Source organism: Pelobates fuscus, chromosome 1 (genome assembly GCF_036172605.1).
Source record: "Pelobates fuscus isolate aPelFus1 chromosome 1, aPelFus1.pri, whole genome shotgun sequence".
Classification (NCBI taxonomy): domain Eukaryota; kingdom Metazoa; phylum Chordata; class Amphibia; order Anura; family Pelobatidae; genus Pelobates; species Pelobates fuscus.
This window is the reverse complement of record NC_086317.1, coordinates 391,182,018-391,254,106: the sequence shown is the minus strand read 5'-3', so window position 1 is coordinate 391,254,106 and position 72,089 is coordinate 391,182,018. Positions and strand designations below refer to the sequence as shown.

The window sequence follows — 72,089 nt, the reverse complement described above, 5'->3', positions numbered from 1 at the left end:
CTATAACCCCTATTACTCACTACACATACTGCAACCCCTATCATTTGCTACACATACTATAACCCCTATTACTCGCTACACATACTATAACCCCTATTACTCGCTACACATACTGCAACCCCTATTACTCCCTAAACATACTACAACCCCTATTATCCCCTACACAAACTAGAGTCCCTACAACCCTCTGCACCCACTACAACCCCTATTACCCCTTGCACCCACTACAACTGCTACACCTATTACAAGCCTTATTATCCCTTGCACCCACTACAGCAACTGCACTAACTACAACCCCTATACCGCCTGCACAGACTTTAGCCCCTGTTACCCTCTACAGACCCTATTACCCCCTGCACTCACTGCATCCCCTATTAACCCTTAAATATACTAAAGCTCGTATTACCCCCTGTAGCCTCCATTGTTCTCTGCACCTATTACAGCCCCTATCCCTCCCCTGAACACTTAATGGCTTCTATTACCCCCTGCGTCCACTATTGCCCCCATTACCTCTTTTCCGCACTATAACCACTACATGCCCCTGTTTTTTTACGTATACTGACCTTCCACACATGCAAACCTGTGTTCACCCACTAACTACATGCTAATTTGGTCTTGCATTTACACACACATACAGACTCTCAATAAGTATGCCCCTGTATACACACACTGATGTCCTGGACATACTAGAATGAATAAAAACAATAAAAAAAAAAAAAAGTGTATTTAAAGGAACACTATAGGGTCAGAATACAAACTTGCATATATAGTGTTAAAAGCACTGTTTGGGTCACCAGCACACCCCTTCCCCTCTAAAAAAAAGTAAACTTACCTTTATTCCAGTTCAGCCGGTGCTGGCTCAGCCCATGCTCTGCCCCTTGGTTGAGATCTCAGCCTTTCCATTGCTTTCTCATAGGAAAGCATTGGGAAGCTAATGCGCACGCATGTTAAAACGCTGCTTACGCCAATTAGCATGTACTCATAGAGATGTGTTGAATCAATGCATCTCTGTGGGGAAAGTTCAGCGCCTCCATGCAGAGCATGGAGACACTGAACATCAGTGCTGCTCATTGCCTATCACTGACCCAGGAAGCACATCTAGTGGCCTTCTGAGTGACTGCCACTGGAGGTGTCCCTAGTCAGCAATGTAAGCACTTTTCTCTGAAAAGGCAGGGTATACATTAAAATGCCTGCAGAGACTGACTATACACACCAGGACAACTAAATTAAGCTGTAGTTGTTTTGGTGACTATAGTAGTTGGTACAGCCATGCTACACAAACACACATAAATACTACCCTAAAAAAACATACTCTTAATCCACGGATCCTGATACAACACACAAAAATACACATATAAATACATATATTAGCTTACACCAGGGCTCACAGTGAATAGTGTGCATTCACTTTACATGCACATATAATCAAATACACGGTACATCTACACTATCATGTGTACCAGCATAGATATTAATCTGTAAGGGGCCCAGGTCCTAGTTTTGCCCGGGGGCCCGAGGCACTGTCAGTCCACCCCTGTATCCAGCATTTCTGGAAACTAGCTAAGAGAAAGGGTGGCTGTGTGTCTGTGATACATTTAACTTTATATCACCTTATTGACACTTTATCACTCCGGTCTCCATACTCTCTGCCTATACCCATCTATTTAGAGGGAATTTCCTTGCCCCTGCCAACATTATATAATAGGTAATAAATAGTATTACCATTATTACACAATTAGCCACTATAGGGGAATGAGTATCGTATCCCTTTGTTATTTATAAATGATACAATAAAGACTTTTGTCCATTACTCAATTTACTTTAACAAAGGGTACTAACCATGGTATTAGGAAGCATTACTCTGCTTTCCCTTTCTCCCTCTATTATACACCTATGCTCACTAGGATTTGTAGGTATCACTTTATTATAATTGTCTAACCTTTTCCTATGCCAGTTTTAGATCTCCTTCTTGGGAGATTATTTCTTTTTTTAGTTTATTAGCATACTTTCAAGGACCCTTGGTGTTGTACATGGCTGGGTGGAGGAAGAGACCTTCAATGACATCAGTGAGGACAAGGAACGGACATGGCTAGCTTGGTATCCAACCTTGTGCAAATGGGGAGTTTGCGGTTGTGCAAATGGACTGTTTGCGGTTGTTTGCGGTGCGTTAAACGGGGAGTTTGGTCTGTCCCTGTGAAGCGGGCGTAACCCTTACACTACCTGATCGATACAACATCATACAGTAGGCCCCCCCCCTCATTAATTTTATGGCCCCCACCCATCGCTCACGGGTGGGGGGCGGGGGGGGGGGAGGACAGTAGGTCCCCCCCTTATGCTTATTTACTGAATATTCCCCTGTATAACAATGTTTGGCATTTAGTGAATATTCCCTATTCTGCTCTGTGTCAGTGTGTATCAGGGTCCCTGAGGACAGGTGTCAATCCATATCTGCCAAGTGACCCTATGTAGGGGGAACAGTCCCTATTCTGCTCTGTGTCAGTGTGTATCAGGGTCCCTGAGGACAGGTGTCAATCCATATCTGCCAAGTGACCCTATGTAGGGGGAACAGTTCCTATTCTGCACTGTGTCAATGTGTATCAGGGTCTCTGAGGACAGGTGTCAATCCATATCTGCCAAGTGACCCTATGTATGGGGAACAGTCCCTATTCTGCTCTGTGTCAGTGTGTATCAGGGATCCTTAGGATAGGTGTCAATCCATATCTGCCAAGTGACCCTATGTAGGGGGAACAGTCCCAATTCTGCTCTGTGTCAGTGTGTATCAGGGTATCTGAGGACAGGTGGCAATCCATATGTCAAGGTGTCAATATGTCATATGTCAGGTATCAATCCATATCCATTGTGATTTAGGAATGTTAGGTGATTTATGCCCTTTATGGATTAAAACCCGACTCTGCATCAACTGTGTATGCCACAGTCCAGGTGTTAGTCCCCTTGAAACAACTTTTCCATCACTATTGTGGCCAGAAAGAGTCCCTGTGGGTTTTAAAATTCGCCTGCCCATTGAAGTCTATGGCGGTTCGCCCGGTTCGCCGGTTCGCGAACGTTTGTGGAAGTTCGCGTCCGCCGTTCGCGAACCGAAAATGTTGTGTTCGCGACATCACTAGTTACTGGCTATGGGAGGGATAATGTATAATAAACACAGGTTACTGGCTATGGGGGATAATGTATAATAAACACAGGTTAGTGGCTATGGGAGGGATAATGTATAATAAACACAGGTTACTGGCTATGGGGGATAATGTATAATAAACACAGGTTAGCGGCTATGGGGGGATAATGTATAATAAACACAGGTTACTGGCTATGGGGGGATAATGTATAATAAACACAGGTTACTGGCTATGGAAGGATAATGTATAATAAACACAGGTTACTGGCTATGGGAGGATAATGTATAATAAACACAGGTTACTGGCTATGGGAGGATAATGTATAATAAACACAGGTTACTGGCAATGGGGGATAATGTATTATAAACACTGGTTACTGGCTATGGAGGATAATGTAAAATAAACAAAACAAAAAAAATAATACAAAAAAAAAGAATGCAGCTTCAGAATTAATCTAAATTGCATGCTCTCTAGGAGGTGGGAGGGTCTGGGAGGGAGGGTCTGCTGCTGATTGGCTGAAAGGTGTCTGCTGACTGTGAGGTACAGGGTCAAAGTTTACTCAATTATGACGAATAGGGGCGAACTGAACATCGCATATGTTCGCCATCCGTGGCGAACGCGAACAAGCTATGTTCGCCAGGAACTATTCGCCACCGAACCGTTCGGGACATCACTATTCAGCAACTCTGGCATTAAAGTTGAAATTCACTTTGAATTCCCTTTCACTTCTCACTTTAGTAAATAACCTTGGATATACAGCAGAACTGTCACTTCTGTGGAACTTCTTCATTTCAGTAAAAGCTTACTAAAACATGTGCTGCATGAGTAGTGTAGTGGAAGTTAGTGAAATCCACATTTACTTCTACAGCACTCCTGTGTTTAAGGTAACATTGCCATTCCATGATGCTCTGGGCATGCTTATGCATATACAGAGAAAGTGTACACAAGCAGATGCACCTTTGTATATTCCTTCCATTAACCCTTTAATGACGGAGGCAACTGAACTAATCAACTAATCAAAACAAAAACTGGAATTTGCACTATCAGTCTGTTCAACCATAACTTGCCTCTTTCACATTAAGTGCACCCACACTTATTAAAAATAATTTTGTTCAGAAGAAACAGGGCTTTCATTTCACATCAATATTTATATATGAAACATAATTGAATATGAATAAAATCTAAAAATAAATAAATAAGAAATGTAGAAATATTGGTTTTTTTTTTTCAAGTTCTGCATGACATTTTAACTGTGAATGTCATAATGCTGTTAGCTTTTGCTGCAATAAAATACACATATTTCTATTCAGTTATACCCAATGAGTACAACAGTGCCCTCCATGTACAGGTTTGATGGGGTTTTGGAAAGTTACAGGGTTAAATATAGGGCTTCCCTGTTTATAGTTTTTAAATATTAACATTTGCCAGATTGGTTTGCTGGGCCTATGTTGCCTTCGAGACTATATGGCAGCCCAGGAAAGAATATAACAAATCATGGCACATCATTTTAAAAAACTAGACAACCCAGGGTATTTAAAATGGAGTCCATTCTTTTGTAGTAGTTAGTCACAAACGCTGACCAAAGTTAGCATTCACATTTGATTTTTCCATTTTTCACACAAAAACTGCACCTTTACTGATGATATAATTGTTGTGATACATTTTACGGATTTGAAAAACTAATATTTGTGTGAAGCAAAGTCTACTGAGTACATCAGTACCCTCCATGTACAGGTTTTATGGCATTTCGTAAAGTTACAGGATTAGATATAGCGCTTGCAAATTAAATTCTCAATCATTTCTGCCTGGGTTATATATTTGGCAGCCCCCCTGCAAGCACCTCTATGGGCAGCAATTGGGACCATATGATTGCTCTGTGAGGGCGATCACATGGCCCCCGGGGGGGCAGTCCAATGCTTTTCCATAGGAAAAAACTTCATGCTGCACCTGTAGCGGAGCACCCTGTACCCCGGCTGGGTACCTCCACCAAGGACCGCTTCCAAGCTGGAACTGGGGAAAACCTCAGCGCTTCTGCTCCAGTCACCGTGGTTTGACTGGGGTCCTCCTGGAGCCTCTCTGTCCTGGAACAGTATAGGGGACTAGCTCTATGCCCTCCCAGGGACAAGCTGGAACAAGTTGCTATGATTAACCATTTCCCCTGCATGGGTTCTCTATTGTATTTAACACAAGCCCCAAGTGTCTGTGCCTGGGAGATAATCGAGTTAAAGACAGGTAAGCTAATTATCTCACAGGAACAAAGAGTCCAACACAAAACATTAAAGTACCCCAAAACATGATAAAGACATACAGTAAACTCACATATTATACATCCCCATATAGCCCTGTTTTGAGAGCCTAAGTTCTCCAAATAGCGCTCATATCAATGCAGTGTAGGGGAAACACCATTGTGTCAAAGTTCTGACCGGCCGCACATGTGGCCCTTTTGCAAAGTGGTTTAAAACCCTGGACCAAGTTGTCCAGGAACCACACGGTCACCTAATGCCGAAAACAGTTCCATAACAATTACGGCTAAGTACTGCTGAGGACCATTCGTGGGTTTGGTTCATGTGAACGGCCGCCAAGGAGCTAGCGTTCGGTTCCATTCAAATGAGGGGAAAGTACAAAGCATGGAGACGCTGAACATAGGTGCTGCACACTGTGCAACACTGGACTAAGAAGCACCTTTAGTGGCAAGCTGAATTACTGCAACTAGAGGTATTACTAGGCACCAATGTAAGCCAGCGCTTGTCGGTTTCCGTTGACCCTAAATATGGGTCACTATGGCTTTATTCAGTTATGATTTGACTCTACTGACAAAAAGTCCATTTACCCCGGTCATTCATTACTTGTTGTGATCAAATAGCATTAGTAGAACAAATATGTAGTTTGCAAGACATTATTAAAAATTATTCTAGATCATAACTTGATAATATTCCAGGGCCCAAAGACCCAAAGCTCACTCCATGAATATTGTATAAATGAAACTATGACCCAAATAAATATAAAAATATATGTGTATTAAATGAATGTTATAGAAAGGAAAAAAATTAGAAAACAATCTTAAATTGAAAATAATAAGACATCATGTAAAGCAGGGCTGCCCAACAGGTAGATCCCCAGATGTTGTGGAACTACTACGCCCATGATGCTTTGCATGCCTTTAGAATGCATTTAGAATGACAAAGCATCATGGGGGTTGTAGTTTTACAACATCGGGGGCTCTACCTGTTGGGTAACCCTAGTGTAAAGGATAGCAGCAGTATGCGTCTGATGGAGAAATGACCAGGATGGAGGAATGATGGAGAACGATTGAATGACAAGTTCTGACTGTCTTCTTACAGTTTATATAGCCATTTCTGCAGATCCCTGCATGCTTTCCTATTTCCCAAAAAGGCTCTTTTACTTATTTCCTGATATATGTGATGTGGGATTATTTAAAAAAATCCTTATTGTACTTATATTCAATTATTGCACTAACTCCATTTTAACCTCATATTGTGAATCCTCCATTTTGTCCTCCTAACCTGACTTCTTCATTCCTCCATTTTGTCCTCATAACCTAACTTGTTCATTTTAAAACTACCTTACTTGACAGAATTTCCCAGCACATCTAATACAATAAGACAAAGACTGTATGTTCTAACAAAGACATGATTAACACAGGAATTGCTGACTTTTCCTTAACTTGCAACATAGTATAATTTGAAGGCCATGAGAACACAGTAGTAATGAAATGTTCTATTCATAAGAGACCTTGCACCTGGCCACGAGGCCTGAGATCACCGACCGTGTAAAATGACGCTCAAGACCCCCTTGTCCCCACCCGTGTCCAGAACAATCCCACCTCTTGGTGGGTGGGCACGGGACTAACCACTTAGTTTTTGAGCCAATTAATAATATTGATAGGTGGACACTAATCCCGACACTTAACAATTAATCCAATTAATGATGTTTATTTGCTGATATTCTAATAATCAATGATGACGTAAAATGCCTCTTAAAAGGGCCTGCGCGCCCGCTTTTTAATCACTTGCCAATAAATTTTCTCGAAGTTTTTTTAACCTGAACCTTGTGTGTCAGACTTAATTACTTCAGCGTATATACGCAATTCAATTTTATTAATTTGGACAGGAACAGATAGACATTTAAACATTTTGGTTTACTGCTAAAAAGTACCATAACAACTTTGGCGCCCAACGTGGGGCGTCGGGCTATGTCCGGCTGGTGAGCCGTCCTAAGGAAGACAAGGGTGGACGGAGGAATCCAGGGGGAAGGAAAGGAGATTGATCACCTCCAGGTACACGGTAGAGACTTCTGCAGAGCCACCGGTATGTTCCGGCCCCTTTGATTGACCCATCCACGTGTCTGTGACTGCTTCCCGGGAGGACATCAAAGACAGGTAATATCTTGCCCGGTGTCTCGTTACTCACTTGTTTACCTGCATTTTAGTCTATCTGTTGCCTGGGTGTGTTTGAATTGTTTGCCTGTTTCCCCATTTTGAGATAAAGGGGGGTGGACCTGCAGGGGATTTGCCTGGGGTTCTCTGTTTTGCTTGTTTTCCCCTTTTTGGGATAAAGGGGGGTGGACCTGAGGGGACTTGCCTGGGTCTTCAGTTTGTCTGTCTATCTGTTTGTATTTTACCCCTTTTGGGATAAAGGGGGGTGGACCTGTGGATGCGTTCCTGGGGGTCTTCTTTGCCTGTTTACCTCTTTTAGGAGCCTCGTGGCTGTGGCTGTAAGGAAAAAGAGGATTGTTGGAACTGTGGATTTTGTGTAGACTCATAATTTCCTGTGATCCTTCTTGTGTCACTTTGAGAGCCTAGCTAGCTTCTTTGTGCACGTGGTAACCCGCAGCTTCAAGTGTGGAGGCTGAGGGAATTCCAATTTTCTTTTGGTAACCACAACCCCGAGCGCTGGGGTTGGTGGAATTCCAGTTTTCTGTTTATTTGTGGTAGGGGACTTAGTCTTGTGGCAGGGGACTCTGTTTCCTGGGGGGATTCAAGTGGGCATTGCTTGTTTTCCGCATCACGTGGTAGTGAGACTTATAAGTGGGTTTTATAGGGGCACTACGGGAGTGAGGATAGAGGTGGCCACATTTTTGTGGACTGCTGTGTAGAGGGAGGCTGACGGAATTCGGTGTCAGTTGTTTTCCGTGGCCGCTGGTAGTGAGACTTATGAAAGTCGTTCTCCGAGCGGAGACACTACGGGGTTGAGGGAGGTGACTTTGGAGTAAGCACACGAGTAAAGGAAAGGGATTATTGTTGATTTCATTTGAACTGTGATGCATGCACTGTATTTCAATTGTATTGTTGTCTTGTTTGTCTAATTAGGAGTCTCATGAACTCCTGTGTCTGTCTCTAAGGATTTTCCTTGCCTTTCATCTTTTCTACACTTCCTATATTATTATACTATCCACTCCCATTTCTCTTAAAAGGGAAGTGATTGGTCACACACTTCTCACCTCGCTCCAATCCGTGTCTACCACCCCGGGTAGGCGGATTCAGTGACTAGTCTACGTTTTGGGAAGACGCACCTGAGAAAGTCCCACGGTTCTCAGGTGGCAGTCGAGCATTGTAGACGTTCCTGTTCAGTTTTCCTTCTCCATCCCTATATCTAGGACGCTGGTATAGGGGAAAAGGGATTATGGGGCAGGATTTAAGCAAGCCCAGTAAGGGCTGGTTAGCATGTGATTTAGTTGAGGACAGAGAGGGCGAGGAGATGGTTAAAGGTGTTGAAAAGATTGCAAAAGTATGTAAAATTGCTGTACCAACATGTGGAAGATTGCAACCAGAAAGTTGGCGTAGGTTACTGACAGAAAAGAAAGGCAAGCTTACAGATAATGGTTTATTAAAGACTGCTGAAGCATGGTACAGAGTAGCGAAGGCTTTTCAGCTAGAAGGTTGGGTTGAAGAAGAAATAAATCACAAAGGTGTAAAATTGTTTGTGTATCATAATAATTGTGTTGCTGGGGTTTACCCTCAGCCAGCGCCCCAAAATGGCGCCCAGGGAATGTCTATCCCCAAGGTTCAGTCAGCAATAGGTGATAGCCAGCTGACTATGTTCCCCACTCCCAATCCTCCCAAAACCCATCCCATCACCTCCCCTGTCTGCCCGGTCCTGAATTCTGATGGATCTTTCTTTTCCCCTTCCCCGTCTCTAACATTCCCATCATCCTCATCCATCCCTACGCTACCTGCTGTACCTACCCCTAACATTTCATCTGCCATTCCTTCCCTGCATTCTCTCTCCGTTAATAATCCCCTCCCCTCTTCATCCGCCCAGCTAACCACCTCCTCCACCCTTGCCCCGGCTCCTCCTTCTGCACCCACCTCTACCAATCCCTCTCCATCCCCTCCCGTCTCCACCCCAGTCCAATACCCCACCTCCTTAAATGTAAATACCCACCCTACTCTCCTCCCCTCCCCAGCCTGGCCCTACCCCTTCCCATATCCCATGGCCCTGCCCTATCCCGGCTACCCACAACCCCTTCCCCAAGCCACTCCCCAGGTTCCGGTCATGCCCAGTCCGGCACAGTCTGCCCCGGATGTGCCCACATCCAACATGGCCGCCAATTCTTCCCTTAATCCTAATGCAGTTCCTTTTCCGGCCACCAATATGGCGGCCCCCAGTACAACCCTGATGCCGGTAATCCCCGGTGACTACCTATCTGGTTATGACCCGCTAACCTCCCCTGCATCTGGGACCCCCTCGCATCCCCCGGTCCTGTCACCTCACCCGGGCCCTGCACGCAAGAGAGCCCAGATCATAGAATTAGATGAGGAAGAGGAGGATAGGGTATCCCAGGACTCATTGGAGGCTGTAGGAGCCGCTGCAGGAGCCTCAGCTCATCGTTCTATCAATGTTCCCTTTGGACACAAGGGTCGGGGAGAACGGGCCCCTCCTAAGTATGTTGCTTTTAACCCCACTCAAGCTAGTGCATTAATGAAATCGCTCCCTGACCCAGAAAAACAGCCTATGCCTTTTTACCGAGGGATAGTTCAAATTCAAAAGACTTATTCCGCCGCATGGCGTGATTTACTGAGCATTTGTGCCATTAAAGCAGGGGATGCATATTGGCCGAGCATGGCCCGTCACCTCAGTACAGATCTGCTTTCCAGTGATGTTGATTACCCCTCCGGGGTAACCTTTTGCAACCAATTAAGAGAATGGGCTAAGGACAAACTTGCAGATCAGGCTGCTGGCCTTACTGATGTTATTCAAGATAAAGGAGAATCAGTGGAAAGGTTTCATGCAAGACTGTATCAAATGTTTACAGATTTGGGGTTTGATCTTACTGACAAGATTCATTCACAAATGCTGTCAGGTGCGTTTGTCCAAGGTGTTAAAGACTCTATACGCAAGGGAATCATTGCTGCACGCCCTGAATATAAGGTTGTTCCCCTGGATACCCTGCTTTTAGTTGCTAGAGGTTTGGAATCTGCTCAGACCCCAAGAAGACCCACTTCAGCTCCTCTCATGGTATCCCGCTCCACCCCAGTCCCAAGAGGTACCAGACCGGAGGAGGGGGGACATTGCTTTAATTGTGGAGCAAAGGGGCACTTTAGAAGTGACTGTCCAGAACCAAAAAAGGAGCCAAGGGAGCCCAGAAAACCATCCAAGCCTGCCCCAGCTCCCAAAGCCACCAAACAGGTTCCAATAGTTGAGGAACCCGATGAATAGGAAATTGGCAAGCCTGTGTCCGTAACCCCTGTCATGGCAGTGTCTACAGGGGATAAGGGGGGGCCACTTGCCACAGTGACTTTGCCCATTGAAGGCCACCCTACCACATTTCTAGTTGACACAGGTGCAGCCCGTAGTGTTCTGCGAGAACAAGACCTGCCAGACCCATCCTTCCTGTCAAATATTGATGTCTCTTGTGTTGGAGTGGATGGCCAGCCGAGACATAGCCCTTTAACAACTCCACTACGAGTTGGCTCTAGCCTGCTTGCTCGCTTTGTAGTATCCTCCACATGCCCAATTAACCTGTTAGGTGCTGATGTTCTCTCACGCCTGCAAGCATCCATCACCTTCACCCCAGACGGCCAGGTAGAAATGTCTACACCTCTATCTGAATCAGACACCTCAGCCCTGTGCTCCTTGCCTCTGATGCTGCATTTAGAAAAGCCCCGTGAGGAAGCAGCAGAATTAAGGTCCAATTTCCCAGAGGTATTAAAAACACAGGTGCCCGCCAAGTTATGGTCCTCAGGCCCAGAGGACATAGGTCACCTAAATGTTCCCCCTGTGGTGGTAAAGCTTATTCCAGGAGCTAAGTTACCAAGAAAGCCACAATATCCATTAAAACCAGCACAGGCTGCTGCCATTTCTATCCACATCAAGGCACTCTTAGAGAAGGGTGCCCTGGTAAAATGTAAATCTGAATGCAACACCCCATTATTTCCTGTGAAAAAGAAAACTCCAAAAGGTGAGCCAGAGAAGTACAGGATGGTCCAGGATCTCCGTGCTGTCAATGAAGCTACCGTCCTGGACACCCCTCTTGTACCAAATCCACATACTCTGCTCTCTGGAGTCCCACCATCTGCAAAATTTTTCACAGTCATTGACCTGGCCAATGCCTTTTTCAGTGTCCCACTGGACCCATCCTGTCAATACCTGTTTGCTTTCACTCATGAGATGCAACAGTATACCTGGACTGTCATGCCCCAAGGGGCACAAAATTCTCCAAGTCAATTTGCAAAGGCCATGGGTACCATCCTTGACCCATGGCAAGCTGAGCACCCAGAAGTTGTTTTGCTCCAGTATGTGGATGATTTACTGCTCTGTGGAGATGATATACCCACTACTGAAAAGTGTTCAATTAGTCTTCTTTCCTATTTGGCAGAACAAGGATGCAAAGCTTCACTCATCAAGCTGCAATTCTGCCAATCTTCAGTGATTTTCCTTGGACATTGCCTATCCCAAGGCACCATACATCTTACTCGGGACCGGGTAAGAGCTGTACTGGACATTCCACCTCCAAGGACTTCAAAGTCTCTTCATGCCTTCCTAGGCCTCATTTCCTACTGCAGAGCATGGATCCCAGAAGCCTCTCTGCTTATGCAACCTCTCTATGATGCACTTAAATCTGACCCATTCTGTTTGACCAATGAAGCTCTGGACAATTTCAATGCTCTCAAACGTGCCATTGCTTCTGCTCCTGCCTTGGGCCTACCTGACTACACCAAACCTTTCAAATTATTTGTCTCTGAAAGACAAGGCCATGCAACAGGAGTTCTCACCCAAACTAATGACTTAAGAGGCCGCCAGAGGCCTATTGGATATTTCTCATGTCAACTGGACATTGTGGCCAGAGGGACCCCTTCCTGTCTCAGGGCCGTTTTTGCTGCAAGAGAGCTCATAGAAAGAACCTCAGACCTGGTCCTTGGCCACCCTCTGGTTGTTTTGGCCCCTCATGACATTTCTGCCATCATCAACCAAGTCCAGCTCAAGCACGTGTCTCCAGCCAGACACCTGCGCCTACAGTGTCATCTTCTTTTGCCTGACAACATTTCCATCCAGAGATGTCACGTGCTTAATCCATCCACTCTTCTTCCACTCCCTGAGGGGGGTATCTACTATGGATTCATCACGGATGAGACCTACATTTACCTGCTCTGTGGGTGTATCAAGAAGATCATGCACCCACATTTGACATTTCAAGAAAATGAGAATCCTCTCTGTGAAGGCCCAGATTACGCCTTCTGTACCATGTGGTACAAACCAAACATTACTCCCGAACCTTGCTATGAAGATGAGCTTTACCACTGGACTGATGTGAAGCTCTCTGCTCAAGATTTCTATTGTGATTCTGAAGGCAATAGCATGGTCTTGGTCCAACTACCTCAACAACTTAACTACCTCTACCGCCATTGGGATACCGCTATCCCACATATTCCTGTTACCAAGTTGAAGACAAGGTCATGGAAGGATCTTGGGCCCATGGCAAAGCTATGGGCCACCATGGATGAAGAACAGCTACAGGAAAATGGTATTGCCAAATACCCAACAACTGACCTTCTAGAAGCATGGCCACGCCATTTCCTGGAAAAGGAATTTCAAGATCTGGTCATAAAGAATGATTATGACCCAGAAACACCTCATGACTGTTTCGAACAGATGAAAATGGAAACAGTGCACTTACCAACTGTACATGAGAATCCATTACCAGATCCAGATTTTACCCTGTTTGTGGACGGTTCAAGATATGCTGATGAAGAAGGAAGATACCATACAGGATATGCCGTAACCACAACAGATGAAGTTATCAAATCATCATCTTTACCACCCGCAATGTCTGCGCAAGAAGCTGAATTACAGGCTCTGACTTCAGCATGCAAAATTTCCGAAGGAAAACGTGCCAACATCTATACAGATTCAAGATATGCTCTGGGTGTGGCACATGACTTCGGCCTAATTTGGAAGACAAGAGGATTTCTTACCACCGCCGGTACACCAGTCAAACACAGCACTGCAATCAAGGAGCTAATGGATGCCCTCCTACTCCCTAAAGAAGTGGCCGTTTTGAAAGTCAAGGCCCATGGGAAATTGGATTCAGATGAAGCAAAGGGCAACCATTTGGCTGATCAGGCTGCTAAGCTAGCGGCCAGGGATCTGCAGGAACTGGATGAAGAAGTGTCCGGACAAGAAGAAGAAGAACACAGAGAGAAAACAATAACTATCCCTTACTGAGATAGTGAGTGATATACTAAAGTGCCTGAATAAAAGCAGCTCAACACAAAAAGTGGAATACCTTAATCCACAATAAAGTGCAAAATATAAGAATAAAAAGGTATAAACAATATACCGGCAAGTGGAGCGCTATAATGAATATTAATATAAATAATGAGGGGGTATACTCACCCCTCCAACATAGTGATACAATGTGTCCAAATGTACATACAAAGTAAAACAACAAAAAGAGAGAATATAGTGCAGATGGTTTACAAAAATCAAAAATGAATAATAGTAGCAATTGGTTGAAACCACTCACGTGGGTTGGAGCCTATAAGCTATTGGCTCCGTAAGTGACTCCTTTTTGCTCTTGAGGCAGCAACACACCCCTTTATTCCAAACGATGTTCTCCCGAAGATATGGAACAAGCAGAGAGAGAGGACCTCATAGGTGGTATTGTACAGATAGTGTATACAAAATAGTGAGATAGTAATTGTTATGCTCACCTTAGACAGAGCCTTGAATTCTTGGCTCTGAGGTTTGTTGGCAATATGCTAATTTATTGGGATAGCATTCCCCACATAGTGTTCCTGGAGGCTAGAAAGGACTATATGGACTGATATAAAAAAATATCGATTTATTGTAGAGATAAAAAATAATAAAAACAATATTAAGACTTCTCAAAAGCATATAAGCTAAAAGGTAGAAAGTCCAAGTATAAAAGTCCAAAACTCCAGCTAAACGCGTTTCACTCTTGTATGGCTACTGAGTTTCACTCTTGTATGGCTACTGAGGAAGCTCATACAAGAGTGAAACGCGTTTAGCTGGAGTTTTGGACTTTTATACTTGGACTTTCTACCTTTTAGCTTATATGCTTTTGAGAAGTCTTAATATTGTTTTTATTATTTTTTATCTCTACAATAAATCGATATTTTTTTATATCAGTCCATATAGTCCTTTCTAGCCTCCAGGAACACTATGTGGGGAATGCTATCCCAATAAATTAGCATATTGCCAACAAACCTCAGAGCCAGGAATTCAAGGCTCTGTCTAAGGTGAGCATAACAATTACTATCTCACTATTTTGTATACACTATCTGTACAATACCACCTATGAGGTTCTCTCTCTCTGCTTGTTCCATATCTTCGGGAGAACATCGTTTGGAATAAAGGGGTGTGTTGCTGCCTCAAGAGCAAAAAGGAGTCACTTACGGAGCCAATAGCTTATAGGCTCCAACCCACGTGAGTGGTTTCAACCAATTGCTACTATTATTCATTTTTTATTTTTGTAAACCATCTGCACTATATTCTCTCTTTTTGTTGTTTTACTTTGTATGTACATTTGGACACATTGTATCACTATGTTGGAGGGGTGAGTATACCCCCTCATTATTTATATTAATATTCATTATAGCGCTCCACTTGCCGGTATATTGTTTATACCTTTTTATTCTTATAAGAAGAAGAAGAAGTTCCTATTTTTTCTCTACAAACTCTTCCTACTGATTTGCGAATTTTGCGAGAACAGCAAGCTGCAGTCACTCCTGAAGAAATCCAGAAATGGAAAAAGAAAGGAGCTGTCCAAAAGGACGGAGTATATTACAACAACTTCAAATTTTGTCTTCCCAGAAAATTGTATCCAGCAGTTGTCCAATGGGCACATGGGCCTGCACACCTGTCAAAAGAATTGATGGCCGCCCTCATACAGAAGTATTATGAAGCACCTGGAATTACAACATTGATCAATAGCTTCTGCAAGGCCTGTGTCATTTGTGCAAAATGCAATCCAGGAAAACCAATCAAGGTGCCTGCAAAACACCTGGCGAAGCCCATGTACCCCTTTCAGAGAATTCAAATTGACCACATCCAAATGCCCAAGAGTGGGCCCCATGAATATGCACTAGTTATAGTGGACATGTTCTCAGGCTGGCCAGAAGCCTACCCAGTGGCCAATATCACTGCAAAAACAACCGCAAAGCGCCTACTTACAGATATTGTATGTAGATTCGGACTTCCAGAAGTCATTGAGAGTGATCAAGGCCCAGCCTTTACAGCAACAGTGACTAAAGAAATTTGGACTGCTCTAGGGGTGACTCTAGCCTTCCACACCCCTTACCACCCACAAAGTAGTGGTAAAGTGGAGCGCATGAATGGCACTTTAAAAACCAGAATGCTAAAAATGTCACAAGAAACAAAGATGCCCTGGCCAGAAAGCCTGCCAATAGCTTTATTTAGTGTTAGGCACACACCTAGAGGGAAGCATTCACTGTCCCCATATGAGATTCTATTTGGGACAGCACCCAGACTAGGTTGTTATTATCCGCAGCAGTTGCAGCTCCAATCAGATGTTTTAGTAGACTATGTAACTGAACTTGCAAGTGCCTTAAACAAAATACATGCCCAAGTTTTCTCTTCAATTCCAGATCCCGATTTGGATACAGGTACCCATAACCTGCTCCCCGGAGATTGGGTTCTGGTCAAGAAGTTTGTACGGAAAAATACCCTGGAACCAAGATTTGACGGTCCATTCCAAGTTCTCCTGATTACCGCAACCTCCGTCAAACTGGCCGGCAGGCCACATTGGATCCACGCTTCCCACTGCAAGAAGTCTCCTGCCCCGGAGGAAGCAAATACCGTACAAACATGTACCTCTGGTACACCTTCTCCCTAATTAGCCTAATAAAGGCCCAGCAAGTAGCCATCACCAAAGATATTAGTGGGTATACCTTCTGGTACAATTCATCATGCACCCATGTGGCTACTTATACCTTTGACTATTGTGATATTGTAGAATGCCCATTTCCCACCTCACAAATCCAGAGTATCTATAGAGATATCCCTCATTCAAAAGACCCATATGTTTGTGTAGTTGACAAGCAATGGGGGCACAATTGTGACCATTGGGGGGCGGCGGGATGGAATGCCGGGCCTGCCTGGGGTTACAAACCAAAAAGTGCCTTATCTAAAGTAGATGATCATGGTAGATCCCTTCTCCAGAGAATGACTTTGAGAAAGCCTGGGGGGGGTACACCAATGAAATTAATCCTTAACATTGAGCATCCAAGCCCCACGGATGCAGACCAGTATGTGATGGGAATGTATTGGAAAAAGGGTTCCTACCGTAAATTAGGGCATTTCTACCTCAAAGATATGTGCAACTCTTCTGAGTGGCAAGGGGGCACCCATATGGTCCCTAACCCATTAAAACCTCATATCCAGACCTTTCAAGACATGATGGCCATTGCTAACCCCACCTTTGAAGATACCATGGCCGCTGAAACAGGTTTTAATGATGTTAACCTATGGTTAGAATGGATGAAATACAATGCTAATAAGCATAACAAAACCGCATGCTATGTGTGTGGCGGTGCCCGGCCTCACCTGGGTACTGTGCCTTTAATCCTGCCAGTAGATATAGAAGAATGTGTTTTAAGCCTTTTTGCCTATCACTATGATTTTAACAGGTCCATATGTATAGCATGGACAAAGGAGTATCCCCTCCTAACCAAGGATGTCAAACCCCCAGATGGTATTACCGTGTATAAAGGTAATTACACTTGTTATGCTAATTATGATGGAATTGGTAAATTCTTGGGTAACTTCTCTAAGGGGTATTGTGCTACCTACAGAAATGTCTCTATGAACTTGTTGCAGTTTCACACCAGGTCATTAGGGGATATTTACTGGTTGTGTGGGGATTTACAGCTAAGATCCAGAATGGACAAAGAGTGGTGGGGGGAGTGTACTCTGGCAAAAGCCATTATGCCTATACATATCATCTCTGACACACACCTCGTCACCCATGAGTCCAGGCACACTAAGGTTAAGCGTGACGCCCCAGTGAAAGGAAGTTTTGATCCTCATGTTTATATTGATGCCATTGGAGTGCCTAGGGGGGTGCCCAATGAGTTTAAAGCAAGAGATGAAGTTGCTGCAGGATTTGAATCACTTTTTGCCATAGTTACCACAAACAAGAATTTAAATTGGATAAATTACATTTATTATAATCAACAACGTTTTGTTAATTATACCAGAGATGCCCTCCAGGGGTTGGCCGAACAGTTGCAGGCCACATCCCAAATGGCTTTCCAGAATAGAATGGCCTTAGATATGATCTTAGCCGAAAAAGGAGGGGTTTGTAAAATTTTACCTGACACCATGACATGTTGTACCTATATCCCAGAGAATACTGGCCCTAATGGTAAAGTTACCTTAGCCATAGAAAAATTAAATGACCTGTCTGAAGAGTTAAAAAGGAATTCTGGGATAAAAGATCCCTGGGAAAGATGGTTTGGTTGGATGACAGGATGGCAAAAGGCTTTAATGCATATTGGTATGGCAATACTAATTTTTCTTTTTATCTTTGCTCTTCTCTTTTGTTGTATCCTCCCATGTCTGAGAAAATCCCTCATGAAGACCAAGCGGCACCCACTTTCACTCATCTCGAAGTTGATGACCAAGATTTCCAAGATATCAACTCACCCTGTATACCGCTGCAAACAATCCCTTTTGTTGATAAAGTGCAGGAATTCTAGGAAGGGACCAGCTTAGGGACAGCATCTGTCAGTGAATGGTAAAGGCCCCGTGTGGAGAAGTGGTGGGTTAGCTGCCATGGGACACCCATGGGTGTGAAGTGTTCGAGAGCCATGCTGACGGATGAGTTAGCCTATCAGGGTCAGATCTAGGGACAGTCTTGCACTTTGCATTAACACCTAGCTAGCGGTCACGGGGTTTCTGCGCCTTTGGGTTAACACGTCTTCCTGGTACTAATTTAATAAAGTTTTATCTCTTAGAATCTAACATTTCATAGGGGGGACTGATGTGGGATTATTTAAAAAAAATCCTTATTGTACTTATATTCAATTATTGCACTAACTCCATTTTAACCTCATATTGTGAATCCTCCATTTTGTCCTCCTAACCTGACTTCTTCATTCCTCCATTTTGTCCTCATAACCTAACTTGTTCATTTTAAAACTACCTTACTTGACAGAATTTCCCAGCACATCTAATACAATAAGACAAAGACTGTATGTTCTAACAAAGACATGATTAACACAGGAATTGCTGACTTTTCCTTAACTTGCAACATAGTATAATTTGAAGGCCATGAGAACACAGTAGTAATGAAATGTTCTATTCATAAGAGACCTTGCACCTGGCCACGAGGCCTGAGATCACCGACCGTGTAAAATGACGCTCAAGACCCCCTTGTCCCCACCCGTGTCCAGAACAATCCCACCTCTTGGTGGGTGGGCACGGGACTAACCACTTAGTTTTTGAGCCAATTAATAATATTGATAGGTGGACACTAATCCCGACACTTAACAATTAATCCAATTAATGATGTTTATTTGCTGATATTCTAATAATCAATGATGACGTAAAATGCCTCTTAAAAGGGCCTGCGCGCCCGCTTTTTAATCACTTGCCAATAAATTTTCTCGAAGTTTTTTTAACCTGAACCTTGTGTGTCAGACTTAATTACTTCAGCGTATATACGCAATTCAATTTTATTAATTTGGACAGGAACAGATAGACATTTAAACATTTTGGTTTACTGCTAAAAAGTACCATAACATATGATGTAATGTGCTGTACAGCTATAGTCAGCAGACACTTTATTAGCACTGTCTATGATTAGCTCCAAAGAGTTAAAAGTAGGATTTTAAAGACGTATTGTTGACTCTTTGATTGACAGGAAACATGTGTCTTTGTCCTATGTCTTCTTTACATTTTGATTGACATGCATATGTTGTTTGTGCTAATTTAAAATGTAACCCTTCCATTTCTGTTCACCTTGTAGAAATGTCATGTCTACATTATATGTAATGATATAACTAGATGCATATCAATATTAAATATATATACACCATTCCATACATATATGTGTGCTTTTGAGTCTGTGTTTATGTGTGTGTGAGTCAGTGTGTAAGTGTGTGTGTATATGTGTGTGTGTGTGAGTCAGTGTGTACCTGTGTGTAAGTGTGTGTGTATCTGTATGTGTATGAGTCAGTGTGTATCTGTGTGTAAGTGTGTGTGTATCTGTATGTGTATGAGTCAGTGTGTATCTGTGTTTGTCAGTGTGTGTGTGAATGTATGTGTCAGTGTGTGTATCTGTGTGTGCTTCAGTGAGTATATGCAGGGCAGAGTATGTGAATACATCCCAGCAATCAATCTTTAATTAATTGGTGTAATTGTGAGAAGAATGATAGTTCCCTCTTAAAAATATAGCACGTAATGTGGTATTATAAAAAGGTATGACATGTCTCTGTTCCAAATCATTTTGGAATTAACTTAAATGTAGAAAAAGACTCGCAATGCTGTTGAGGCAGTTTATCAATTATTATCAGTATTGAAGACTTTGCACCGTCATATGAAGATAGGTACTGTATACTAAATACTGTATGTTAAGATAATGAGAAAATATTCATATCAGCAGTATAGAATTCCTGACAAATAACTTTTGTTTCCAAGATAAGAATTGGGGTGCAACCCAAAAAATTAGCCAATGGAAATATTTTATCGGTTGTTACCCTGACTTCAATTCTCTTTAAAAATGCCAAGAAAGTGACAGTTCAGTAGGGACTTTCAAACTCACTTGCAGAGTGTCTAATCCTTTGATCCAACATGACTTTCTCAGACGCTGAAAAGGCTGCAATTGTCTCCATCTGGGGAAAGGTAGCTGGCAACACTGATGACCTTGGAGCAGAGGCTTTGGAAAGGTAAGACTGACATGAAGAAGAGAGTCACTAATGCCACTGGTTTCCATGGTGATTGCCCAATGTTTAGTAGTTTAGACCACTTTTAAGCATGTTCAATTTAAACATGACTTCCAAAGTGAGCAATTCTCTTTTTAAACCTCCAAAATCCCAATTTAATGAATAAACCTCAACGTAATTAACTTTTCTTATTAAATATAACCTTGTATTCCCTAAAGGTAACACTCCAACATTAAAAAACAATATATATATATATTTTTTACCGGTTTTAATATTTGGAGTGTTTCTTTACCACACTAAGAGCCAAGAAACCTCCCGAATAATTATTAGTAAGTAAATAATCTGCTGTATCAAAGTTATGGACTACATAAACATAGAAATATTTATTACTATACAAATAATTTGCTGTTTGCTTATGGAAACTAAATTGTTACCTTTATGAATCAAGTTCTGCCATATTTGGAGATAAGGTAGATGTGAATAGGGGATTGTTGAATTTACACAGAAATGGCAAAATGGTAGGGGGTGGGAAAATATGAGCTATAAATTGTCCTAGTTAGGCTATTTTGACTACATGTTGATGTTTCCTTGTCTTTTTATTATTGTTTGATTAGACATCCTTATTAACTCTTTAGCTTGTTTCATAGGAAAACACATTTACGTTGTTCTAACGTGTTTTCTTAAAAATGCATATTATTGAGTGATTCATATACATGTATCTATTTTGAACAGGCTGTTTCTGAGCTACCCTCAGACCAAGACCTACTTCAGCCATTTCAACCTGAGCCATGGTTCCAAGGATCTCCGCAGTCATGGTGGAAAAGTTTTGAACGCTATTGGAGGTGCTGCCGGACACTTGGATGATCTTAGCGGTGCTCTGTCTACCCTCAGTGACCTCCACGCATACAAACTGAGAGTTGACCCTGGCAACTTCAGGGTAAGAATATATCAATATTTTCAATGTGCAGTAAAATCGGATTACCAAAAAAAAAAAAAAGATAAAAAAAGGAAACAAATAGTATATGATTCAGGTTCTGCCTCTAGTTATCCACTTTACACGACAATGTGACTCTTTTTCAGACTTTAGTGATGTATTCTTTGAGAAATACCGGTTTAAAGATATTGCTCTTTAGAACTTTAGAACTGTGGTCATGGATTGCCACTAGTAAGTGAATTGCAGTTCTCCCACAATGCTGATGGACAAAATGCGGTTCAGGCACAGTACACAAACTTATCTTTACACATCACACAAAAGCAAAGGATGTTAAAATTAAGAGTGATGGCATATATGTTCTTCTATGACAAAACATATAGAAGTATAGTGATTAAATGAAAATGATAAATTATCTTACATGTACTAATATTCAATAATGTACCAAAAATGGCATTTTATATTCTTCATTAGTGATATTTAAGCATTCTGGTTTGTTAGTAGGGCAAAGAAAAGACATTTCTATAAAATAAACAAACAAACAAAAAAAAAACACTTAGGCATGAATGTCCCAAATATCCATTAATTTGTAATGAATCCAGACCTTCTGCAAATATAATATATTATTGAATTACATTTCCCTTGATATTTTGCAGCTTGATTGAGAGTGTCTAAATATAATTCTCATTTTGTTTCTCTTGTAGCTGCTGTCTCACTCCATCCAGGTCACTCTGGCTGCTCACTTTGGAGCTGAATTCACTCCCACTGCCCAATCAGCCTGGGACAAGTTCCTCGCTGCAGTTTCTACTGTTCTGGTTTCCAAGTACAGATAAACCGAGAATGCAGATGTGACAAGTGGTCTATCTGATTAAATTTTTAATAAAATGTAGCAATCTCAAAACTAAGAATTTTCTTGTGTTGGTTTTGTTTTGCATTTTATAATTTTGTTATTTGGTTATGTAAAGATTTGTGCACAGAAAAAAAAATGTATTTGTCCGAGTCGATTTCAAATTGGGTTCATTTGTTTCAAGAAAATAAATTTAGATTAAACAAAATGACACAAAATGTGCCTATTAGTGCACTGCAAAATATTTACATTGTTTGTAAATATTTTGCAGTGCATTGAATTTTATGCCATATGGTTCATAGATCGAGTGAGAACTAAGTAACCAACAGAGTGCAAAAAAGATTGAGCAAAAACAATACACATTTACATATTACATATTGATTAAATGTATAATATATAAATATATAAAAAAAATTACTGCTCCACCTTTTTTTTCCTTCTGTTGGTAACTTAATTTAATTTGAGAATAAAATCAACATTAAGAGACTGTCCCCCTAACCATAAATCATGTTTTGGTGGCATGTATGGAACTCCAAATTACAAAACAAATGAAACAACTTCATTTTTCGTTTAGTAAATAGGTCATATGGCGGTCGTCAAATCTCAAATTTGGACATCACAATTCGCTTGAAACTGAATTCACCTGTGTGTGTGTGTGTGTGTGTGTGTGTGTGTGTACATCATTAAAAAGGGTGCTGCTCAGACCAACTGATACAAAATACATAATTCAGCAAATTACACCTGTCTTACATAAAATAAATTTTTAATTGTTACAAAATATAGCCATATATAGACCTTGTTCCAAAGTACATCACAATAACTATCCTTATAAGATAAGTCTGCTCGATGAGAAAACAGGCCATCTCTAATAAGTCCTGTGTGGAGTAGAGGAATGCCAACCTGAACATACTTTATTATATATATTAAAATAATATAAAAATTAAATTTATGGTGCTTGGGTGAATAGATACAATAAACAACATACAATGCACACAACACACTATCTAAAGATTACATTCATTGCATTACTTTAACATAATTTGCTAATATTTAATTGGACAGATCATGTTTTCAATCCAATACTTGTCAGGGTTAGGAAGGGGTGCTGCTTTGAGACAGCAATATCCCTTTAAGTGCAGGAATCCAATATGCAGAGAGAAATGACAAACACAAGGAATAAGAATGTACAAATAAGTATATTATGAAATAAACAAAATGACACTAGATAGCCAAACAATTTACAGTAATACAATGCAAATACAAAATATACGTAGACCTAGGTCTAGCACAGGAGGTGCAGACAGAGTATCAAGGACAGTCTTGTAGGTTAAAGGAAAACTCCAGTGCCAGAAAAACGATCAGTTTTTCTGGCACTGGAGGGTCCCTCTCCCTCCCACCCCCCAATCCCCGGTTACTGAAGGGGTGTAAACCCCTTCAGTGACTTACCTGGGACAGCGGCGATGTCCCTCGCCGCTGTCTCCGCCTCCGCGACGCTCCTCCTAGTGATTACGTCGGCCGGTGGGTGAGACTAATCTCGCTCACCGGCCGAGGAGACCTAATGCGCAAGCGCGGAAATGCCACGCATGCGCATTACGTCTCCCCCTAGGAAAGCATTGAAAAATCATTTCAATGCTTTCCTATGGGGATTTGAGCGACGCTGGAGGTCCTCACACAGCGTGAGGACGTCCAGCGACGCTCTAGCACAGGAAACCTGTGCTACAAACTAGGAAGTGACCTCTAGTGGCTGTCTAGTAGACAGCCACTAGAGGTGGAGTTAACCCTGCAATGTAATTATTGCAGTTTATGAAAAACTGCAATAATTACACTTGCAGGGTTATGGGTAGTGGGAGTTGGCACCCAGACCACTCCAATGAGCAGAAGTGGTCTGGGTGCCTGGAGTGTCCCTTTAAATGGAGTAAACTGGGCAGGACTGGGCAGGCACCATGAAAGACTAACAGGACTCGGGTCCAGAGCCGCAGCATATACATTTAGTGCCAAAAGGATGTAAGGCCAAAATCACAGGATACCAGGCCATAGGATATAGATCAGAGTCACTGGAACAAAGTCACAGAGACACAGTACCAGATGATGCCGGGTCGGAGTCACAGGATGCAAAGCCATAGGATGCAAATCAGAGTCACAGGATACAGGACCAGAGGATGCAGGATCAAAGACACAGGATACAAGACAAGAGGACACAGGAACAAGGAAACAGGATGCAGAGACTAAGCTGCCACAGGAACTAAGAAACAGAATGCAGAGACTAAGCTGCCACAAGAACAGTGAAACAACGATCTGACCCTGAGGGAAGAGTGAGGCCAGATTATAAAGGTGTCTAACAAGGGCCAGCTGAAGTGTCCAATGTTCCAAGAAGTAAAGAAAACAAGGAGAGTGGTGAGCAGTAGTACTGCATAAAGGGATATCACCTAAGGAGTGAACCAGGAACCATGACAATACTGTGCAGTTGGTGACATCGTACTGTACATTAAAAACCATAATGCACAATGTAACTGTTAGATATTCCCTGACCTGCCCATAATTAGTGGGAGTTACACTACTGGGTAAAATCTGCTAGATTGCCTTCTTATAAAGCTCTTCAACCATGGAAGACAATGAAAGTCTGAAAGTGCTGGGCTAACATGCCTCCAACATTTGCAGCTTATCATTGCCTTAACCCCATGAGGACTGTGGACGTACTAGGTACGTCCGACAAGAAACGGTCCTTAAGGCAAATCTGAGCACTGGAAGCGATCATGATCACTTCCAGCCGCTCTAAGGATATTGCAGCGATGCCTCGATGTTGAGGCATCCTGCAACATCTCTCCTGACTGCCGGGCCGCCGAGTGGAGCCTGGCAGTGTAGCAGAGCATCGGAAGCCACGGGCAGTCTTCCTATGCTCTACCCAGGGCCGGTGCAAGGATTTCTACCGCCCTAGGCAAAGATCCATTTTGCTGCCCCCTCATGTCACTAACTCACTGACAGACACACACTGGCAGAAACACATACTCACTGACTGATACACACACACACACACATTTACTGACAAACACACACGCACACACACAGACACTTACTGATAGACATACACTCACTCACTGACAGACACACAAAACTCACTCACTGACACACACTCACTCACTGACAGACACACACACACAGACACTTACTGATAGACAAACACACACTCACTAACAGACATACACACAAACACACACTCACTGACAGACAGACATACACTCACTCGCTGACATGCATACACTCACTCACAGACACACACACACAGACACTCACTGACAGACAGACATACACTCACTCACTGACAGACACACACACTCACTGACATACATACACTTACTCATTGACAGACAGACACACACACACACACACACACACACTCACTCACACACTCACTGACAGACATACACACAGACACTTACTGACAAACAGACATACACTCACTTGCTGACAGACACACTCACTGACATACACTTACTCATTGACAGACAGACACACACACAAACACACACACACACTCACTGACATACGTACACTCACTGACAGACATACACACATACACACAAACACACAGACATAAACTCGCTCACTGACACACACACACACACTCACTGACATACATACTCACTCATTGACAAACACACACTGACACTTGCTGACAGACAGACATACACTCACTGACAGACACACAAACACACACTCTCTGACAGACATACACTCACTCACTGACACACACACACAGACACTCACTGACATACATACTCACTCACTGACAAACTCACACACAGGCAGACACTCACTGACACACTCCAACACTCACCTCCCTGCAGGGGTCCACTGTGGGGAAGCTCCTCAATTCTCCAGCGTGTTGTTTAGAGTGCCGGGGCCGGAATGACATCATATTCTGGCTCCCGGCATTACAGAGGGCATGCGAAGGAGGAGTGAAAGGCTGCCTCACTCGCCGCCTTCCTGCTCCGTCCCCCTCTCCTCCAGTTACCGACATTTTTTGGCAGAGCAGGCACCTGTCATCAAGGTAAGCAGGTGCCTGCTCTGCTTTACCTAATACAGGTTCGAGGGCGTCCTCTCAGCGCCCCCACCTTTGGGCGCCTTGTGGATCGGCCTGGCGCTGGGGATGGCTCAAGAGCAGCTCTCCTAGCGCTGTGGCCCTAGACAGGGGAAGCCCACCAGGAAATATTCTGGCTCTACCTGTGTGCTGAGTGCCTTGAGGGGTCAAGGCACCCAGTGAAGACCCCCTTGAGGACTGATAACGACTCACAACGTCATCAGAAACATCCCCTTGAGGACTGATGATGGTCCTGAATCATCATAAAGTAAAATGAGCCGTCCTTATTTCTTACCCAATCGCGGCCGTTCGCACGCCGGCGATTGGTGTTGCTCCTAGTCTGGGGGGACTGCCTGACAGCCCAGACAGTCCTCCCTCAGCAAATTATGCCCCCACGCAATAGGCGTCCATGCATCTGCCATGTATCTAAACTGACAGGCAGTCTCCCTGCTTCTGAAAAATAAAAAACATATATAGGGGAGGTGTGAGTGACAGGTTATAGGGGGTTAATGTGACAGGGTGAGTGTGACATGGCTGGAGGAGGATGTGTGACATGATGAAGGGGAGTTAATGTGACAGAGCTGGGGTGAGTGTGGCACATTGGAGGTCAGGATTGGAAGTGTTAATATGATAAGGTGATTGTGGCAGGGTGAAGGGGAGTGAGTGTGACTATGACAATGTGAGGTAAATTGAGTATGACAGTATTATGTGGGATTAATATGTTAGGGTGAGTGTGGTAGATCGAGGGCAGGTGAGTTTGGTATGGTTGGAAGGAGTGAGAGTGACAGGATTAGGAGGGGTAATTGAGTGTAGCTGGGTGAAGGGGGCTAACAGTGTGTGAAGGGTGACAGCATTTGTGTGTGTAAGGTGTAACAGTGTGTGTAAGGTGTAACAGTGTGTGTAGGGAGCTGACAGTGTGTGCAGGGGTGACTGTGTGTGTGGGGGTGTAATAATGTGTGTGTAGGGGGCTGACAGTGTGTGTGTAAGGGGGTGACAGTGTGTGTGGGGAGGTGAGAGTGTATGTGTCTTGATTGACAGTGAGTGTAAGGGGTAACAGTGTATGAGGGGCTGACAGTGTGTGTAGGCAGGGGACAGTGTGTGGGGGGGGGTGAAATTGTGTATGTGTCTGGGGGGGGGGGAGGGACTGGCAGTGTGTGTGAGAGGAGAGGGGGGTGCCAGTGAGTTAACATAATGTTAACAGTGAATGATGAAGACACATAGAGAGGGTATAAAGAAATGTGAAGAATGGCAAAGAGCATTGTGTGTAAACATGCAGATTGTTTAATATGCTGTTCATATTATTGTGTCAGAACATCTGTGGTTCTGTTTGGGTATGAATATTTACTAGTATTAATGTACAGTATTTAGGTAAGGTATAGATATTTAATGGTATTGATGTATAGAGTTTTAGTTAGGTATAGATATTTACTGGTTATAGATATCTGTTTGGTTATCGATTTTTCCTCGTGTTGATATACAGAGTTCTGGCCGCACCGCCTCTATGACGGCTTCCCCATAAACTGCATCGCACTGCTCTCAAGATGCACTGTTGTTCATACGAAGCGTAGGTAGAATTAACCCCTTAACACCGCAGCCAAATGTACAAGTTGTGAACGAAACAAAACGTAAACAAAACCTGGCATTTGCGCTATATGTCTGTCCAACCGTAATTCACCTCTTTCATATTAAATGCACCCCCCCTTATTATATATCATTTTATTCAGGGAAAACAGGGCTTTCATTTAATATCAAATATTTAGCTATGAAACATAATTTAATATGAAAAAAATGGGAGAAAATAAGATTTTTTTTTATTTTTTTCGTTCTACATGACATTTTAACTGTCAATGTCATAATACTGTTTGCTTTTACTGCAATAAAATACACATATTTGTATTCAGCAAAGTCTCACGTGTAAAACAGTACCCCCTATGTACAGGTTTTATGGTGTTTTGGGAAGTTACAGGGTCAAATATAGCGTGTTACATTTGAAATTGAAATTCGCCAGATTGGTTACGTTGCCTTTGAGACTGTATAGTAGCCCAAGAAATACATTTACACCCATAATGGCATGCCATTTGCAATAGTAGACGACCCAAGGTATTGCAAATAAGTGATGTCCAGTCTTTTTTAGTAGCCATTTGGTCACAAACACTGGCCAAAGTTAGCGTTCGTATTTGTTTGTGTGTGAAAAATGCAAAAAACGCCAATTTTGGCCAGTGTTTGTGACTAAGTGGCTACTAAAAAAGACTGGACATACCCCATTTGCAATACCTTTGGTTGTCTACTATTGCAAATGGTATGCCATCATAGGGGTAATTTTCATTCTTGGGCTACCATAGGGTCATAAAGGCAACGTAAGCAATCTGGCGAATTTTAATGTGAAAAAAATTAAACACAAGCCTTATATTTGACGCTGTAATTTTTGAAAACACCATAAAACCTGTACATGAGGGGTACTGTTGTACTCAGGAGACTTCGCTGAACACAAATATTTGTGTTTCAAAACAGTAAAAAGTATTGCAGCAATAATATTGTCCCTGTAAGTGCTGTTTGTGCGTGAAAAATGCAAAAAACGTCACTTTTACTGGCGATATCATGGTTGTAATACATTTTACTGTTTTGAAACACTAATATTTGTGTTCAGCGAAGTCTCCCGAGTAAAACAGTACCCCCCATGTACAGGTTTTATGGTGTCTTGGAAAGTTATAGGGTTAAATATAGTGCTAGCAAATTAAATTCCCTATACTTTCGGCATGGGTGGTCAGGCAGGTCCCGCTAATTGTAATTAATTAGGATACCTAATTATGTAAAATTATTACATAAATATATGTGTAGAATTAATATATGTATATATATACATATGTGTATATATACGTATATATATATATATATATTTTTCTTTTAATATTTTTATTTATATATAGGTATATATATAGTGATATATACGTATATATTTATGTATATAGATATATATATTATTTCGTTCTACGTGTATTTTGATATAAATATATATATATTAATATCACAATACAGTTAGAACGAAATAAAACACATCTATATATTTTTTAATATTTTATTTTTAATTATTTTTTTTATTTTATTTTTTTACGCATTTACATATTTTTTTTATATTATTTATAAATATATATAACAATAATTATATATATATTTAATCAATATCAGTCTACGTGTAATTTGATATTAATATATATATAATTATATATATATATATATATTAATATTAAAATACACCTAGACGGTGTATGTGTGTGTATGTATATGTGTATATATATACTTAGATCATATATATATAATATATATATATATGATCTAAGTATAAATTTTTTTTTTTTACACTTATTTAACATTTATTTTATTTGATTTCAGCCAGCAGGGGGACCAACTGTCATTACAGTTGGTCCCCCTGCTGGCATTGCTGCAGCCAGCTATACCGGCCATGTGATTGTGAGGTCCTCGCAAGGACCTCACTCTCACATGACCGGGAGGGACCGGAGGAGGAAGATGTGCCGCGGGGGGGCTCCCTGGGAGTCCCCCCAACCGCGATCGCCGGCGTGGGATCGCCGGCGACCGGGTAAGTTACTAAAAACCAGAGGGCGTACTATTACGCCCTGCGGCGTTTAGAGCCGCTTTTAAAAGGACGTAATAGTACGCCCTCCGGTCTTAAGGGGTTAAGATTGGCTGAAGTACAGAGACAACAGCATGAAGCTGACTGAGTGAGGTTAGTGTGATAGGAAATCTTAATGCTGTCTGCGCACAACAACAGTGCATCTTACAGGCAGCATTAAGATCTCCTGTCAGCTGTCAGTCACATTCACGTTGCTCAGTCTGCTTGATGCTGTGGCCAGACATTTCTTGGAAAAGCAACATCCACTTTCTGCTTTGCGATGTGTGGCGTTCGATCATATCCCATTGGCAGCAAGAGGGGGAAATCGAGGAAAGCTTCTCTTGCAGAGAGAGACTTACTGGATAGTGGAGTTGGACACTGTGGCCCCTAAAGGCCTAAATGAAAAATGTTCCTTTGTATCATTCTTATAATTTCGTAACAAAGACTGTATGACTATAACCCTCGAATATATTGGAGTTTGAGGAAATAAGTTTTCTCACGGGGACCTCGCTGGGAAAGATGATCCCTAGCGATGAACCCGTGGAGAAACTGTTTCTGTAATTTTAAGTCTAAAAAATGTTTTTATGATTTAGCTATAAATTCAGTTTATGCATTGATAATCGGTCAAAGATGGCAACCTAACACTCACCAAAGGCTGTATATACAAATATTAGGATATGTAGGGGTTGGTTTAAATTTCATATTTTGTATATCACATTTTGAAGCTCTAGATCACATTTTATGAGAGGGTGTGTATTTAATAATATGTAACCCCTCCTTAAATATTAACACGTCATAAGATTTTTTTCACTTTTATTTACTATGGGGAAATATACTAAGTAATTCTTAGTAGGGTAAAATATATATATTTTGTATTAGGTAATGTAGTATGTAATTATATTTAGAACTGAATTTGAAACACCATATGAAAGCAGAAGAGCTGCTCTTACGATGAGACTTTAGTGGCACAGTTTATAAATTGGGTGATGACTTCACGGTATGAGTATTAGTTTAATTTGTTTTCACTTGTTTATCTATTTATTTATTTATTTATTTGGTATTTAGGTGCTATAAATTAACAAGAAGCTCCTCTTTCCCTATAATATAATTTGTATTGTAGCTCTGTTCATTTTCATCTGCTCCTGCTGACACGGCTAGAGCCGGTTGCCATAGCAACTGTCCGTTGCGTTGTGTAGTGGGTGGAGCCATTTACGAAAGGAGATTTTCTCCTACCGGAGGCTGTATACATAGTAGCAACCATTGCCGATTGTATCGGAGGTTGCTAGGATACTATGACGCCTCCTGGGTTGATACATGGCCCCCCTCCATCATGTGATACGGAAGAGTGAATTGCTTTGACACATGCGCTGTTATGCCGGGCACACGCCGTGCAGGATGAGCGATGAGCTTCAGCTGATTTGGTGAGTGATTATTGGATGAGATGTCTTATTTAAGTTTGTTTTTTTGCAATGTCTTATGCCTTGTGTGTCCTGATGAAAGCTCCGATCGGGAGCTGAAACGTTGACTGGTTCTACTAACAAATAAATTGAATGAATTTACTCCAAGAGTGCCGGTAATATTTCTTTTGATTTTTATACATTTGGGACCTGGCACCTGGTTATATATATATTGAGTAGGAGTGCAAGAGGTTCTGCTTTTGTTTTATATATATATATATATATATATATATATATATATTACATATCAATGTGTAATTTAATTATAAGTGTATTTTTATATTATATATTAATATAAAAATACACTTAGTATGACATTATATAGATATTTATTTACCGTATATACTCGAGTATAAGACGAGTTTTTCAGCACATTTCTCGTCTTATACTCGAGTCAGTGTCTGTATTATGGCAATTTACATTGCCATAATACAGACAAGGGGCTGTGTAGGAGGGGGCTGGAAGGAAGCTCTTACTTACCTCTCCTGCAGCTCCTGTCAGCTCCCTTCTCCTCCGCGCCGGTCCGGTCAGCTCCCCTGTCAGGTCCCAGTGTAAGTCTCGCGAGAGCCGTGGGGTCACAGTGCGGCCGTGAGACTTACATTGTGAGCTGACAGAGGGAGCTGACCGGACCGGCGCGGAGGAGGAGGGAGCTGACAGGAGCTGCAGGAGAGGTAAGTGCTTCCTGCCAGCCCCCCACCACTGAACTGCCAATACCACTGGACCACCAGGGAGTGAGAGCCACCCTCCCTGCCATGAATCAAGCAGGGAGGGGGGACGAAAAAAAAAATAATAATAAAATAATATTTATAAAATAAAAAAAATAATAAAAAAAAATATTAAAATAATTACAAAAAAAATAATAAAAATGCCCACCCCCCACCAAGGCTCTGCAACACACACACACACACACACACACACACACTGCACTCATACACACACTGCACTCATGCACACACTGCACTCATACTCACACTGCACTCATACACACACTGCACTCATACACACACACTCCACTCATACACACACTGCACTCATACATACACTGCACTCATACACACACACTGCACTCATACACACACACTGCACTCATACACACACTGCATTCATACACACACACTGCATTCATTATATACACACACTGTAAATAAATATTCAATTAATATAATTTTTTTAGGATCTAATTTTATTTTAAATTTAAATTTACCAGTAGCTGCTGCATTTCCCACCCTAGTCTTATACTCGAGTCAATACGTTTTCCCAGTTTTTTGGGGTAGAATTAGGGGCCTCAGCTTATATTCGGGTCGGCTTATACTCGAGCATATACGGTATTTGTTTATAAAATATTTTAGCAGGAAAGATACATTGAGATTTCTCTCGTTTTCAATTTTGTCCTGGGTCCACAAATAATTGCATTGATACAATAAGGTACAATAAAATACAAAAACAATATTAATACACAAAATTTAACATAGAACAGTTAGGAAATATATAATCAACCATGACACGGGCATTCTGTTTTGAGGTATGTAGAGAGGGATCTCTTAAAGGACTTTAGGCTTGGGGAAGATTTGAAAGTGTGGGAGGTCGTTCCATAATTGCGGTATTGGAAGGCTTGGCTTGAAGTTGTGAGAGGGGCGTAATGGACATTTAAAAGGGACTCCCCCTTTCCTAACTTATCGTGATTGTTGTGACGATCAGCTGCATCACAGACTGCCATTTCCCACCAAGTAACGCTGGTATCCCGGGATCCTGGTAACAGTGGTGGTGTTTGCTCCTCGTCCTGCTCGCTCTCCTGCTTTCCTGGCTTCCGGCAGGTAGACGGCAGCACCCCCAAGTGACGTCACACCGGTTGGCTCATGGTCGAGTAAATATGGGTTGCTCGGCTTGCACCGGCACCATACGCCTCCTTATTAGGTCATTAGGGGGGAGAAAATCTCACAACGAGGTCGCTCGGTTGGGCTGTTAACGGGCACAGAGGCTCTATGGCAGTATAGAGCCTCTGTGTCCTCGACGTCAGTCACATTTCTCAATGCTTTCCTATGAACGCAAGCGTCTTCTCACTGAAAATCACAGTGAGAAGTGCCTCTAGCGGCTGTCAATGAGACAGCCACTAGAGGCTGGATTAACCCTAATGTAAACATAGCAGTTTATCTGAAACTGCTATGTTTACAGCTGCAGGGTTAACACTAAAGGGACCAGGCACCCAGACCACTTCATTGAGCTAAAGTGGTCTGGGTGTCTATAGTGGTCCTTTAAGAAAAATCAATGCAGAATTCATGTTTTTACAAAAAAGTGTTCTTTGAGAGCAGTGTTCATGAACTCTATCAGTACACACAACGAATCATTGATTAAACATTACATTGTAGTGAACTGCAAGATGTAAGTAAAAATAGCTTTAGCTAAAAAAAAATTTATAAAAATTCTCCAAAATAATAACTACGTAAAAAAAATGAGAATGCTGTTATTTGAACATACATTTTGAAGTTTTTCTTCCAGTTCACTCTTAAGGAAATAAACCCTAAAATACAGTGCATTACGTTTAACCCATTCAGCAATATTCAGTTCATACAAAGCCCTTCTTTTAATTCATTTTTATGAAAGTTAATTATTATTATATGCTTGATGCTTCTCTCAATATTTTAATGCATCCAGCAAATCATACTTTGTCTCTTAAAAGATATAGTCAGGCTTTGCTATTAGAATATATATATATATATATATATATATATATATATATATATATATATATATATATATATATACATACATATATAAATAATTATACATTTTGTATAGGTTTTAAATTAAAAGGGGAGCTGCCACTTCCAATGGATTACACGTTTTTATTTTATTCACTCTATATTACCAAATATGTATTTTATTCTATAGTTGCACACCACCAACTTAGCACCTTGCCAGTTTTTGTTATCAGCTTTGTCCTTAATTCCTGGCAATCAGCATAGAGAAAGCATACAGAAAAGATGAGAAATGAAACAATATTTTTATGCATCCTTCTTATTTGCAATGTGTGCCCTGGTTGTGTCCAGAATGAACTGGATGGTTCTAAATCTTTAATATAACATTACAAGTCAATAGAACATCTCATTAAAAGAAATGACTAACCCAGATAAGTGATTTTAAAGTTTCATTCAATTGTGAAATTCCAAGAAATAAGATAGTTCCCCTTTAAAATTATACTTTCAGATATGGTAATAGGACATATATCTATTCATGTTTTTTTTTTTTTTTAATAGTTCTTTTTTTTAATAGTTTTTTAGTTCTTTGAGAGCAATGTTCATTAATTCTTTTATTACATAAAAGGGTTCATTGATTAAACAGTAAATTGTAGTTAACTGCAAAATTTAGTTAAAAATTGCTTTATAAAATATATAAAAAAATTATAATTACAATAAATAATGAGAACACAGTTACCTGAACCTGGATTTTGCCGTTTGTTTTTTCCAGTTCAATTTTAAGGAAATAAATCCTAAATTAACCCAGCAAGCAATATTTCATTTATGCAAAGCCCTTCTTTTAATTCAATTTTATGAGAGTTAATTATTACATGTTTGGTGCTTTTCTGAGTATTTTAATGCATCCACGAAGTTATCATTTCTCTCTCAATAGATAAATCTTATAGGGAATATTATTATTTATATAGCGCCAACAAATTCTGCAGCGCTTTACAATGGGTGGACTAGCAAACATGGTGTGAAGTTGGATTATAATTGTATGTTTTATTTACCCTGTATATACTATATATTATATTATCCTATAATTGCATACTGCTTGCAATCAGCATAGATAAAGAATACAGAGAAGAGAAGACATGAAACAATGTTTTTATGTATCCTTCTTATTGCAATGTATGCCCTGTTTGTACCCAAATTGAACTGTACAGCTCTAAATCTTTAATATAAATTTAGAAGACAATAGAACATCTCAAAACAAACTCAGATTATAAGTGATTTCAATGTTATATCCAATTGTGTAACTCCCAGAAAAATTAAGGATCCCCTTTACATTTAAATTTAATTTGAGATGTGGTAATATAAAAAGGTATATACAAATACAAAAAGAGCAGTCCTGCGCTCACTCCCATCACCAATGGGCCGGCAGCAAGGACCACAATACACATCAGCCCCAGTATATAGTAATGTGTATTGTGGTCCTTGCTGCCAGCCCATTGGTGATGGGAGTGAGCGCAGGACTTCTCTTTTTGTATTTGTATTTACTTTGTATCACACAGCCTGGTTACAATGCTGCCGCCCATCCCATGTGTTCCCTATTAAGGGTTAATAAGTATATAGGGGTGTATATAAAAAATACCCCTCTCTGTCTCATTAGAGATATCTTTGCCAAAAGCTCAAGGAAGCAGGCTGAAGGGTCAGTGTTAGGACCCGCTTAGGGGGGTCTGCCTTGACGTTGGCAGGCAGGCATTCCCTCCAATGGCCATTGGAGTAACTAAATGACCTCCATTTGTCTAAATATACATAGGGATTAAGGAGAGAGTGCAGGTAACTTTTTCTTTTCTTTAATATAAAAAGGTATGACATATCTCTAAATAGTTTTGGAATCAATTTAATTTTAGACAAAGACATGCAGTGCTGATGAAGCAGTTTATCAATTTATCAGTGTAGAAGACGTTGCACCGTCATGGCGAGATAGACACCATACACGACATCCATACTGTACGTTGAGATAATTAGAAAATATTTCTATCAGCTGTAGAGAATCCATGACAAATAACTTTTGTTTTCAAGATAAGAACTTGGGCGAAACAAAACAAAAAATCAGCCAATGAGAATATTTCTCAATAGTTTTCTATGATGCTCATTCTCTTTAAAAATGCCAAGAAACTGACCATTCAGTAGGGACTTCTAAACTCACTTGCAGAGTGTCTAATCCTCCAATTCAACATGACTTTCTCAGACGCTGAAAAGGCTGCAATTGTCTCCATCTGGGGAAAGGTAGCTGGCAACACTGATGATATTGGCGCAGAGGCTCTGGAAAGGTAAGACTGACACGACAGTCTATTTTACAATTTCTGGGTGGGGGAATGGCAGCATTTTTTCATTGCTCTTAATAGTACTCAATATAATGATAAATATAATAATGAAATGCCAACACATTTGACATAATTTAAAAGTTATATTCTACTATGACACAAGGTTCTGACCTTGTTCTTGGTACAGATTGTTTTAATATTATATGTGGAAAGTTTATAGAAAATATAGTCTATTTTAATCACTAAATAGTAATTAAAGAGAAGTAGACCATGTAGGCCAAGAACAGAAACTTGTTTATTAATCCAGCTCAGCTATCTTGACCTAAATGGGGTTATGTAGAAAAAGTGTCTGTTCTGAAAAGTCATGCAAGCATGGGAAGGGATGGAGGCACCAATTTGCAATTTGAATGCTGTTTCCACTGTTTCCTGGCAACTTCCAAAGTGAGCTGTTCTATTTTTGATCCTCCATAATTCACACTTTAAGGAACAAACCTCAGAGTAATTCACTTTCCACATCTAATAAAATACAGCCTTGTATTCCGTAAATGAACACTCCAGCATTAAACAGGATGCTTCTCATAGTGAGGCATTAGACTAATGTTTCTTTATCAAAAATCTCACTTCCACATTAACTTAAATGTTGGGGGGGTGTTCCTAAATTAGTTTAGAAAAGTGCCAATTTCTCTATGTTCTGGGGGGACTTCTTGTAAAGCCGATGAGCCTTTGGAGTCTAGAGTGTTCCTTGAAGTATAAACTGTATAATTATCAATAACAAAATAAACAATCTGCTGCTTCAAAGTTATCAACTGCATACATATATAAATAAAACATATATATTTTACCATTTGTTTATGGAAACAAAATTGTTACTTTTATTAACCTAGCTCTGACATATTTAGGGATAGTCTATATGTAAATTAATTGAAGATTGTGTTGAATTTACACAGAAATGGGAGCAGTGGGTTGGAAAAATAGTAGTGTATGGGAAATATATGAATTGGAAAATTTTACTACTTACGCTATTATATTGCTTAAACCTGTTTTCTTAGAAATGTATATTAATGAGTAATCTATATATACATTTCTGTTTTGAACAGGCTGTTTCTGAGCTACCCTCAGACCAAGACCTACTTCAGCCATTTCAACCTGAGCCATGGTTCCCAGGATCTCCGCAGTCATGGTGGAAAAGTTTTGAACGCCATTGGAGGTGCTGCCGGCCACTTGGATGACCTTAGCGGTGCTCTGTCTACCCTCAGTGACCTCCACGCATACAAACTGAGAGTTGACCCTGGCAACTTCAGGGTAAGAATTTATCTCTATTTTCACTGTACAAAAAAATAGGGTCACCAAACAATGTTTTCACAGTTCAGGTTCTGCGTGTAGTTCTCCACTTTACACATCATTGTAATATTATATATATTTCCTGCTCAGATATTTTTGCAGTTCCTTGCTAAATATCCACCATTCCTGAATAAATGACTAAGTGCAAAGGTTTTGAATGCTCTATATTTTTACACACTTAAAACAATATTGTCTGTGCGATATTCTAATGTTAAAATATAGAAATATAGATATATAGGTATGGCCACTATTTTAATGTATCTGTTGGGACAAATAATGGGAGAACACAAATACAGTGGACATGAAACGTAAGGGTGACTACATACTGCTCTTCTATGGTAGCACAGATAGGATTTGCTTTATTAACTTACCTGTATTGATGGTAGTCAATAATGTAACAAAGCTGACACTCAGTATTCCTCATGAGTGTTGTTTAACACATTTTGTGTCTTGGTCTGTTAGTAGGGCAAAGAAAAGACAATTCTTAAAAAAAATTTAAAAAAAAATTAAAAAAAAGCAGTTAAATATGAATGTCCCAATATATCCATTAATGTGTAAAGAATTAGCAAATATAATTTACTGTTGAATGACACTTGAATTTGTTGGATATTTTGTAGTCTGACTATATATAGCTAAATATAATTCTATTTTGTTTCTCTTGTAGCTGCTGTCTCACTCCATCCAGGTCACTCTGGCTGCTCACTTTGGAGCTGAATTCACTCCCACTGCCCAATCAGCCTGGGACAAGTTCCTCGCTGCAGTTTCTGCTGTTCTGGTTTCCAAATACAGATAAACTGTGAATGCAAATGTGACAAGTGGTCTTTTTGATTACATTTTTAAATAAAATGTAACAATCTCAAAATTCATATTTTTCTTGTTTGTTTTGTTTTGGATGCTACAATATGGTGGCTAGTATATATGTATGTGTGCACACACTGAGTAACAGACACACACAGTAACACACTCACTGACACACTCTAACACTAACACACACACACTAACACTAACACACACACACACACACTCTAACACACTAGCACACACACACACACACACACACACACAAACACACACTTTTAAAGATGAATCTGGTTACTGAGAAAACAGTTCATCTCTAATGAGTACCATGTGGTGTAGTAAAGGTATGTCCCAACCTAAAGATACTTCTTATATTTATATATTTTACAGTTCTTAAACAACACTCTTATCCAGAGCACTTTACAGTTTATGAAAAAAAAACATTGCAACATTGCTAATTATACAAGCAGGGGATACATAATTAAACACAATGGGAAAAAGGGAGAACAGAGCACTACCCGTGAGCTTGCAATCATTGAGACAGTAGGTTGTAGGTAGAAATAATATTATTAAAAAACAGAAATGTATTCATGATTGTGCCAATAAAAGGAGTACTGCTTAACAGTCAGTAAGTCTGATGAAGATAGTATCTAAAAGCGATGCATTACAATAACCATGCTTGGAATGAGCAGAAAACAGAATTCAAAGAGTATACATTAAGTAAAGTGTAAAACATAGACAAAGAGGTAGATATGAAACAAGATGTTAGCAGGGACACTTGGTCAAGTGTACATGCAAAGAAGATAAGGTGGAATTGAAGGGGATTGGTTATTGTAGATGGGAATTGACCTAGTTAATTCATATGGCCAGATTTTAAATTTGGATAGAAGGTGGTGGCCATACTGCTGGGGATCAGGAAAAAATTGGAGAGTGATATGGTCAGATATGTTGACCTGAGAGACAAGTGACGGATTGGGTCAGGAGGTGATGGAGAATCTTTAAGTAAAGAGGTATGCCTTTGAATTCTGTGGAAAGAGAGATGGTAGACCAATGTTGGAATGTTATAGTGGTTTAAAATGGAAAATGAACATAAATCATAAGGGAATGCATGGACATGGAGGCTGGGTAAGAGAGGTGGAGTGGACAGAGAAGAGAGGACAGATTGGAGTGTAGTGGGAGATAAGTGAGGAGAGGTAGGGGGAGCAATGTTATGGAGGGATTTGAGGGAAAGACATTTAAAGAGAGACGACTGGCATATAAGAATCTTTTGAAGAATGGGTCGGGCATAAGCAAAATGGGGCATGTTAAGGAGTATGCAGGCAGCAGCAAACAATAGCAAAATGTATAGAAAGTTGAAGCATTCGCCTGAACATTCTTACATCAAATGGGTGCTGCATAGGATAATTGATACAATATACATGCACATAACAAACCGAACATGCTCGATAGAAAAGCATTAAACATTTTTAACACCATCGTTCCCCTTCAGCCCAGCGGGAGGGGGGCCATGAGGGTGGGGGGGGGGGGGGCACACCTATTAACACTATAGTGCCAGGAAAACGAGTTTGTTTTCATGGCACTATAGTGGTCCTTTAAACACACATGCACACACCAGGCAAGCCATAAGACTTGCTTGTACCACAGAAATCGCACTTTAACAGTGCTCTCACTCAGTGGCGAATCCAGAAGCTAATCTCGGGAGGGGCACTGGCAGATCATTTAAATAAACAATATAGGCACAATAACTACTACAGGGCTCTGTAGTGGTTTTGGTGCCAGGAGTGCCGTGGCGCCCTCCCAGTGTAAGTAGTCATCTTCTCCAGCCCCTCTGTGTAACTTTCACCCAATTCCTTTATTTTCGCTTTCCTCCCAAGCCTCTCTGTGAACTTTCTCATTCTCCATGTGTGAATCTTTCTCCCCACTCAGGCCCCACCTGTGTGCTACTCTCCCCTCCATGTCCCTGAGTGTTCCTCTCTCCTCCCCTCCATGTCCATTAGTGGCCCTCTCCCCTTTCCATTCCCTAATGGTTATCTCCCCTTCCTGTCCATTAGTGCTACTCTTCCCTTTCCTATAGTGTTCCTCTCCCCTCTCTCAATGTCCCTTAGTCAGGGCCGGACTGGGGATACGAAGCAGCCATGGAAAAAAATCTATGCCAGCCCCACAAGTCATTGTGCTATGTAGGGTGTATATATATATATATATATATGCAATTGAAATAGTTGGCTGCACTCTCGGATTTCCTTAGAACGTAACTTTTAATGAAATATTTAAGAGAAGATCAACGTTTCAGTCCCTCGTGTGGACTTCCTGATGAAAGTCCACAAGAGGGACTGAACCGTTGATCTTCTCTTAAATATTTCAGTAAAAGTTACGTTTTAAGGAAATCTGAGAGTGCAGCCAACTGTTTCAATTGCCGGGATACTGGAGCCCTGGTGATTCACCCGGTCACACAACTTTGAAGCCTGAGTGCAAGGTACAACAGCATATATATATATATATATATATATATATATATATATATATATATATATATATATATATATATTATTGATACGTTTCTTCTAATTCAAAATATTAGTTCTTTCAGGGTAATTAAATTATACAGTAAAGTATACTCACACACAGACACAGACAATCTTACTGATGCACACAAATAGGCTCATTGACAGACAATCTCAATGACACACACAGACAAGGTTACACACACAAATTGAGTACAGACAAACTCTGATACACACACAAGCTTACTACAAACAAGCTCACTGTCCCACACACACACACTCACTACAGACAAGCTCACTGATGCGCACACACTCTCCCTACAGAAGAGCTCACTAACACACAGATTCACTGCAGATAAGCTCACTGACACACACAAACTCACTAGCAGGCGCACACACACAGAGGCTCCCTCACTAGCAGACACGCACGCACGCACACACACACACACACACACACACACAGAAGCCCGCTTGCTCACTCACTAGCAGATGCACACACACAAAGGCAGACAGTCATTGACACCGAGGCAAACATCCACACATACAGAGACAGGAAGACAGCCACACACACAGGCAGACCGTCACACACACAGGCAGACAGTCACACACACGCAGACAGTCACACACAGACAGTCACATACACACAGTCACACACACAGGCAGTCACACACACAGGCAGACAGTCACACACACACACACACACACACACAGTCACACATACACACACACACACGCAGACAGTCACACGCAGACAGGCAGACAGTCACACACACACAGTCACACACTCAGAGGCAGACAATCACACACACACACAGTCACACATACAGAGGCAGACAGTCACACACACAGTCACACACACAGAGGCAGACAGTCACACACACACACACAGTCACACACACAGACAGTCACACACACAGACAGTCACACACAGGCAGTCACACACATACAGGCAGTCACACACACACACAGGCAGTCACACACAGACACACTGACCTGCTTCATACCTCCACATCCCTTGGAGCTCCTGGAGACTGGGTGTTGGGGAAGCAGGGACTCCTTCCTGCTTCCCATGCTGCATTAACCAGGCCCCTGTGGCACAGCAAGCTCCGCCCCCCGCACAGCAAGCTCCGCCCCCGCCGCAAACTAGACTCCGCCCCCGCCACAATATTTTTTTTAAATGATCCCGACCGGCCATGTGTGAGCTGTGCCGGCCGCCTGGCTCCCTCTGCTCCCATAGGTCTCTGTGCGGCCACATAGCTCACACATGGCCGGCCGGGATCAAAGGAGCCTGAGCAATGATAAGGGCTGTCAGCCCAGCCCCAGGTGCCGCGGCCCACCGGGAAATTTCCCGGTATCCCGGTGGGCCAGTCCGGCCCTGCCCTTAGTGTTCCTCTCCCCTTCCTTTCCCTGTCCCTTAGTTTTTAGTGTTCCTCTCCCCTCTCTCCCTTGTCCCTTAGTGTTCCTCTCCCCTCCCTCCCCTGTCCCTTAGTTTTCCTCTCCCCCTTACCTGTCTCTTAGTCCCCCCATTTCCCTTAATGTTCCTCCCACCCACCCACCTCTCAGTGTTCCTTTTCTATTCCCTCCCCTGTACCTTAGTGCCCCCCTTAATGTTCCTCTTCCTTCCCAGTGATAGTACATGAGATAAAAATAAATATGTACATAGCGTATTACAGTATAAAATTATAGCAGTGAACTATCTAAGTATGAAATCCCACTCACAAGTAGGGAGCAGAAGAGCCTGCTCCAACTTTAATCACTTTTCAGTATGATGGACCCAATCAGAAATTTTGGGGCCCGTAACACTGCACAACATCTGGGCCCACGGGGGCCCGCCTCCAAGCCCGCCCCCAAATTTCACCTCCAAACCCCGCCCACAGAAATACACACACACAAAGATACACACATACTGACAAACACACATATACATACTAACAGACACACATACTGAAACAGTCACACAGACACACATAGTGACACACAGACACATACTAACATACATACAGACACACACACGCATAAGGACATACATACACACACATACATATTTACATACTGACAGACATACATGTATACTGACAGACATATACATAGACATACTGACATACATACATACTAAAATGCATACACATACATACATACATACTGACATACACATACATACATACTGACATACCTACATACATACATACATACATACATACTGAAATACATACAAATACTTACAGATACATACATACTGACATATATACACATAGAAAAAGTATATATACACATAAATGCATACACACAGACAGACATACATGCATACACACACACACAGACACATACTGACATACATACATATACATACATACTGAAATACACATACATACATATATACACTGCTCAAAAAAATAAAGGGAACATTTAAACAACACAATGTAACTCCAGGTCAATCACACTTGTGACATCAAACTGTCCACTTAGGAAGCAACACTGAGTGACAATCAATTTCACATGCTGTTGTGCAAATGGGATAGACAACAGGTGGAAATTATAGGCAATTAGCAATACACCCCCAATAAAGGAGTGGTTCTGCAGGTGGTGACCACAGACCACTTCTCAGTTCCTATGCTTCCTGGCTGATGTTTTGGTCACTTTTGAATGCTGGCGGTGCTTTCACTCTAGTGGTAGCATGAGACGGAGCCTACAACCCACACAAGTGGCTCAGGTAGTGCAGCTCATCCAGGATGGCACATCAATGCGAGCTGTGGCAGAAAGGTTTGCTGTGACTGTTAGCGTAGTGTCCAGAGCATGGAGACGCTACCAGGAGACAGGCCAGTACATCAGGAGACATGGAGGAGGCCGTAGGAGGGCAACAACCCAGCAACCTCTGCCTTTGTGCAAGGAGGAACAGGAGGAGCACTGCCAGAGCCCTGCAAAATGACCTCCAGCAGGCCACAAATGTGCATGTGTCTGCTCAAATGGTCAGAAACAGACTCCATGAGGGTGGTATGAGGGCCCGACATCCACAGATGGGGGTTGTGCTTACAGCTCAATACCGTGCAGCATGTTTGGCATTTGCCAGAGAACACCAAGATTGGCAAATTCGCCACTGGTGCCCTGTGCTCTTCACAGATGAAAGCAGATTCACACTGAGCACATGTGACAGACGTGACAGAGTCTGGACACAACGTGGAGAACGTTCTGCTGCCTGTAACATCCTCCAGTATGACTGGTTTGGCAGTGGGTCAGTAATGGTGTGGGGTGGTATTTCTTTGGGGGGCCGCACAGCCCTCCATGTGCTCGCCAGAGGTAGCCTGACTGCCATTAGGTACCGAGACTAGATCCTCAGACCCCTTGTGAGACCATATGCTGGTGCGATTGGCCCTGGGTTCCTTCTAATGCAAGACAATGCTAGACCTCATGTGGCTGGAGTGTGTCAGCAGTTCCTGCAAGACAAAGGCATTGATGCTATGGACTGGCCCACCAGTTCCCCAGTCCTGAATCCAATTGAGCACATCTGGGACATCATGTCTCGCTCCATCCACCAACGTCACGTTGCACCACAGACTGTCCAGGAGTTGGCAGATGCTTTAGTCCAGGTCTGGGAGGAGATCCCTCAGGAGACCATCCGCCACCTCATCAGGAGCATGCACAGGCATTGTAGGGAGGTCATACAGGCACGTGGAGGCCACACACACTACTGAGCCTCATTTTGACTTGTTTTAAGGACATTACATCAAAGTTGGATCAGCCTGTAGTGTGTTTTTCCACATAAATTTTGAGTGTGACTCCAAATCCAGACCTCCATGGGTTGAAAGATTTGATTTCCATTTTTTACATTTTGTGTGATTTTGTTGTCAGCACATTCAACTATGTAAAGAAATAAGTATTTCAGAAGAATATTTAATTCATTCAGATCTAGGATGTGTTATTTATGTGTTCCCTTTATTTTTTTGAACAGTGTACATACAGATACATACATACTGAAATACATACATACATACATATTGACATACACACAGTCATACGGACAGACATACTGACATACATACACATGCTTACTGACATACATGCACATTCAGATATACATACATACATACATACTGACATACCACATTACCTGACATACCTAATTGTTCTTACTTTTTCTTTGCAGGAAGGTGGCTGGGATTGATGGGATTCAATGTGGCTCTCCTGTCCTCGCTCCCTGTCTCTCTTCCCTCCTGCGCGGAGGGAGCTGGGAGGAAATGACCGGCCGTCACTTCCTCCCAGCACTGCTTTGCGGCTGCAATTTTTTCAAGGGGCCCGGTTGCGCTATTGCATGGTCACAGCGCTGACCGAGCCCCTGAAGATATAGGGCCCATCAGGTGGCCCTAAATCCTTGGGCCACCCAGTGGGCCTTATTAGCGTACAGGCCCCGGTGCAGCTGCACCGGCGGCAGTTCCGCCGCTACACGTCATGGTTGCCACACCCAGTGGCGGCCCTGGGTAAAGATAACACTTTATTTCAAATATACAATTTAAAAGTGCTACAGCCACCTAAATCGTAGATTAAACACAATAGGGTCAAGAATACATTATTATTTTATTATTTATATAGCGCCATCAGATTCCATTGTTTGTGTTTATGACCCTATAGTGTTTCTGTACATTTGAAATTCACTTTGAATTCTCACTTTTGTCTGTTGGGTAAAATAGCTTTATCTAAAAAAAATTGATTTATAAAGATCCCCAATTTAAACATAATGAGAAGATTAATATTAAACCCTGCATTTTGTAGCATGTTTTCCGGGTCACTGTTTAGTCAATAAACCCCACATTACACCCATTCAGCCCTAATTCATTCATGCAAAACCCTTCCTTTAATTCGATTTCATGAGAGCTAATTATAATTCAATTTGGTTGGTTTTCTCAGTATTTCAATGCATTCAGGGATATGAAACAATGTTTTTATGCATCCTTCTTATTTGCAATGTGTGCCCTTGTTGCGCCCCGATTGAACTGGACTGGGATGTCATGTGGTAAATCAATAAAGGGAAACTCCAGTGCCAGGAAAACAATCCGTTTTCCTGGCACTGGAGTGTCCCTCTCCCTCCCACCCCCCAGTCCCCAGTTACTGAAGGGGTGAAAACCCCTTCAGTCACTTTCCTGAGGCAGCGGAGATGTCCCTCGCCGCTGTCTCCTCCTCCGCGCCGCTCCTCCCTGTGCTTCCGTCGGCCGGTGGGCGAAACTGATTCTGCCCACTGGCCGAGGAGACCTAATGCGCATGCGCGACAATGCCGCGCATGCGCATTACGTCTCCCCATAGGAAAGCATTGAAAACGAATTTCAATGCTTTCCTATGGGGATTTAAGCGACGCTGGAGGTCCTCACACAGCGTGAGGACGTCCAGCGACACTCTAGCAAAGGTTTCCTGTGCTATAGAGCAGGAAGTTCCCTCTAGTGGCTGTCTAATAGACAGCCACTAGAGGTGGAGTTAACCCTGCAAGGTAATTATTGCAGTTTATAAAAAACTGCAATAATTAAACTTGCAGGGTTAGGAGTAGTGGGAGTTGGCACCCAGACCACTCCAATGAGCAGAGGTGGTCTGGGTGCCTGGAGTGTCCCTTTAATATAAAATTGAAATATAGATTATCTCTAGATTAAAACAAATTACAGGTGATTTTAATGTTGTATTAATGGGTGTAAGGTATAAATTAGCCAAACAAACATAGTTTATCAGTTTGTTTTGCCAAATATCAAGGCTCTTTAAACATGGCAAGAAACCACACATTCAGTGGGGCCTTCCAAACTTGTCTGTACCTAGTTTATATATTCCTCCAATTCAAAACGACCTTGTCAGCTGTTGAAAAGGAACCAATTCTCTCCCTGTGGGGAAAGATTGCTGACCAGGCTGATAAGATTGGAGCAAAAGCCTTACACAGGTAAGTGGTAACCTGTCTGAGTCTGTCTTATAATAATTTGTTGGGAAATATCATCTGCATTTATTAATTGTTCTTAAAGGACCACTATAGTGCCAGGCAAACAAACTTGTTTTCAGGTATTATATAGTCTTTAGGTCCCCCCCACCCTCAGGGCCCCCCTTCAGCCACTTGCCTTAATCCAGCACCATTTGACTTCAAGGGGGTGTTCCTAAAATAAATTATAAAAATGTTGTGGTGGGGGGATAATCTGGAGTCTCTAAGTAAATACTGTAAATTAATTACAATCAAGTCTGCTCCATCAGTTATGATTTATTCAGTATATTGTTGCACAAAGTGTTTATGGAAATGAACTTGTTCTGATTTGGCTAACAAGTAGGGGGTGATAAAATACATGAGGTTAGGGGGAAAAAATCATAATGGTGTCTATTTTGTCCTACAATTTGATGTTCCCTGGTCTGTTTTAGGGACTTAACACCTTTTTTGCCAAGTGGTTTGCACAGGGCCGCCATCAAGGGGTGTAGTGGATGGCATTGGGCTGTCCTCAAATGTTATGTTAAAAATGCAATTCGTGTGTTCTCATGTATAACTAAAATTGTATGCAGCATTCAAATGATTGTTCGGTAGTTTCCAGCCGTATTCCATACGAATGAAAACTACCGAACCATTAGACCACCCCAGAGAAGTGTGTACCTTATTAGGCTTTCACACTTCTCTAACCGCAAGTTAATTGGTGCAATCGGTACTTTGTATCTGTATCTAGGTGGTCATCTGTAACACTTGGCGGTGGCCATCTTGCGCACAAAAACCTCAGCGGTGTTTGGTCGTCGAGTGTGTGGAACTCAAATCGGACACTCAATTACTCGAACACCGCTGAGACCTCCAGAGCTCTGCAACTCCCGAACGGAGGGGCTAACCAGCCCCTTGTTCGGTGAATTAAAAGTACCGAACAAGGGCATTCAGACGAATACCGAGTTAATAGTGGATGGCAAGGATTTGTGTGTATTTTACCTCCCTCCCGGTCAAAATGTCTCTTCCACCTAACTCCCGAACCCCTGGTCCGATCTGGGTAAATTTTTGAATATGTTGGTCACCCAGTTCAGGGCTACCAGGGGGTGCCACTTAGATAATTGTACCTGACTGTTTTGGGGTATATCCAGAAGCTGGGTAAAACTGTATCATGTATAAGTGGATTATGTGTCACCCTGAGGGGAGGAGATGTATGGCAGGTAACTATTGTACCAATTACTGTAAATCCCTCCCTTGCATGGGAGAACACTTTATAAGGAGTCTGTGTGATTAAAAGTTCAGTTCTGATGCTGTGTCGTTCAGTCATTGGGATTGATGTTGGGATATTGTTGGATTGTCTTGCATGCTGGAATTATTGCCTTAAGGATTTCTAATACTTCTTACTGGGATCTCAAGTGGAGATAACCTGTGGAATAGCAGCTCTCTGCTACAAGGGGTGACAACCATGACAGCCCCACCTGTAGCAACGAAGCTGCCACCGGGGCCCACACGCTAATGGGGCCTTAAGTGTGCATGCCACCTGACGGGCCAGGTCAGCGCTGTGGCCATGTAATGGCATGAACGGGCTTCTTTTAAAAAAAAAAAAAAAAAAAATTGCAGCCGTACTGCTGGGAGGAAGTGACGGCCGGTCACTTCCTCCTAGCTCACTCCGCACGGGAGGAGAAACGGCACCGACGTCTTGAAGAGGGAGAGTGTCACGTATTCCACACATATAAATGTGATTTAATGGCATTTTAATGTCCTGACAGGAAACGTTGTGCTGAGCACAATCAATCCACAGGAGGGTTTGTGCTGAGCAGCAACCATGCAAATAGGAACCTGGTAACTGCCTTTGGGTTCAAAGGCCGGTTACAACCAATTAGATCCATAGGCGGGGTATTTAGGCCCAGTTCTCCTCTTGATCGGTGCTCTGTCGTGGTTTCACTTGTGGTTGTCTAAGAGCACGTAATTGATACAGATGTATTTTCTGGTTATTTGACTTCGGCATTGATTTTGACTTCCCTGTTTTCTGGCATCCCTGATCCCTGGGTTTTCCTTATCGTTGTCTCTTTCTGTGTCCCTTGACCTCGGCTATTCTTTGGTACGTTAGTCCGGCCATGCTAAGGTCCGGTATACGTTACCTATCAGTCCTCTGTTACACAATTCTACGTGCTGTATCATACTGTAATCCTGACTTTACGACATGGCCATAGATCCTGTAGAATTGTGTAAGCACATAGCTGCTTGCAAAAGTAAACTGGAGGATAATGATCACCGCATGGATCAATTTGCTCAGGCTTTCAGTACGCTTCTTACCCAAACAGCGCACCTGCTGCCTCACCCCCACCTATTGTACACAAGGCACCTACTATCTCCCTATCTACTCCCTGCATTTTGATGGTAATTTTCAAGAATGCCAGGGATTTCTTAACCAAATGGACTATCATTTTGAGGCCTCACCGGGATTTTTTCACACAGAGCTAAAATTGTTCCTAATGAATCCGTTAAAAGCTTTAGCTTGGGCCAATCCATTATGTAAGAGTAATAGGCGTGTGGCACACAATTACCAGGAGTTCCTTACGGAATTCAAACTTGCTTTTGAACCTTTAGGCAGAGAGGAAGACTCCTACTGCCCTGATGCACATCAGACAAGGGAACCGGTCTCTCGAAATATGCCATATAATTTCATACCCTAGCTTCCCGAGGTAGACTGGACTAATAGTGGGTTAGTCTCTGCATTCAAAAAGGGACTATCTGAAATTATGCTAAATGAGATTGCCGCCAAAGACTTACCCAAAAAACTTAATGAATTTACCACTTTTGTCATGCAGATGGATAACCAGAGAGGCTACTAGAAACAAGACCAGACGCATGATTATGCATTTATCACCCTGTTTCTCCAGATCTATTGTCCCTGAAATTCCTGTACAGTCTGAACCCATACAGTTGGGGCTCACTAGACTGTCAAAAGCAGGAAGACAATATAAGAAAAAAGAAGGCCTATGTCTATACCGCGGTAGGGAGGGACATATATGAAACAATTGTCCCATACGTCTGGAAAACTACCGCACCTTAAGGGGACAGGTCTTAGTTGTAATGGAAACGTCCTCTGGAAAGAATAAAAACAGGTTTCTCCTTGATATTTCTATCACCTTTGACATAAATAACTTCATGCAAAGTCCTGATGGATTCAGGTGCTGCTGGAAACTTTATCGACGTTCAATTTGTCAAGGGTAATACTATACCCATCAAGGAGAGACTATAACCCCTAGCTATTGATGGGAGACCACTCTCACAACTATTGATAACGCATGAAACCTTACGCATTAATATTTACATTTGGTGCCTTACATAAGGAAGAGATTACATTTCAGGTGATTGCATCTCCTTCTTGTCCTATCATATTAGGATTCCCATGGCTTAGCAAGCATAACCCTCATATTGACTGGGCTAATGGGGAAATATTAGAATGGGTAAGGCTTGTAATGAAAGATGCATATTGCATGTCACCAAAAGAGTGGGCACTATTGAATTGTCCACTAGTACACCTCAAAATCCCAACAACCCTATACAATACCAAGACATTAAAGAAGTATTCAGCAAGACTCAGTCTAATACTCTACCTCCTCACAGACCATATGACTGTTCCATTGACTTACTACCAGGTGCTATGCCACCTAAGGGAGCAGTCTATGCTCGATCTCCTCAGGAGAGTAGTGTAATGGAGGAATATATTAAAGATTCACGCCTGCTGGTGCAAGATTCATTTTTTGTATTTAAAAAGGATGGTACCCATGTATCGATTACAGGGCATTGAACAAAATCACTGTTAAGAACGCCTACCACATTCCTCTTATTGATGAATTATTTGACAGACTCCAGGGCGCTAAAGTGTTTACTAAGCTTGACCTTAGAAGCGCTTACAATTTAGTGAGAATCAAGGAAAACTATGAGTGGAAGACTGCATTTAATGCCAGAAGTGGACACTATGAATATCGAGTGATGCCGATCAGGTTGTGCAACGCTCCAGCGGTTTTCCAAGATTTCACTAATGTACTCAGGGATTACATTTACTCGTTTGTCTTGGTCTATCTGGATGATATCCTTATTTATTCTCCTGACCTCCAGTCTTACCATGATAACGTTAAACAAGTTCTGCAAACCTTGATAAAAAAAAAAAAAACTTTATTGGAAAAACGTATCTTTGACCAGTCTGAAGTACAGTTTTTAGGATATTTCTGCCTCGGGGGTTTCAGTTGGATCCTAAAAACCTAGAGTCTGTTCTACAGTAGCCTTTACAATATCGTCTAAGGAGGCTATTGAAGCCTTTGAAACTCTCAAACAGCGGTTTGCTTCCGCCGACACATTGATACATCCTGACACCAGTAAGCCTTTCATACTGGAGGTTGATGCTTCAGAGACAGGGGAAGGGGCAGTTCTCTCCCAGAGGGAGAGCCAGGATACTCCATTGCATCCTTGTGGTTACTTTTCTAGAAAGTTGTCTCCTGCTGAGTGCAATTACGATATTGGCAAAAGAGAATTGTTGGCCATTATTCTAGCTCTCAAAGAGTGGCAACATCTTTTAGAAGGTTTTAGAAGGTTCCAAGGACCTCCTTTTGATCATTACTGATCACAAAAACCTGGCTTGTCTTGAAGACGATTGTCTTCTAGACAAGCTAGGTGGTCTCTATCTCGCTTTAATTTTCTTATCACTTATAGACCTGGTTCTAAAAATGTCAAGGCCGACGCCTTGTCCAGGCAGTCTGATACTGAGGCTATACTAGAGCAAGAAATGTCCCATATTATTCCCCTGGAATGTATCATTGCATCTACTGTCCTTTCATTGTCCTCTCCAGTGCTTGGTCCCACTTGTCCATGGACTTCATTATTGAACTTCCTAGTTCGTACTCTCTGGCCCTCCCTCCTTGAAAATCCCGAATACTTTTTTCATGTGTCCTTACTCAAACCTTTTGTTTGCAATAAATATACTGTCTCAAGTGTCCCTCCTCCCTTAGTTCTTTCTGGACAGGAAGAGTATGAGGGCTCCTCCATAATTGATTCCAGGTTTTCTCGGGGCACTTTACAGTACTTGGTGGTTTGGAAAGGTTATGGACCAGCCGATCGTTCTTGGGTTCCGGCATCTGATATACATGCTGGCAGCAAGATTCGCTATTTTCATGCCAAGTTTCCTCTCAAGCCTGGTCCTGCCCGCCCAGTGGGCGTTCTTCGGGGGGGGGGGGAGTAGTAATGTCACGTATTCTGCACATAAAAATGTGGTTAATGGCTGTGGCGAAACCAACCTCACCACTGGGCATTGGAGAAGCCTGTTTGCCTGCCTGCCTGCTGATTATGGCCCCTGGGAGATTTGGCCATTTAAATACAGTATTTGGGCATATTGTATTTTATTATGCTGCTGCAGGCCCTTTAAGAACCATCTGGAGACATACTGTGGAGTTACTGGGTGGCCACCATTTCATGTATCAGAGGCACATGGTGAGAACAATGGATGGTTGCCATTTTAACTCAGACACTGTCTGGTTATTTGACTTTGGCATTGATTTTGACTTCCCTGTTTTCTGGCATCCCTGACCTCGGCTATTCCTGACTATTCTTTGGTATGTTAGTCAGACCATTCTAAGGTCCGGTATATGTTGCCTATCAGTCGTGTGTTACACAATTCTACGTGCTGGATCATACTGTAATCCTGACAGAGCCACGCCGACTCCCATCAGCCCCAGCCACCCTCCTGTAAGAAAAAGGAGGGTGGCTGAAAAATGAGTGGTGTGTGTGTATTCCTGTAGGGCGGTCCCTGTGAGTGTGTTTCGAGGCAGGCTCCCGGGGGCTTAGACACTGAACGGAATTGGTGATGGCGGACCTGAGTTTGCACCAGAAACACACACCCTAAACTCTTGTCCTAGAAAATAGTTTTAGGGTGGTGGGGGTCAACAAACCCACATTATTTAATGGGAACAAACCTTATGGTTGGATGAAAGGTTACATTTCTCAAAGTTGACAGATAAGTGTTAAAATTTTTTTTTTTTTTTTTTTATATAAAACTACATTCAGTCCTCCTGGCATTTAAAGGTCCCTCGCATGGGTCCACCCTTTTCTCATTGGTTAAGCCTTAATAGTTTACATCATGGTCCCCTGTAAGGACCTTAAATGAACTCCATAGGGTCAGGACCTTTTTATAGTGTTAAACACCATTTAGGTAACTTGCCCCTTAACAGGTATCCCAAGAGCTGTGCTGACCCTTCCCCTGATCTGCCTCCTTTGCTGACATTTACATTTATTTCAGCCAAGCCAGTGCTTTTCCATAGGAAAAGGAGATTCATTCCAGTTTTGCAGAGAGCATGCGCAGCTGATGCGTTCCACCATTGTTGGGACAGAGAGAGGGAGAGATTATTATTTATTTTTTATTATTGCATCTCTTTTCTCTGAGGACTTATATTTATGAAAGATTTGGTTGATATATATTTTTTTATTTTTTATACATAAACTATGGAGGAACGCATGTGGACTGCACATCAGCTACATTGAACCATGTGTCTGCATGCAGAGGGTAGAGACAGTGAATGTCAGTACTGCGCAGTGTAGAGATGTCGCGAACATAACATTTTCCGTTCGCGAACTGCGAACGCGAATTTCCGCAAATGTTCGCGACCGGGCGAACCGCCACAGACTTCAAAAGGCAGGCGAATTTTAAAACCCACAGGGACTCTTACTGGCCACAATAGTGATGGAAAAGTTGTTTCAAGGGGACTAACACCTGGACTGTGGCATGCCGGAGGGGGATCCATGGCAAAATTCCCATGGAAAATTATAGTTGATGCAGAGTCTGGTTTTAATCCATAAAGGGCATAAATCACCTAACATTCCTAAATTGTTTGGAATTACGTGCTTTAAAACATCAGGTATGATGTTTTATCGATCAGGTAGTGTAAGGGTTACGCCCGCTTCACAGTGACAGACCAAACTCCCCGACAGACCAAACAACCGCAAACAGTCCATTTGCACAACCGCAAACTCCCCATTTGCACAAGATTGGATACCAAGCTTGCCATGTCCCGTTCCTTGCCCTCACTGATGACAACATCATCATCACACCATACGTCCATGTGTGTAATGCTGCCTGACTGAGACATATCCCTGTTATCTACATCCTCTGGCAATAATGGTTGCACATCACTCATTTCTTCCAACTGATGTGTAAATAACTCCTCTGACAGATAAAGTTAAGCGGCTGTGGTACTAGTGTTGGTGGTGGCGGCAGGCGGGCGAGTGGTAACTTGAGAGGTGCCCGAAGCTAAGCTGGAGGAGGATGGTGCGTCAAGGTTCCGAGCGGAAGCTGTAGAAGATTGGGTGTCCTGTGTTAGCCAGTCAACTATGTCCTCAGAACTTTTCAAGTTCAGGGTACGTGGCCTCTGAACACTGGGCATTATTCTAGGGCCAAAGGGAATCACAACACCATGACCACGACGGCCCCTGCGGGGTGGCCTGCCTCTGCCTGTCATTTTTTTTTTTCGATTAGTGGTACTATGCGTGCAAGCTACTGTGACAACAGATATGAGTGGCACTGTGCATTGGCAGAGTAGACACTGTAGGCCTGACACACACGCTTGCAGACAACTAACTGCTATTCAATCAGTCAAAAAATTTTTTTTTTTTTAATGTACACTCCTGTTACACCAGATATGAGTTGCACTGGTGTGACACTGTGCCCTGGCAGGCCCTGAAACGCACACGTGTGAAGGAAACTGACTGCTATTTATTTATTTATTTATTTTAAATGCAAGCTATTGTGACACCAGTGAGTGAGTGGTGGCACTGGGCAAGTGGGCACAGTATACACTGTGAGCCTGACACACACGCTGGCAGGCAACTGCAATTAGATTACACAGGGAAAAAAAAAAGCAGACTGATGTTCTAGCCCTAAAAATAGCTTTTTGGGGTGCTGTCCTTACAGCAGAGATCAGATGAGTAAACCAAAAACAAAAAAAAAGAACTGTCCAGTGACCACACAGTATGATAAAAATTAACTTTTAATCAAAGCAAAATATAAAAAGAGCAGGAAAGATACCTGGCTCTAGACAAACACCATAAGAAAAAAGATTAACGAGGGAGAGCAGAGTAGACCATAATAAGTCACAATGTTCTTAAAGGTGTCTCTACCTGCCTGTAATAAATCACTTTCCCAGGGTACAAACAAGCCCAATGTTGCTAAACTGTGAAATACAGTGTGTCTGTAACCATAGGAGAGTGTATATATCCGTATAATGTATCCAAATTAATGGTACATAGACAGACTATTAGCCGAGTCAGTGTGGGATCTGACGATAACTAGTATCAAAATACTGAGTAGAAAATAGCTAATAAGAATGTAACAAGACCTCAGCTGCATGCCTGAGGTAAAAAAGGAGTAGACAACAAAAAATGAAATAAAATAAATGGATGACTCAAAGTGTCTCTACCTGCCTGTAATAAATCACCTTCCCAGGGTACAAGCAAACCCAATGTTGCTAAACCGTGAATTACAGTGTATCTGTAACCATAGGAGAGTGTATATATCAATATTATGTGTCCAAATTAATGGTACATAGACAGACTATTAGCAATGTAAGTGATTAGGTCTGACGACAGCTGGTGTTCAGATACTGAGTATCAAATAGCTAAATAGAATGTAGCAAAAACCTCAGTTGTATGCCTGAGGTACACAAGGAGTAGAGACAGCAGAAAATAAAATAAATTAAATAGGTAGCTCCGAAACACGTGTGTGTGATAGAAAGTATATATCACTAAAGTCTAATTGCTGTACTGTTGATAGAATTAACTGAAAAAATAGACCGCTAAATAGTGAGTATATACAAATCTCATAGCCCTATAAGGGTAGTAGGCTGAGCTGACAGAAACAAGGAATAGTTAGCTGGCTGCAAATCCCTGCTACAGCCTAGAAATAGGTACAATATCAGCAAGTGTGCACAGCTAGGACGTGCCCAAAGAAATAGTGTAAAAGGTCCTCACGATTCTAAACTTGCTAGATAATCACGTCTATCTGTCTAAGAACGCTGATTAGTAGCTAGAGTCCCTGAATCCCGGACCTGTAAGAAGCATTTAACTGAAGAACCTGAATCAATTCTAAGGTTCTATCTAGTGCTCAGAAAGTCTACGTCTAGCTAAATCAAGGTGGCAAAGCTTGCAACGAGGAGCTACACGAGTGGAAAGCCCCGACGCGCATTTCGCCTGTAAGCGGCTTTTCAAGGGGTAAGTGATGCCCTCGTGTGTACGGTTTAAATAAGGCGCCATACACACTGATTGGTTGGTGGGAGGAGCCAACGGACGTGCCGGTTAACCCCATCACTATCCTTCAGACCATAAGGGAACCCTTCTGACTGAAAGAATAAATGTTAGGTGGGAAAAATCAATACTTATTGCCAAGTGGTAAACTATAGGTGATGCCCTAGTAATAATACCAGCAAAAATATTAATGTTGTATCCTCAGGAATGATCCACATAAAGCTGGATCAAAGGCTATTTTACAGCATGGTCGATATACATATTGTAGAGAATATACACAATACTGTATTTAATCTAAGAGGTGTTAAAAAGTAGTAGTCAGGATCAAAATGTTATAATAGCTCACTTAACATATATTGACCAGTGCAAATAAAATTATATTGCACAGTAAGGTCAGTTAAAGATGCCCAATAGGTTGCTAGAATACAATTAGCTGTTACTCCAGCATAACCAATTGTTGGAGAGACTGATATGGAAAGTGCATATCAGGTTAATTTCTCCAAGTGGGTACTGTCAGGGTACCTGTAGTCTCTACCTCAGAGGAGGTGAGAGACTTAGACGTTTATCCTCCCAGAGGGGTTGTTTCTTCCGTTCCTCGCGGTTCTCTCGGCCATTTACAAGCCGACCGCGAGGGATCCACTTCCTTATATGACGCAACGCTCAGTAGTCGACGTCATGACGCCAACCCGGGTCGACCTGTCAGTCAAGTCCCGAGCACTAATCAGGACTCGTCGGGGGCGTGATTACCCTCTAGAATCAAGGTATAAAGTAAGGCTTTCGGCATCTGCTCATTGCCCTGTCGTGGTTCTAGCCTGTCTAGTCACTCAGTGCTCTTGTATTCTAGTGGTCTCTTTGGTTCTGACCCGGCTTGTTTGTTCTACCCTGTTTATCTCTGTTACCCTTTGACTCGGCTTGTCTCTCGCTTACCTGTCCTCTCGTTCCCTCGACCTCGGCTTGTTCCTAGACCATTCTCTACTTACTCCTTACGTTAAGTCCAGCCATTCTAAGGTCCGGTATACGTACCTACCACCTGTTTGTACTCTGCGTGTTGGATCCCTGTCCCGATCCTGACAGGTACAAATGTAATGTAGATCTAGATGATCATTAACACGGGCATATTAACTGATATTGGTCCTTACCAAATTATTACTAAGGAAAGCAGGTTCCCAGGGTAAATAATGGGTCAAGAGGATAAAAAGTATGGTGAAGCATGTAGGCTGAAGTACATACATGGTCTTTAAGTGTTAGAAAATGAGTGTAAATAATGTTAATAAATAGTGCCATCAATGGAATATCCTTGCTTTATTTATGAATGAAGAGAGTATAGTTGTATTCTTCGTTCAAGCCACAGGGTGTCAGTGTCTTAAATTTATAGATCCATTGTGACTCTTTTTGTAGTAGGAGTCTGTTGGTGTTCCCTTTTCTTGGGTTGGGAGAAAGCTTTTCAATTGCTTGAAATTTCAAGCAATCTGTCAATCCACTATGAAAATTCTGAATGTGTCTGGCTATTGGGGTAGGAGTGATGGTGTTTTTAATAGAGCCTATATGCTGCAGGATTCTGCGTCTAAATTGTTGAAAGGTCTTCCCTATATATTGCAGCCCACAATTGCAAGCTATCAGATAGATGATGTTCGTGCTGCTGCAATTGATGAGGGCGTTGGTATAGACCTTTATCTTAGAGCAGTTCGACTGAGTAATTTTAGAGGGTAGAATGTATTTACATGCTTTACAGTGTCCACAGCGGTATGTCCCTTTGGTTTGGGATAGCCAATTAGAGGTGGCTGGAGGAGATGCCAGATAGCTGTGAACAAGCATGTCCTGTAGATTAGTTGCTCGCCGAGCTGTCAGTTCAGGATGGTCTGGTAATACTTTCTGAAGTATTGGGTTGTGGCGAAGTATAGGCCAGATTTTTGACAGTATGTCAGACATAGTGTGCCACCCACTGTCAAAGGTGGCAATGCATCTGGGAGTGAAATTAGAGGACTTGGTACGTGTGAAGCTAAGACTTTTAAGTCTGTCAGTTTGGCTCGCTCTTTGGAATGCCTTTTTCAGAACCCTATTTGGGTTATCCTAGTGACTTGAAACGAGTTCTCAGTAGTTGGCATTCTTGATAGAAGGAACTGTCTTCAGAACAGTTCCTCCTGGCGTGAAGGTATTGGCTATATGGGATAGAGGCCCTCAGACTATATGGGTGGTGGCTATTCCAATGAAGGAGACTATTAGTAGCAGTAGATTTCCTATATAGCTCAGTTCGTATAGTGCCGTCCTCAAGTAATATGATTCGTAGATCCAGAAAGATTAATTTGTGTACATCAATGACAGAGGTTAATTTTAAATTAATGTCATTAATATTTAAAATGTTGACAAATTCGTCAAAGGCTGAAATTGGACCCGTCCAGAAGAGCAGCATGTCATCAATGTATCTATACCATTTTAGAATATATCCGTGGTACATGTGATACTGAGATGAATTGATGACATGCTGCTCCCACCACCCCAAAAATAAATTGGCATATGTAGGGGCACAAGCAGTGCCCATAGCGGTCCCAGTCAGTTGTAAATAATATCTGCCATTAAAAATGAAGTAGTTGTGAGTAAAAATAAATTTTAACAACTTGAGTATAAAATTCTTCTTAGGTGCGTCAAAAGTGGACTGGTTCAAAAAGAAATCACATGCAAAGATTCCTTTGTCATGTGGGATGCTTGAATATAAGGAGACAACATCCAGACTCGCTAAGAGGGTGTATGGGGGGACCTGTAGGTCCTCAAGAGTCAGGAGGGTTGACTTAGTGTCCTGTAGATATGATGGTAGTGTGATAACCATAGGACGTAAGATTTTGTCAATAAATCTACTGGATCTTTCAGTTAAACAGTTGTTCCCTGAGACTATAGGTCTTCCTGGTGGATTTGTCGGATTTTTATGTATTTTCGGAAGACAGTAAAATGTAGCTAATCGGATTTTTGTGTGGTAATAGGTATTTGTATTCTTGAGAGGTGATAATCTGTGATGATACCGCTTCTATCAGAATATTGTCTAACTCTTTGACAAAATCGGTCGTGGGAACACTGGGTAAAGTTCGGTAACATTCCTTATCGTCCAGATGTGCCATGCACATATTAATGTACTTGTCACGATTAAGGAGCACAATGTTACCACCTTTATCCGCAGGTTTGATGATGGTATTAAAAGATTGTCTTAACTCTTTTAGACTCTTTTTTAGAGAATTCTGAGGTGGTGTGGGGAGGTCGGATTTTTCAAGTTCACTGGTTGACATTTGTACGAACAAATCAACATGTGGTAAATCCTTAAAATTGGGAGTAAACCAACTCTCCGGTTTCAAGTCTGTCAATGGCTTATTAGGGTTTTGTTCCTCCAAGAGGTCTGTTAGATTTTGCACCAAGCGAAAATCCTCTAATGTCAAACCTAGGTCATTGGCAGTTTGTGTGTCTTTTTTGGTATGAATTATATTCAACGCTATTTCTCTACCAAATAAGTTGATGTCTTTTAGTCCAGTCAAAGGCATTGCATTGTGGTGTTGGTACAAATGAAAGACCTTTACTGAGAAGAGAAATGTGTCTGGGTAACAGGTTAAAATCTGACAGATTAATGATCCTATTTGGGTTTAGTTCTTTATCCGATTCTGTTGTTTGTATCCCCACCTGTCCCTGTCCCGAAGTCTCCCCCTTTGGTGGCGAAAGGGGCCCTAATCCAAAAAAGGAACTGATTGGGATGTAGTGGGCGGGGTATTGGTGTCCACAGAGATGGGGATGTCCAAAAAGGATACTGTCTTATCTGGCTCTTTAAGAATGCTTATTTGAGCTGTAGATTTTGCTGAAAATGCTTTGTTTCTATCTGTACTAGAATTTCTAGAGTTACCTCTTTGTTGTTTATAGGAGGTACTGTCCGTATTGGACCAAGAGGTTTCACCTGAGGAGTTATTAGAGTTAGTGCTGTAGCCTCTACAGTTTTTAAATTTTCGCCTGAAAATTTGTCCTTCTTTGAAATCGTGGAAGTCTCGTTGGAATTTAGTGTGTTTCTTGACTTTAAGGTTATGTTTGTATTTGTCAATATTTTGTTGTAATTTGACTTCCATCTGAGGGTACAGATTCTTGGTTTTAAACTCCTTGATTTGACTAATTTCATTGAGTCCTTCAGGACTGTAGTGGACACTGAATACACTAGCCTAGCTATCAATTTCCCTATCAAATCAGCAGCAGCTACACTGTCCCTCCTCTCACTAAGAATGCAGCTTCCGGGGGCCGGGGCCTAGCTGTCATGGAGGAAAGACTCACTTCGTGTGAGCTCCCTCAATATCTCACTTTAAGCAGCTATCAGCAAGCGAATTTCACCCCAGAAGGGGATGACCCAGCAATGTTGCTCCTACCTGACCGCCCCAACATGCTTAATAGCGGTCAGCAACTCGACAGAGTCTTACTTACCTCCGCGTGGCAAGTGTGGCCTGGTGCTCACCGGGCAGGAGAGGCGGCTGATCTCCCGATCCTGGGATGCCCAGGAGCAGCTACTTCCCGGCAGGAGCTTCGTTACCCCCCCCCCCCCTCGGACTGGTGGGGGTTATCCCGGTCCACCCCTGAGAGGCTGTCTGGAGCTAATGGACACACAGAGCACAGCCGCCCAGGCTGACATACTCATCTGCGACTCTCCCAATATGGCGGCAGCCGCGTGTCCTCCTGGTACCAGCAAAGCATGGCAGGATATTGAGTCTAAGCTGGACAGACTCTTTAATCAATTTTGGAAGCAAATAACAAGCAGGAAGCCCCAACAAGCTCCACCACAGCTAAGCGAAGCAGTCCCCATTAAAATCCACCAACGCTAAAGGCGTCGAAGACTGGACCGGAGGCAAAAATAGAAATGCAGAGCCTGCCCCACGTCAAGCACTCTACTCCACCTTAAGCCACCACAATCCTGCACCACCGGGACAGATCCGACAAAATAAGCTTCCTCCACCGCAAGCCGCGAACCCGGCACTCAGCCAGAGACTTGCCTTTGTTGTTCCAGGTATCAGGGACTCCCAGGGCACCTGGCGCCCAGAAGGGATCGGATGAGCACAAGCAGTAAACAGCAGCCTGCCAAGCATGTCCCACTATAGCCGATCCTCCACACCATGCCTTTGATCACATAAACTGCTCTCTGCACATTAACTAATTGTAAAGTAGCAAGCGTTTATACATGTCATTATTTCACCTCCTAAAGAGTTTATTGTCGTAGTTCCTTACATGCCTTTACCTTAACCGTTCATGTATTATGTTATTCACTAGTCTCATCTCATGGGGCGACTCACACTTGATTTATAACTAGTGGTGGAGCTGCTGATATAAATACACAGTTGATAACGTGCAAGCTACACCCTAAACATGACAGCCATCTTTCACAACAATGTACTGCTATATACTCATACCTTCAGTGCAACTAGCCATGATATACGCACGTTCAGCCTAGCATGCTCAAATATAACACTTCTGTGTAAAAAAAAAAAAAAAAGAGAATGCAGCTTCCGAATGAATCTAAGCTGTCTGGGAGGGAGGGTCTGCTGCTGATTGGCTGGAATGTGTCTGCTGACTGTGAGGCACAGGGTCAAAGTTTACTCAATGATGACGAATAGGGGGCAGACCGAACATCGCATATGTTCGCCGTCCGTGGCCAACGCGAACAAGCTATGTTCACCGGGAACTATTCGCCAGCGAACTATTCAGGACATCTCTAGCGCAGTGTAAAGTGCTGCCCCAGGAAGCTCCTCTAGCAGCCATCTGTGGAGTTATCCCTGGGCTGTAATGTAAACACTGCATTTCCTCTGAAAAGACAGTGTCTACAGCAAAAAGACTGAAGGGAATGATTCTAGTCACCAGAACAAATGCAACAAGCTGTAGTTGTTCTGATGACTATCCCTTTAACATGTAACCTACAACTTTTTCCCTTCATAGTCTATAATCCTCACACTATTCCATATGCATTCGTGTCCACGCATAAGATGCTGACTGATACAGGCACACAATCATGGTGTGCATTGGTACCAGTGTTTGTCAGGGAGTATCCTGAGCTTGTGCAGCTCTGTCAGGGAGCTGCTTGCAATTTGATGTATGGGTGGGGGCAGGGCCTGGATTTTCCTATAGGCTAACTAGGCTTCAGCCTAGGGCCTCAAGATCAAGAGGGGCCTACATTCAAATTGTTAGCAAAATTAAAATTACACTATTCTAAAAACAGTAAACACTGAATCGAAAATAAGGAGAAGTTCTACGCATATGATATGACCAGTGGCATACTAAGGGGGGGGGGGGAAAGCGCGGGTGCCACTTACTAGGGGGTGCCCAGGACAGACTGCAATGCCCCTCCCGCCGCGATCGCCGAGACCGGCGGTCTGCAGCTCCGCAATGTGCAGAGCTGCAGACCATGGATCTCGCGTGCACTACCCAATCAGAGCGTTGCCGCGGGTTACCACGGCAACCCTCTGATTGGGTCTCGCGAGATCCATGGTCTGCAGCTCTGCGGAGCTACAGACCAGAAATGAGGGCCACCGGACCACCAGGGACCCCACTGGACCACGAGGCTGCCCCCCCCTGGACCACCAGGGATTTAAGGTAACTTTTTTTTAATCACCCCCCTCTCCTCATCACCCCCCTCCCTCTCACAATCACCCCCCCTCTCCTCTCCTCATCTCAACTTTTTTTTTATTTATTATCCGTGCCACATTTTTTATAAAGGTTAGTACCAATCACAACATGTTTCATTTAACATATTGATATATATCACAGTAATGATGTATTTTATTGTCTTTCATGTAATTTACAAACTTAAAAATGGGAGGTGAAAGGGCCTCAAAAGTAGAATAGCCTAGGGCCTCTTTTCATCTAAACCCGGCCCTGGGTGGGGGACTGCTTTTGATCTTGCTGTGTTTTATGGTGAGACTGTGTTTGGGCAGGTTGTGTATTTTTGTTTTTTTTTCATTCTCTTTTTATTTGTGATTTAAGCAAGGTACAAGTACATAATGTAACAAGCAGGCAGAGGATCAAAGCTGTCACCTGCGCAGCATATTGAAATATACATTCAGACATAACGCAAGCATATGTGTGTACGAATAAAAATAAAAACATACTAAAGAACAGAAATGGTACCTCCAGACAGGAGCGAACACGACATTTCGTTATTCAACAGGGTGCTACAGATTTGAGGTATCTCATCATATCGTGGCCTACCACAGGAATTGATCAAAGCACAAAGCAGAGCTTTGGTGTTGGCAGCCCCTTGATGGAGTGTGAGGGTTGGGAACAGGTGGGCAGGTTGTTTTTGATCTATTTAGCTTTGCTAAACAATGTTTATGTATGGGCGACTCTAATCTTTTCCTGCTGAACAGGTCTGCACTAATGGTGAGGTCAAGGAAATCTGTAGTTACAGCAGAGCTGGCACGAACTGTGTAGTGCCGGCTCTACCTGGGCAGCTATTGGAAATCAAATTTGTCTGCAATTAACTCTACTTTAACTAATTAAATGATTGTATCCCAGCCTTAAGTAGGTTAAACGCCCTTAATCCTAAATATCCTTGCATGGTAAAATGTGTTTTTTTTTTTTTTTTTTATTCTTATTAAAAGCCTACAAGTGGTCTTATATACTTCCATTTATCTATTTTGAACAGGCTGATTTTGTGCTACCCTCAGACAAAGCTCTACTTCAAGAATCTTGACCTGAGCCATGGTTCCCAGGATCTCCGCACTATTGGTGGACAAATTATGAATGCCATTGGAAATGCTGCTGGTCACTTGGATAACCTTAGCGGTGCACAGTCTGCCCTTGATGACCTCCATTCATTTGAATTGATGGCTAATCCTGGCAATTTCTGGGTAAGAACTTTTTTATTTTCACTATAAAATAAAATGGTGTTGACAAAGTAGTGGTCCAATATCTGCCTCTAGGTCTCCACTTGCACAACTATATGACCACATTCATTTCTCTGATATATGGGTGGGCGTGGCTGACTAACCACACTACTTCTTTTCATGGAGCTCTGAGCCCCCACAAAACTGTGCCAAAAAGTCCCCCATTTACAAGATATGACTCTTCTTCGAGAGGCCTACACCTCAGCAACCCACAAGATGGCGCCAACAGTGGCCCAGAAACTTCAGACTCCCAGGAGGGAGAGGAGCCTTCGATCTCTCAAAGACATGGTGAAGTGTACCAGTCTTCCGAATCCAAAGATTCATCCACATCGACCAAAGGGGACATAAAACCACGCCTGGAAGGCGGACCTGCTAGAAGCTCAAACTGAAATGGGTGTGATTCACCATAAGGTGAGAGCAGAGGAGAGGCTACCAGAGACAATCAAATCTGGGACGCCAAGAGCCTAATTGAAGTACTCGCCTCTCAGGTCTAGCAATTAAGCTGCATGGTATCCTCGCTGTAGATACTGCACAGATGCTGTAATATTCATATAAGGGGCATCCCGGAATCAGTGGGGAAACTACATGCCTCTACAATATACCCAGAGTCTGATTAGTACTATGGGAGTTAAGGGGTGTACAGACCTTCCACAGAAAACCTCTGCATTCCATGTACAAAAATTCAGTGAAGCCCCAAGAAACCTGATCGCAAGCACCCAGGATCTAGCGGCAAGATCCACAATAATGAACCAATCCTTTATGGTCCTAGCGGAGAAGAGGAAACTGGCTCCAGTGGTGTGGAGGCTATGTGATCACTCGCTGAAATACCACTGGGGAGTGGAGGGATCCCTTTAAGCTTTGCTCTGAGATGGGTTCCTCACTCTCACGTCAGCTGAGGACCCAGAACCCTTTTCAAGACTGGGCCTACTGGCCGTTCCACAAGCGGAATCTTCAACCTTGACAAAATAGAAAACATGACAAACTATTCAAAATAGAGTGGGGGAAATGTATAATAGAAAAAGAAATGGCAGGAGGGAAATAAAGTGGTTGAGGTGTGGCAAATGCATAATAAAAAAAAACAAATAAGTACAGAAAAAATATATATTTCTGGATGATCCCCTTCCATAGTGTCCACTCAACAACATACATCGCAAGTTCTTCTAGTCACTCTGCTGAATAGCTCCACCAAGTCTAAAAGCTAATCCAAAAGATATGGAAATGATAAACCTACATTTAAAAACTGGGTAATCTGGGAAGGTTGACAACTAAGATAAATGCAGGAAGGTTGTGTTTTAGGTAGGAGAGCCATAGGTAACAAGGCAATAAAATCCAGAACGAAATGAAGCAGGTTGGTTGGAATAAATCCGGATTGTAGAGTAAATCAGAATGGTTAAAAGTAAGAGTAGAGCAGGTGTTCTTCAGTGAGAGCCGGGAGCAGAAGATTTGTCAGGTTCAGAACAATGACTTCTCTCAATGTAAAGGCCTTGTTGTCAGGGAGTAGTCTTTTGTAGGAAAGTAATTAGTCCAGGCAGGTGAGTATAAATCAAGGTAAGTTCAGAGTTATTGTTTAGGGAGACATCTAGTGGCAAAACATAGAGCAGGAACTTATTTTAAAGAAACAGAATCAAAGAAACATAAGTCTAGGTTGTCAGGATAGGATCCGGACATTGTTATTTTAAACATATCAGACTTTTGTTTAAGGCAAATACTCCTGTGCTGGTGAGGCATGTTATCAGTTTATCAGTATAGAAGACTTTGCGCAGTCATAGACAGGCATTGTATACTACACGCTGTATGTGAAGATAATCAGAAAATATTCCTGTCAGGAGAATAGAGTCCATGACTCAGCTTTTTCCCCCCCAAGATAAGAATTAGGTTGCAATTAAAGACACCAATTGTTTCTATTTTCTTTTACTTTTTTGAGTTATTTACTAAAGTGAGAATTGAAAGAAATTTCTATTTTAAATAACAATGTTTCCAGTTAGGCTATTTTGGCCTTAAATGTAAAATTTTCTTTGAATTATTTTAATTATTTCTTCGATGAAAAACCTTGAGTCTGCTTGGTAGGAATGTGGAAGCTCATCTGCCAAATGTCTAATCCTTCAACTGAACATCAGCCATTAAGGATGTCGCGAACACTAAATTTTTGGTTCGCGAACGGGAACTTCCGCAAACGTCGGCGAACCGGGCCAACCGCCATTGACTTCAATGGGCAGGCGAATTTTAAAACCCACAGGGACTCTTTCTGGCCACAAAAGTGATGGAAAAGTTGTTTCAAGGGGACTAACACCTGGACTGCGGCATGCCGGAGGGGGATCTATGGCAAAACTCCCATGGAAAATTACACAGTTGATGCAGAGTCTGGTTTTAATCCATAAAGGGCAGAAATCACCTAACATTCCTAAATTGCAATGGATATGGATTGACACCTGTCCTCAGAGACCCTGATACACTGACACAGAGCAGAATAGGGACTGTTACCCTTACATAGGGTCACATGGCAGGTATGGATTGACACCTGTCCTCAAAGCCCATGATACACACTGACACAGAGCAGAATAGAGACTGTTCCCCCTATATAGGGTCACTTGGCAGGTATGGATTGACACCTGTCCTCAAAGCCCATGATACACACTGACACACAGCAGAATAGGGATGTGGAATATCAGCTGGGGGGACTCAGCCGAGGAGGTTATGGAAGAGGATGGAGTAGGAGGAGTAGAGGAGGTGGCAGCAGGCCTGCCTGCAAGTCGTGGCGGTGTCACCAACTCCTCTGCAGAGCCACTCATTCCATGCTTGGCAGCCGTCAGCAGGTTTACCCAATGCGCAGTGTAGGTGATATACCTGCCCATGCTTTGCAGACCAGGTATCAGTGGTCAGATGGACCCTTGCCCCAACACTGTGTGCCAGACATGCCATTACTTCCTTTTGCACAATCAAGTACAGGTTGGGGATTGCCTTTTGTGAAAAATTTCGTCCGGGTACCTTCCACTGCGGTATCCCAATAGCTACAAATTTTTTGAACGCCTCAGACTCCACCAGCTTGTATGGTAAAATCTGGCGGGCTAATGGTACAGACAAGCCAGCTGTCAGACGCTGGGCAAGGGGGTGACTTGGTGACATTGGCTTCTTACGCTCAAACATGTCCTTGACAGACACCTGACTGTGGGCAGATGAGCAGGCCTGACACACAGAAGCTTGGAGACAACTAACTGCTATTCAATCTATAACAGTGAAAAAGTTTTTTAGTTTTAAATGCACGCTATTGTGACACCAGATATGAGTGGCAATGGCAGAGTTCTACAGAGCACACGCTGAAGGCCTGACACCCGCTTTAAGGACACTGACTGCTATTAGCTTACACTGAAACTTTTTTTCTTTGTAAAAGCACGCTATACAGACACCAGATATGAGTGGCAAATTACACTTGCTGAAGTTGGCAGAGCACACGCTGAAGGCCTGACACCCAGACGCTTGCAGACCACTAACTGCTATTAGCTTACAGTGAAACACTCTTTTTGTTTTTAAAGGCACGCTATAGTCACACCAGATATGAGTGGTGGCACTGGGCAAATGGGCACAGTATCCACTGAGCCTGACACAGAAGCTGGCAGACAACTAACTGCTCTTCAATCTATTACAGTGAAAAAAGTTTTTTGTTTTTAAATGTCAAGCTTAAGCTATTGTGACACAAGATATGAGTGGTGGCACTGGGCAAATGGGCACAGTATGCACTGTGAGCCTGACACAGAAGCTGGCAGGCAGACAACTGCAATTACATTACACAGAAAAAAAAAAAAGCAGACTGATGTTCTAGCCCTAAAAAGGGCTTTTTGGGGTGCTGTCCTTGCAGCAGAGATCAGATGAGTCCTTCAGGATTGTAGTGGACACTGAATACCCTAGCCTAGCTATCAATGTCCCTATCTAATCAGCAGCAGCTACACTTTCCCTCCTCTCACTAAGCATGCAGCTTCAGAATGAATATAAAATGGATGCTGTGTGGAAGGGAGGGTCTGCTGCTAATTTGCTGGAATGTGTCTGCTGACCGTGAGGCACAGGATCAAAGTTTGCTCAATGATGACGAATAGGGGGCGGATCGAACCGCCCATGTGTTCGCCCAAGTCGGCGTACGCGAACACGCTATGTTCGCCGGGAACTATTTGCCGGCGAACAGTTCGGTACATCACTATCAGCCATTAATGGGTATATTCGCTAAACTATTAATTCTGACGATTGTATCAAAATGTAGACTAAAACACTCAAGCTGAGAATAGTAGAAGGATCCTACCAACTTTATTTTAGTCCACATTTTGTAGGCCTGCTTTCAATTCACTACAATTAACTAGTTAGGATTTGTTCCCTGACTGGTGAGTTATGGTGAATTCACCAAACTGTAAAATAGTCAGGAGAGACATTTTTCACAATCAAACTGTTTGGGCTTATTTTTACAATTTCTTTGTCCGGTGAATTTTACATAAGCAAACTATATTTGCAATTATACCCCTAATAAATTAATTCTTAACTCATGAAAACTTATGTTTCTCTAATGAACAAGATGTTTCTGAGCTTCCCTCAGACCAAGACCTGCTTCAGCCATCTTGATTTGAGCACTGGTTCCCAATACCTCCTCACGCATGGTGGAAAAGTTGTGAATGCCATTGGAAATGCTGCCAGTCTCTTAGATGATCTTTGCAGTGCTCTGTCTGCCCTCAGTAACCTCTACGCCCACCAACTGATAGTTGACCATGGCAACTTTCTTATGATCACTGTACAATAAAATGGAGTTCCCAACAAAATTAAATATCATTAAATATTGAACCTGCTCTAGCATCTCAGTCTATGTCCAATGTTCAGAAAACATTTTGTTTGTGGCCGTTTTACAGACATATTATTTGAGCTACTATACTATAAACTAGAATATACATCCAAATAAGTAGGTATAAGGTAACTATTGTCTATTGCACTTTTACCTTTAAAGTCTCAGAGGGAAAATGCTGTTTAGTTACAGGAGTGTCAGGATCGGGACAGGGATCCAACACGCAGAATACAAACAGGAGATGGGTACGTATACCGGACCTTAGAATGGCCGGACTAACGTAAGGAGAAAGCAAAGAATGGTCAGAGACAAGCCGAGGTCGAGGGAACGAGAGAACAGGTAAGCGAGAGACGAGCCGCGGTCAAAGGACACGAGAGAGAAACTGGAACGAAAGTACAAGCCGAGTCAAAACCAAATAGACAATAGTAATAAGAGCACTGAGGGACCAGACAAGCTAGAACCACGACAGGGCAATGAACCATTACACACATCCCTTTTATACCTTGGTTCTTTAACTGATGACTCCGCCCTTGCCGAGCCCTGATTCGTTGTTCAGAACTAGATTGACAGGTCGGGATGTGATTGCCGTCATGACGTCGGCTCCTGAGCGCCGCGTCATAAAAGGAAGCGGGGCTATCGCGGCCGGCGTGTGAACGGCTATGAGAGCTGTGAGGATTGGGTGAATCAACCCCCCTGAGAGGACTGCCGCTGGGAAGTCTAACCTCCTCCGAGGTAGAGACTTCAGGTACCCTGACAAGGAGACACTTTTTGGTCAGGGGTAAAATCATGTATCAACAGATATATACATCCATGCGTTCTGCTGGCACAAAAAAATAACTTCCTTAATCTGGTGCTGTTTAATGTTAATGTCAATTCACCATGAGGCAATTTATACAGATTTCACATCTTAAAGGGACACTATAGTCACCAGAATAACTACAGCTTCATGTATTTGCTCGGAGTATGGTCAGTCCCTGAAGGCTTTTTAATATAAATGCTGTCTATTCAGAGTAAAGGTGTTGTTTACATTTCTCCCTAGGGACACTTCCGAGAGCCACTAGAGGTTTTTCCTGAGTCAGTGCAGCACAGTGTGTAGCACGGACATTCCGTGCCTGCACACTCTGCATGGAGACGCTGAACTTTCCCTATAGAGATTCCTTGATTCAATCGTGAGGATATGCTGATTGGCCAGGACATTTGGGAAAAGCATTTTGATTGGCTAAAACTACTTACAATGTGTGTTCTATGTCTGACTGTATGTGTAGTATAGCTTTGCTCCTTTATTGTGGAATCAAAGTAAGAGAAGTAACTAAATATAATTCATCCATCCATCCATCTACAATGTAACTTTCCCTTTTAAGTCCGCTGAAAGTCTGTGTAACATATACAGGTAGTAGGAATGTACTTATCTCATGCAAACAGCAATAGTGTTTATAGTCCCAAACTTAAAAACAATATTAAAAGGTAGAAAGTACAGATATTGTTATTGTATTAGCTGGTAAACTGACAGAGAAAGGAAAATAAACATTTACAAGGTTTTGGAATTTATAGCTTCAGAGTGTTTGTTTGTATATGAATATCAAATCTCTTATACACATATACCTAATAATACAATTTAGAGATCCTGCAGTTTACAGAGAAGCTTTCAATCTCAATAGCCCCACAAGATGTTTGCTTGTATTTCTTCTCATATATGTAGAATCAAGAGAGTCTGCCATTCAATACACACATAAACACTTGCAAGCTATAGAGACAAAGTTTATAGTTCCAGAGTTAGAAACAATGTTGCAGGATTTTAGTGATTTCTTCCAAAGGGGGTTTTGATTTAAAAAAACAAAACAATATAATACCTTCTTCTTCAATGAGGCTGCTTTAACTAGGATTTTTTAAAGTATGCCTGTGACAATCTTGATGCTTGTACTTTTGTCATAACTCCCATTCTGCCTCCTGTGAAAAGGGTATTTTAATTACCTTTGTCTCGTGCCGGTATCGTAGCTGCTGGCCCACACCCAGGCTTGGCATCCTTGTCAGAGATTATTAGTTTTGATTATCTCAAATAATCCAATGTTTTATCAAAGAAAGCATTGGGAGGCTATATTGCACTGCTCCAACGTGTATCTTCTCCTAGCGATGCAGTGGAGACACTGAACGTCAGTGCTGCACATTTTGCAGCACCGACCCAGTAAGCACCTCTAGTGGCTGTCTGAAAAGACAGTGTTTACAATAAAATACAAAAAAACAAGTCCTGCGCTCAAACTCCCATTACTCCTGGGCGGCAGTACACATCAGTTCAAATACATACAGTAAAAATCAAAAAACAAGTTTCCTGCGCTTTTTTCCAAATCCATATGTATATTTAAATAAATTGAGGTTTTTAGTTACCTCCAATGGCCATGAGAGGGTATGCCCACCTGCCACGTCAAGGCAGACCTCTTAGATGGGTCCTAACTCTAACCATTCACCTTGCTTCCTTGAGCTTCTGGCAAAGATATCTCTAGACAAAAAGGGGTGTTTTTTATATACATCCCTACATGCAATGATGTCTGCCTTGACGTGGCAGGTGGGCATACCCTCTTATAGCGATTGGAGCCAACTAAAAACCTCCATTTGTTTAAATATACATAGGGATTTGGGGAAAAGCGCAGGTAACTTTTTTTTTTCTTTGGTTTTTACTGTATGTATTTGAGCTGATGTGTACTATGGTTTTTGCTGCCGCCCAGGAGTAATGGGAGTTTGAGCGCAGGGCTTGTTTTTTTTTGTATTTGTATTCACTTTTGTATCACATAGCTTTGTTACAATGCTGCTGCCCATCCCAAGCGTTCCCTATTAAGGGTTAATAAGCATGTAGGGATGTATATAAAAAACACCCCTTTTTGTATCTTTGCCAGAAGCTCAAGGGAGCAAGGTGAATGGTTTAGAGTTAGGACCCACCTATGAGGTCTGCCTTGATGTGGCAGGTGGGCGGCATACTCTCTCATGGCCATTGGAGGTAACTAAAAACCTCCCTTTGTTTAAATATACATAGGGATGTGGAAAGAGTGCAGGTAACTTTTTTTTCTTTGATATTTAC

At 42.2% G+C, this 72,089-nt stretch overlaps 3 protein-coding genes across 3 annotated transcripts; all 3 read left to right on the top strand.

Annotated features, from left to right (window-relative positions):
• Positions 1-20,379: 20,379 nt before the first annotated feature.
• Positions 20,380-22,359, top strand: LOC134596166 (hemoglobin subunit alpha-5-like). Its single transcript, XM_063444752.1, has 3 exons — positions 20,380-20,523; positions 21,253-21,457; positions 22,156-22,359. The coding sequence occupies exons 1-3, from the start codon at positions 20,429-20,431 to the stop codon at positions 22,282-22,284; spliced, it is 429 nt and encodes a 142-aa protein (XP_063300822.1). The 5' UTR covers positions 20,380-20,428; the 3' UTR covers positions 22,285-22,359.
• A 13,968-nt stretch (positions 22,360-36,327) lies between these two features.
• Positions 36,328-38,676, top strand: LOC134596150 (hemoglobin subunit alpha-5-like). Its single transcript, XM_063444751.1, has 3 exons — positions 36,328-36,475; positions 37,567-37,771; positions 38,475-38,676. The coding sequence occupies exons 1-3, from the start codon at positions 36,381-36,383 to the stop codon at positions 38,601-38,603; spliced, it is 429 nt and encodes a 142-aa protein (XP_063300821.1). The 5' UTR covers positions 36,328-36,380; the 3' UTR covers positions 38,604-38,676.
• An 8,171-nt stretch (positions 38,677-46,847) lies between these two features.
• On the top strand, positions 46,848-68,980 carry LOC134575056 (hemoglobin subunit alpha-5-like). The gene is made up of 3 exons (XM_063434229.1): positions 46,848-47,017; positions 63,963-64,167; positions 68,759-68,980. Exons 1-3 carry the CDS (start codon positions 46,848-46,850, stop codon positions 68,978-68,980), a joined length of 597 nt encoding a protein of 198 aa, XP_063290299.1.
• Positions 68,981-72,089: the final 3,109 nt, after the last annotated feature.

Excerpts from the sequence above, each read along its gene's own strand:
- LOC134596166 (XM_063444752.1), top strand. The coding sequence starts at position 20,429 with ATGACTTTCTCAGACGCTGAAAAGGCTGCAATTGTCTCCATCTGGGGA. Across the intron at positions 20,524-21,252 it reads GGAGCAGAGGCTTTGGAAAG|GCTGTTTCTGAGCTACCCTC; the intron begins GTAAGACTGACA and ends TATTTTGAACAG. Across the intron at positions 21,458-22,155 it reads TTGACCCTGGCAACTTCAGG|CTGCTGTCTCACTCCATCCA; the intron begins GTAAGAATATAT and ends TTTCTCTTGTAG.
- LOC134596150 (XM_063444751.1), top strand. The coding sequence starts at position 36,381 with ATGACTTTCTCAGACGCTGAAAAGGCTGCAATTGTCTCCATCTGGGGA. Across the intron at positions 36,476-37,566 it reads GGCGCAGAGGCTCTGGAAAG|GCTGTTTCTGAGCTACCCTC; the intron begins GTAAGACTGACA and ends TGTTTTGAACAG. Across the intron at positions 37,772-38,474 it reads TTGACCCTGGCAACTTCAGG|CTGCTGTCTCACTCCATCCA; the intron begins GTAAGAATTTAT and ends TTTCTCTTGTAG.
- LOC134575056 (XM_063434229.1), top strand. The coding sequence starts at position 46,848 with ATGGCAAGAAACCACACATTCAGTGGGGCCTTCCAAACTTGTCTGTAC. Across the intron at positions 47,018-63,962 it reads GGAGCAAAAGCCTTACACAG|GCTGATTTTGTGCTACCCTC; the intron begins GTAAGTGGTAAC and ends TATTTTGAACAG. Across the intron at positions 64,168-68,758 it reads CTAATCCTGGCAATTTCTGG|ATGTTTCTGAGCTTCCCTCA; the intron begins GTAAGAACTTTT and ends CTAATGAACAAG.